A 72089-nucleotide genomic window follows, 5' to 3' on the forward strand; every position below is an offset into this window, starting at 1 on the left:
CAGGTTATTTTCATCCATTTGCTCAAGCGTTCTTCTACTCACTGCAGTTGATTACAGAAATTATACATTTCTCAAATGTCTACAATTACGGGTCTGCACATTTTTCATATAAATAGTTAAATGCAAGGTTCCTTGGCAACACACACATCCCGTAGTGCAATGTAGCTAACCAACTGTTATGCCTGATTATCCTAAATGATTATATGGTATGAACGCTGAAATTAGAAATCCCTAATGTAAAATGTGATAATTATTTTCTACATTTGAATAAATTGAATTAGGGGAAAAATCTGTATTGATCTGGAGCTAATCTCAATTCAGTTATGGTCTGAGTTGTCCTGGTCTTCTTTCCAAGTAGCTTTAAAAACTAACTGTGTTGAAAACAACAGACAATAAACCACTCTCCTAGAAGAAGCAGATGTGTTGGCTTTCTAATGCCAAGACAGACCTTACACAAAGCAGCAGCAGATGCCCGCACAACTGAGAACTGAATTATGTAACAGCTATTTTAATGTTCCTAAATCTTAATATTGAGACTTGATGACAACGTATAATCCAATCATCCTTCAAAACATGGCAATGGAGCAATGTGTTTTAAGGCACTGGTGCGTGGAAGTGCATAATTAAGTGGAAGATAACATTCTTAGTTTTTTAAATAGCATTGTGGTTCTGGAGGAAACAACAACAGACAACAACTTTGAAGTTAAAGTGTGGCACTTCTTTAGCAGGAGTGATTGGCACTGAGGCACCAAAGTGTGAATATATGAGCTTTAGTAACAAATGCTTTTTAAAAAAGCTGGGAGCTGATTATATGTAGATCTAGGGGACATCTTCCAATCCCTTTCAATATTAAAATGGAAAAAGAATTTCAGAAAGCTTCCATAACTTCAACCCCACCAGCTCATGTAGCTTGTATATTCAATAACCAATTCATTGTTGGTAACAACAAACTTTTAGACAGCGATGGTACCAGGAAAAAAAGGGGAGAGCATGGCACAGCAGGGGCAAAGTGCATTTATGGGTGGGTGATCTGTGTCCCACATAATAGATTTCTGAAACTGAAATGGAAGGCAGGTGAGAGGCAAATAACTTGAATGAGTGGGTGCTTGCACCCCTTGTGACCCCTGGAGCTACCATTGCTTTTAGATAAATATTATCATTATTTAGGTTTATCTTTACCACTGGTATTAATCAATCAATCAATCAATCAATCAATCAATTAATTAAAAATGTTAATCCATTTACTTGGAATGTTATAATTTATCTGATATCTTTTTAAATGGTCAAAGAATAGAGGAAGCTTTTAACAATGTTAATGAAGCAATCTCGTATTTCTTAAGACGTCTATAGATTTCCCATCTCATAAGTTTTACCATCTGGGCAATATTCTTATCATCTGAAAAGTAATTGTATTAATCAGTTCTCCCAAAGAGGGAAGCTTGGAATTTTTCTAGTTCCTAGCAAGATCTGGTTTCGCATCCCTAAATTAATTTGCAAGATGTCTAGAAAAAAATTGTTGTACTACAATGAATTTGATTGACAACATTTATTCATATCACTGATACATGGTCAGACAGGAAGATTTGCAAACTGATGAACTGACAAGGCTTGGGAGATTTTCATCCAATTGACCAGGTCATGATGCAGTTGTTGCAGAATAAGCCACAGCCCATTCAAGTGAATGAGAAGTGCCATTCCTTTATCCTTTAGTTGACCCCCATACCACTTTTGCTATGATCATGTCAGCTAGACCTGGGTTAGGATAGCTTAGAAGACTTCAAAACTTTCTTGGAACTTGTGCAAAAAGGTAATTATATAGGCACGCTCCATAGTTCTACCCTGCTACAGCAGTGTTAAATCTATTTATAAAAGCTGACTCGCACAATATTTTCTTTTTTCATATTCAGCATAAGGATCTAATGTTTGCAAATTTGGAGTGTGTGTGTGTATATATGTATTTGCAAATCCATCTGGGAAACAGTATTGTCATAGTAGAATTCATTTCCATGAGCTGCAGACCACAACTAATCCATAAGATATTGTCCAAGCTACCTTAAAAGCCTCATAAATACAAACTAGTGCTTTTGCAAAATATTTTATGGTGCTTTTCTTTTGTGGCAAGTATTTTCCTTTCTATATAACACAGGAAAAGGGCAGGGGAGTAAAGCTTTATCTTAAAAAATCCCAGAGGTTTGTGAAGAAAACTCTCCACAACAAAAAGAACATTCAAATCTTATAGAAATTGCATTGTGAATATATAAAGATTTTCCTTGTAGTTTTAAATGTACATACACATTTCAGTGCCCCTGATTTAACTGTCCATTCATGGTAGCAGGCTGCTGTGCATTTGTGGCCCAGGTCAGATTATTGGATGTTCATTTGGGTCAGAGGAACTGAATCCAACCCCTTCTCCTTCTTTCCTCTCAAGTAGATGACGAATGCTGTTATGGGTGATCATGCACACATATAGAAGTTTTCAGAACTATGCACACTGCACCTATTTGCACATGATTCCTTGAGTTGCATACTGGCTGATAATTATGACTGCATGGAGATGAATTATCTATGTGGCCTAGTCATGACAAGATCTACCAGAAAGTTCTGCTCTTCTTGCTGAAGCCTTGCTGAAGGTTCTGCTCTCTTCTGCACATATGCACAGGAGAGAGCTTCCAGATGGTGGAATTCCTTCCCAGATGAGATCCATGTCACTCTGTCTCCCACATTTTCCTGGAGATGGTGAATACAGCCCTGTTTGCCCAGGCGTTTTGACCTTTAAGTTGTGTGTGATCATTAGCTGTCTTGGATTTTGTTGTTGCTGCTGCTACTGTTGCTGTACTTTATTTTTTGATAAACTTATTTAAGTTTTTAAACTGTTGCAGAAAGCCCTGGGGTCCTAGGATGGAAGGTGGTACAGCAATGGGTGGGTGGAAACATACAGTGTGTTCATCATAAAGAACCTCCAATAATCATTAGCCTTTTACAATTTATGAAGGTATTCACAAGCGCAGGCAAAACTGGGCTAAGGAAGCCCAGCCAGGTTTTGCCTACACGTGTGCCCTTCCAGGATCGGGCCCAATCCTGGAGGTGCCTCGGCGGCAAACCTGCCTAGGCAGCCACCCTCCAAAATGAGGTTAGGAGAGCGAACGCTCTTCCAACCCTGTTTCTGTTATCATCTGCCAGCCATGGTTGCTTGCAGCCACAGCTGACAGACTACAGAGATCCCAGGCAGCGTCAGGAGGAGGGGGTCCCCATAATGCACCATGCACTCATGTGGTACATTATTGAAGCTCAGACACTTGATGTCAACCCAGGACTTCTGATAAAACTATGTTCTCCACCATTCCAGGTGCCAAGGAATGGAGGAGGAAGAAGAGGAGGAGGAGGGATGGTAATGAAAGAAGAGAAGGAAAGACCCCTCCACACTGTTGTGGCCATGTTAGCTAATGCAGCAAAGGAGGAAAGAGAGGAATATAGAAACAAGTACACATAGAGGCTATTCTCACAATGGGGGAAAACCTGGCTAAGGAAGCCCAGCCCAGTTTTCCCCCATTGTGAGAACCACCGGGCTCACGGGCGAGCCTGGTGGTTCAACAGTGGCTAGCCTGCCTAAGTAGCACTCCCCTTAAATGAGGTTAGCAGAGTGAGTGCTCTGCTAACCCCACGTGGAAGATCGTGAGATGTCGTGGCATAGACCCCTGACCGGGAGGCTACAACAAGCCTCCCGGTCTCGGGGGCATCCCCAGAATGCTCTGCGTACTTGTGCAGGGCATCCTGGGACTTCCAAGGGCCAGATGGCCCCCAATCCCCCCTGCCCCTACTGGCTCCATGTCAGAGGCTGTAATCATGTGGGTGCCTGCTCTGCCTGCTAGTGTGTGGGGAGAGTGGGCTAAGCCCACTCTCCCTGTGAGTCCAGTTGGGCTCTACACACGGATTGTGTGTAGAGTCTCATAGAGTAGTAGCTACTGCCAGAGCAGCCAGCCAGTATGGTGGCTTATGGCGGTATTGGAAGGATGCTTTGGGAAGGTGCCCTATGATCAAAGATTATCCCCCTGCCAGAACGGTGAAGTGGAGACCACGGAACATCTGATGCTGAAGTGCAGATTTTATACTGAATTAAGGGGTAAGCTTCTCTCCCCACTACTAATTCATTACAGTTCTAATTGCCCTTCTGATGGGGACAAGGTCCTTTTCCTGCTTACTGCTAAGTCAGAGTACGCTTACAGGAGGGTAGCAAAAAAAAATTTCATAGCAAGCAAGATTCGGTTTAGAGTGATTGAGGCACGAGATGCCGGGTTGTGCACTTCAGATTAACCGGTTTTATTTGAATGAAATCAGTCATGTATACAGTATTTGAAGGTATTAATGTTGTATGTATTTTATGTATTTTACTGTTGTTGTTGTTGTTGTATCTTTTTATTGTATTTATGTTGGCCTTTGGCCGAAATAAATAAATACATACAGTATGGTGGTTTGGGGTCTCAGGGGTTGCTGGCAATTATTAGCACATTTAGAATGAATGGGGGAAAACAGACTTCCACTCCAAGTGTTCTTCCATGTAGGAATGTCATGAGAATTCAGTATGCGATGATTGATTATACTAGAACTCCTGTTGGAATTAGCTCAATCAAAGAAGCCATATAGCTCCTCTCCTGCCAAGCAGGCCCACCTTGATTAGACTTGTATCCCACCCTTCACCCATTAATACTGTCTCCCTTCACCAAGGATGACAACAAGGGGGAATTGTGGAAGACAGCAAGCAAAGGAGAGCTCCCAAAGCCTCTGTCTTGATGGGCAAGCATCTCTTTGGCTGCAAATGATGCTGTGCACCTCAGGCAATCATGGGGCTTGCAGCTCAGCACATTAGTCCTTGATGGGGAAAGATGTTCTTCACATCAGAGGTGACATAAAAAAAGGATTAAAAATTATCTTTCCTTCTAACAATGATCGGTTACTAAATTGTAACTGACCTCTAACGTCCTCCAGGCTTCAGGCTTCAAGCTTCAGGAAATGTTCTTATTATTATTACCCTCTCTTCATCAAGGTGATTATTTTTCTCAAGGTAGATGATATAAGGAAGGCTCCCTCCCATGGCCAATTGCCACCTTTCCTTTTGAAAGTATGGGAACATTTTCAGGGGAAGTGAAGGCTCAGGTCAAAACCTATCAGGGTTTTGTAAGCATACCCATCAAGCACCCAGAAAACCTCTAGAGATTTTGTGGGTACTCAAAGAGTGTGTCCTAATGGGTTTCCAGACTGAACATTCCTGCCCCTCTGTTGCTCATAACTGCCAGTCCCAAGTGACACCGAGCCTCTCTCACCATTGGCATGCAGAGCAGAGCCCCCTCTGATGATCTTGTCAAACCCTTGGGATCAGGTGGTCCTTCACATATCCAGAGCTCAAACCATTAAAGGCTTTAAAGGTCAAAACCAGCACCTTGAATTGGACCCTGAAACAAATTGGTAGCCAGTGCAGTTCTTTCAGAATGGGTGTAATATGATCCCAGCAGGCAGCTCAGAATAAAATCCTAGCTGCTGCATTTTGTACTAGTTGCAGTTTCTCAATATTCTTCAAGAGCAGCATATTACAATCATCCAGCTGTAACTTGACTAAAGTGTGGGTAACTGTGTCCACATCTGCCTTCTCAAGAGAGGGACGCAGCTGGTGCACTAGCCGGATCTGAGCAAAGGCACCTCTAACCACTACCTCCACCTTCCAAAAGCAGAGCTGGGTCCAGTAGTACTCCCAAGCTACACTCTTGCTCTTTCAAGTGGAGTGCAACCCCATCCAGAACCAGTTGAATCCCTTCATTCCGACTGGCTCTCCTATTGACTAACAGCACCTCTATCTTGTCTGGTTCAGTCTCAGTTTAATAGCCCACATCCAGCACATCACAGCCTCAAGCCCCTGATTTAGGTAATCCATTCCCTCCCTAGGATCAGATGATAAGGAGAGATAGAGCTGAGTGTCATCTGCATATTGCTGACAACTCAGTCCAAGTCCCCAGATGACCTCTCCCAGTGGTTTCGTGTAAATGTTGAACAACAGGGGGACAAAACCAAACCCTAAAAGGACCCCACAAGCCATTAGCCAAGGAGCCAAGTAGAAATCCCCCAGGTCCACCTTCTGGACCCTTCCCCCAAGAAAGGACCAAAGCCAATCCCAAGCAGTGCCTCCAGTCCTCATACTTGAGAGGCAGTCCAGAAGGATACCATGGTTGATGGTATCGAACACCAATGAGAGTCCAGCAGAACCAACAGGGATGCACTCCGCATGTCAAATTCCTGGCACAGATCACCCACTAGGGTGACAAAGGCAGTTTCAATCTCATATCAAGGACACAAGCCGGATGGAAAGGGATCTAGATAATCCCAAGACCCTCTGCAGCTGAGATACCACCAGATGCTCACTTTGCCCAAAATGGGAAGGTTAGAAACAGGTCTAACAGGTATTGTTCCAGTTTGAGGGGTCAAGGGGGGGGCCTTTTTAAATAGTGGTCTCACCACTGCCTCCTTGAGGCACAATGGCATCCTGCCCTCCCTTAGTGAAAAAATGATTACAGCTTCCAACCACCTGCCTGTATGCTGCTTGGCAGATTTTATTACCCATGAAGGACAAGGGTCAAGAGCTCATGATGTTGCCCACACACTGACCAGGATCTTGTCCGCATCCTCAGGCTACACCAATTGAAAAGAATCCAACACAATTGGACCAGATGGTATCCAAGGCACATCTGCTGGAACTGCCAAAGGAGCCCAAATCGGCATGGATGTGAATGACTTTAACTGCAAAGTGGCATGCAAACTGGTCACAGTGGGCTGTAGATGGTTCCTCCCCCATTACACAGGGAGTTGTGTGAAGCAATAACTTTGCTACACTAAAAACTCCACTGGCCTCCACTGAGCAGATGCAATGGAGAAAAATGTTTCTTCACCACCCCCACCACAACAGAGTAGTCCCCAAATTGGGATCTAGCCCATATTTGGTTGTTTTCATTGTTATTCCTCCTCCAGCATCGTTCCAGCCATCATCCAAGTTGTTTCATTACCCTAAGTTCCTCAGAAAACCAAGGAGCAGAACAGGCTCCACCAAGCTAGAGAGGGCACTTCGGAGCAATCGTGTCAATAGCCCAGGCTGTCTCCATATTCCAGAGATTCACCAGGGCCACAACAGATTCACCAGCTCTGGACACTGGAAACTCCCTGAGGGCAGTCTGGAAACTGAACAGATCAATAAGCCTCTGGAGGCAGACCATTCTATTTGATCCACCACCCCTGCAGAGGTTAGATGGAGTAGTCAAATTAAACCCCACCAAATGATCAGTCCATAACAAGGGAATTAACTCAAACTCCCCCACCTCCAGATCATTCATTCCCTGGTCTGCAAAAAACCAGATCCAAAGTATGTCATGCCAGGTGAGTAGGGTCTGATACCAATTGAGATAGGCCCATGGTGGCCATGAAGTCCTGAGCTGCCCCTACTAAGGGGCAGGGGTGTAATTACCATTAGGCAAGGGGAGACAGTCATCTCGCCCCCCACCACCTCGAGGGCCCCCTAGAGACATGTCACATGACTACCCATTGCCCACCCACCCAGCCCGGTATTTAAATAATTTTCTTTTACATTTTGTCACCGCGTTGCCAAGGGATGGATGCTGGGGGTGAGCCAGGAGTGGTCCTTCTCCTTCCCACCCCACTCCCAGTGGCGAGCTCACTCCCACCACCACCTCAGCCCTTACAGACCCGGGCGCCATTACCGCTCCGGCGCAAGGCGGCCGCCCTCCCAAGAAAGCGCCAAAGAAGAGCAAACATCTTAATGGAGAGGGCTCAAATCAACCCCTGAAAACTCAGTTGCAAGAAAAGAAAAAGAACAAAACTCCGACGGCACAGCTCAGCGAACAATTGTCACAGTGATGCTCTTTCCCCTGGGCGGGGAGGAGGAAGAAGGACTAGTTCTGGGTTCGTTGAGTGGCAGGGGAAAACTGCACTGCACATATATTGTTAATACTCCCTTAAATGACAGACTTCCTTCAAACAAGCTACTAGCATAGCAGGCAAAGGGCTGGGCTACAAACTCTATTCCCGATTGACTAGATTTCGCTTTGCTGGAGTATCTTAAAAAAAAAAAAAATTCAGGGGAGCATTCAAAAGTCCTATCACCCACACAGAGCCTTAAGTGGTACAGTCCACTTTCTACCGCCTCATTAGTGTGTGTAGGCTTATCTTAGGGAGGTGTTGCTTCTTGCCAGGAGCTGTGAGTTTGCAGCAAGGAGGAGCTCAAGTTAAGCATTTCAGCCTCCCGTTTTCTAACTACCACCTCCCCTCCCCCCCCCTCCAGTTTGGCAGGCATTAATTCAACTAGGGCTCAGGATGGAAGTGCAGTGCAGGAAATCCATCTGTTGCATTTCTGTTTGCTGCAAATGTCAAAAGGTACCAAACTCGATGTGGTTAGGATGGGAGGTGGAAATGGCAGCCCTGCTTGTCTTACACAAAGGACAGAAATGCAGAGTAAGCAAGAAGGACTAAATCTAACTACGGCTTTTGCAGAACTTAATCCTTATCCTCTTCTCCCCATTAAGTTTAACTTTAAAATAGTAACTAAGTTGGGTGGGGGAGAGATGAACAAATGAATCCAATTTGCACTTCTGGTAGAAGAAGGGCCACTGTGGAAGGTGTTTGCATATGTAAACACAGCCCAGGGACCCAAAGAGCACAAGGCAGCCTTTATGTCTTAAGCCTTGGCCCCTCTGGTTATCACACTAAGTCACCCCCTGGAGTGTCTTGGGTATCTCTTTGCAAACTGTTTATATCTTTTGCATGAATGTTTCATCAGATAGCACACAGCAACTCTCTCCTGGGAAACAGAAAGATCTAGAAAGACAGAACTGGACTGGAAGGAAAGAAAAGAAGTGGGGGGCGGCATTTAAAAATCTCGTCTCTGGGCCCACTCCAACCTTGCTACGCCCCTGCTAAGGGGGCCTCAGCATGCATTGAAGTCCCCCAAGATAATAAGTCTGGGGAACCCAATGTCACCTCTGAGACCACCCCAGTCAGCCCAGGCAGGGAGACTGAAGTGCAGTGGGATGTTCAGTACATCAACAGAATCCCCAAGGACAAACACTTTAAATCTGGAAATTGCCTAACTGTGCATCTGGAAGAGGGAAAGGTCTCATGATAGATGACTGCAACACCCCCTCCCCAACCTCAATGTGGGGCTGCTGAATGATGAGGGACAGAGCTGAGAGAGACCAACCCCACCGGGCTCATCCGATCAGGTCTCCATCACACACATGGGCAGATCCAGCAGGAAATTACACGGGGTGCAACAGGAATCCATCCCCATATATAAAATATATTGGGGCTTGCATTTTCTCTCTCTTGCAAATGCACTATGCCAGAGGTGTCAAACTCAAGTCTGGTGGTGGGCTGGATTGGATTCTGATGAACCTCTGGGGAACTACACATAATCTTGTGCTGCCTTCTGTCACTTCACATCCACTTTGCACCACTTTCTGTCTTCCTCCTCCCCCACCCCCCATTTCAGGCCCTTGTATTGGGCCTGTGTGAAGCTTCTGCCATAGCTGAATACTCTGCACAGTCCCCCTGGCACCACGCAGAGGAGACTGTTCACACCATGCAACATTGCGCTTCGCCCAGTGCAGAGCTCCTTTAAGGGCTCCTGCATCATCTTGGAAGGTGTGCATGGGGTATTTTACAAGGGAAGTGTAGCTGCCATGCCCTGGCTTAGCCTTTAGAATGTTGATGTTTGAGTGACAGCAGCGGGGCAGGGTGTGCGAGACTGGCAGCTGGAGTCGGTTGAGAGCGGGGAGAGGGGCAGGAAGCAAGGTGGGCTTGTTTTGTTGCGTGGGAACCAGTTTACAGCTCTGGCAGCTGTTTGTACCCTGCTGAGCCTATTAAGATCTGCTCCCCAGCTGTGACCATTTTTGTGGATTTTTTAATGTTCCCTCTTAGATTATCAGCACCACAAAGTGCCACGGCCACCACAAACCCTCTGGAGAACCCCCAGGTAAATACCAGCTGTCCTGCCTGCTCGGAGTACCTTAAAGAGCCATTGATCATTGACTGTGGCCACACTTTCTGCCAGGCCGCATCACCCACTGGTGGGAGGAGCTGAACTGTGACCTCTTGTGCCCCATCTGCCACAAGACTTTCCACCACGCTGAAGCTCAACTGGCAGCTGGACAACATGGTAGAGATAGCCAAGCAGCTGCAGGTCTCCAACAGGTGCAAGGAGCAGGATGAGAAGTAGTGTGAGAAGCACAATGAGGTGCTTTGCCTTTTCTGCAAGGAGGAGCAGGAGGCACTCTGCTTGGTGTGCAGAATCTCTCACCAGCACCGCTCTCACATGGTGCCTGGATGACATTCCCCTGCAGTATAAGGGGAAAGGGCAGAAGCGCCTGGAGCCACTAGAAGAAAAGCTACAGGGCATGGCCCACCACAAATCCCAGGAAGAGAAAATGCCCAGGGAGGGAGCCCAAGAGAAAAGTCGATAACTGGCATCAGCTCAGCAGCAGCAAGTTTGAGGAGCTGCATCAGTTCTTGGAGGAGGAACAAGAAGTGCTGTTGTAGTGGTTAGAGAACAAGGAGAATGAAGTACTGTCCGGGGAAGCTGGAGAATGTTTCTCAATTCAGACTTGACTCTTTTGCCAGCACCTCTTCATATCTTTCAGACATATTCTTCACATCCTTGAGCACCTCTATGCCTGACAGCAGACACTTCTCCATTTCCACGATGAAGCTCTAGAGGGAGACCCACTGCTCCAACAGCTCAGTCACCTTATCTTTCAGCTCCTACAGAATCTCTTTCTGCACAAAATCATCAAGAGGCTGATGGGAGATTTGACCCTTGACCCCAAAATGGCCCACTCCAACCTAGTGCTCTCCAAGGATTGCAAGAGTGCCAAGTGTGTGGAGCAGCCCCTGCAAGAGTGCCTGAGAGCCCGAGGTTCTTCACTGCCTATCCCTCCGTCTTAGCAGCAAAAGGCTTCACCTTAGGCCGCCGCTACTGGGAGGTGGAAGTGGGTGAAAAGAACCACTGGGTCCTAGGGGCCTGCAATGACTTAGTAAGCTATAAAGTGGAGACAACTTCCTTTATTGAGCCTGGCTGTTGGCAGGTATATAATGGGGACAAATACACAGCCCCCATCACCTCATTCACCCCCATCAATGTCACCATCAAATCCAAGCGAGTGTACATCTTTCTGGACTATGAAGTTGTCCTTCTACAATGTCATAGACCACTCCCATATCTACACTTTTACTGATACCTTCACTGAGAATCTTTGGCCTTCCTCTATCCAGGGATCCAAGCTGGGAGTAAGAATGCTGCCGTCCTCACCCTTCAATCTCCCACAGACTGGAAGTGACAATTGTGAACCATTGTCCCTAGGGGCAGATCCAGCAGAAAATTATAGGGTGTGTGTAGTGAATTAAAGCCTTTGTCTCAGAACAAGCTCCCCTGAGGGGAAGGAAAAATGCTGAATCATCCCTGCTGAGCTTTCTGGCAAAGGCTACTCCTAAAACTTTCCTGTATTTTTGGTAGTAGGGTTGTGCGTTTTGGTTTTTTTCTGTTTTGTTTTTGGCCCGAATCGGAAACACCCCCGTTCTGTTCTTTGTTCGAAATCAGCCAATCCGAAACACCTCAATTTTGTTCTTTGTTCGAAATTGCAAAATCCGAAACATTTTGGATTTTGAAAAATGGCCCCAGGGAAAAACTAGTGGTTGAGGGTGGTAGTGCCCAATGGGTGGAAACTACCACCCAAATTTCAGAGGAACTGGGGAAAGGGCTGATTTTTGGTGAATTTTTGAAGTATAGGATTTTTCCCATAGGGAAGAATGGAGGTTTCAGCAAAAGTATAGCTTCATGTTGGGGGGAAAGGGGTGGCCCAGAGCAGAGTAGGGTGGGTGGTAGTGCCCAGTGGGGGCAAGGAAGCTGCCAGAATTATTTCAAAGAAATTGGGCAGAGGGCTGATTTTTAAAGATGTAATGGAGTTTGCGCATCTGTAAAGTTCTTCCCCATAGGAAATTATGGACCTCTGTAATTCCTGCCCCATAACTGCACTTGGGGGACACCAGGGTGGCCCAGAGTGAGTGGTGGTGTAGAGCACATAGGGTGCCAACCACCCCCATGGGTTGCTAACCCATGGGGTACTGGGTTCTGTTGTTTCTGAGATGTTTGAGTGTAGATTCAGATTCTCTGGTAGCATATGAGAGTGAATTCATGGTTTGTCATTGAAAATCTCATATGGTACCAGAGAATCTATACTCAGAACACCTCAGAAACAACAGAACCCAGCATCCGATGGGTTAGCAACCCATGGGGGTGGTTGGCACCCTGTGTGCACTACACCACCACTCACTCCCCACTACCCCAGTGCCCCCCAGGTGGAGTTATGGGTCTTCTGAAACCTCCATTATTCCGGGGGGGGGGACCTTAAAGAAGCGTAAACTTCAACAATTCCTAAGAAATCAGCCCTTTGCCCTATTCCTTTGGAATAGGGCAAGTGGCAGGCACCCCTTGGGGCACTGCCACTCAACCCACTGTTTTGCCCCTCAGGCCCCCTTTCTGCCCCAAATCTGCCCCAAAGACATGTCAACTTCAGAAATTCTTTAAAAATCAGCCCTTTTCCCAATTCCTTTGGAATCTGGGTGGCAGCAGGCATCCATTGGGGCACTACTACCTGAACCACTCTTCTGCCCTCAAAGCCTCCTTTCTGCTCCAAATCCACCCCAAATAACATCAACATCACACATCAACAACAGCAGAGCTTTGGAAAAAATCAGGCAGATATCCAAAGGTCATGCACATCCCCCCCGCCACCCAAAATGCAATTGATCTACACACAACAGTGTGAAACAACAACAATGAAATGCACACTGCCCCACTGGCCAATGAGGGTAAAATTTACCCTTAGATTTGCTAAAAAGGAATAAGGAGGCAATTGCCAGCAGATCAGCCCATGGTTTCGCTGGCCAGTCAGTGGGCTGGAAATTCAAACAGATGTCAAAACTCAGAATGGAGACTGAAGGAGGAAGACTTTTTGCTATTGCAAAATGGAGTTCCGAAACAACAAAACATTTTGTATCCCAAACAGGGATGTTTTGTTTTGGCTACAAAATTTCTGTTTTGAGCACTGAGTGTTTTGTTTTGGCTACAAAACAGCCGAAATGGCCTGTTTTGTGCACAAAACGTTTTGTATCCGAAACGAAACGCACATCCCTATTTGGTAGGTTCAAAAATGGCTGCCACCCCCCCTCCCTCTCTGTTACAGAGCTTGAACTTCCCTGGGCTTGGGTTGGAACTCCCAGGGAAAACTCTATTTATTTTGCTATTAGAAAAGTACAAAAAACTTCCACATGCAAGTGTACATGAGGTGAGAAAACTGATAGCTGTTGACCACCTAAGGAGACGTGCTTGCACTAGAGAAATCCCCCTTTTAATCCCCTCTTTCTTGAGTTAAAAACTCACTCTGAGAGGCTTGTAAAAGAAAAGAACAAAAAGAAAAACAGCTTTATTCCAGTACCACAGGCTTCTTCCATCTGAGGCATTCTCAGCTTTTAGGTACAGGTAAAAATACTCAGTAGATTACAAGAATACTTTAAAAAGCACCCTGAATAATTTTGGGGTGGCACGCTTTAAAAATCGTGGTTACCCAGTTGCAAGGTTCAGATATGTTGGAAAATACAAACGCACCTTTAAAAGCTTAGAGTCTCATGGCCACATGTCCAGTTCTCATGGCCAGTTCCCATGGCCACATGTCCTCCTCTGCACCCTGAGTCAGCTTTTTCCTTCTTCCTTCCTCCTTCTTCCTCCCAATGGCCCTCTGGGTCCCACCCACTTGGTGTACTGATTGGCTGAGCCCTGGAGTTCACCAGCCTGTCAGTCAGTATGGTGTACACTTCTGGTTAACTCTTCCAGTTAACTCTTTAGGGGAGGGGTTGCTGATCACTACAGGGTGCAACAGAATCCCCCCCCCCATAAATATATTGCTGAGGATCTGCCAATCTCGACCCAAATTCACAGAGCATGCAACTGCAGCCTTGCACACACCCATGGATCCACCCCTGGTCACATATACCAGGTCAGCATGTTCATCCACAATCAAATAATGGATGAGAGATGTTTTGCCATTTACTGACCTGGCATACAGCAGCAGCACCCTAATCCTTGAGAGAGTGTTTCCAGAGCTCCCTGGGGCTACAGGATTGAGAGAAGAACCAGAAAAAGGAACAGGCCTCAACTGCCTGTTTGTGTGGCAATCATATCTTGTGCCAAGGGTTACAACAACAAGCTGTGAAATTGTGTTAATATGTCTGACATTCAAGGTCATCAGCATTTGCCACTTTCATTTATTAAGTGGTGATTTGTGGTCTACTGAAGGATATTCACCTTGATTATCCAGATTCAGCATGATTAAGAGTCTAAGTACAAACTTAGGATGGTGCCTCTTGACTAATCAGTGAGATTATTCAGAAAGTTGCCTTCTATTATAAAAACACCTTTTCCAGTGGCTGAACATTTATGAGACTACTCTTAAATCACAACTGTACTTTGTATTGTCTGAAGCAATTTAAGACTACTATGAAATTGGAAAGGTTGTGCCGTTGAGTCAGTGTTGACTCCTGGCGACCACAGAGCCATGTACCTATAACATAACTCAGTGTTAATACTTCTGTCTTCTGCCATGAAGTATTTCTTACAACACATTATAATGAGTGAGCTCAGGAGAACTATTTAATTTTAATAGGACTATTCAGGAATAATTTAGTCTGAATGCTGCCCATTATTTTTAACAATATGATTCTCAATATCAGACCAATTCAAAAAGCACATTATTTAAATACAATATGCTTATAATATGTGCATTCTTCGTACCAACAAGCATAGAATTCAGGAACTATAAGAACAGCCTTGTGGGATCAGGCCTAAATCCTTTCCAGTCCAGCACCCTATTTCACACAGAGGCCCACCAGATGTGTTGAGAAGCCACACAACCAGGAGATGAAAGCATGCCCCTCTCCTGACGCTGCTGCTCTACAACTAGTATTAGTTGAGTAATCATCTGCCTTTTAACTGGGCATCATCTAAACCAATACTGGCCTATTGTTATAGCATTTCACTCATGCATTGATTTTTTACCAATACCCTCTTTCCTTCTGCTGCCCCAATATAAGCCCCTGAGGCTCTCTCAGCCTTCAGAGTCATATGTTCAGGGGGCAAGTTCTATTACAAGTGCAGAATTAGTATCAGACTTCATTAGTATCAGATCCTTGTGGTAATTTGCTGCACTGCAGCAGCTTTCAAGTCTCCAGGTTCTATACTGGCTATGTCCTATGAAGCAGTGGTGTAGTGAGGATGCTGCCTGCTGCCAGTGCCCCCTGCCATGCCCCCTGTGTCTGATGTCAGACATAAGGGGATGTGGCCTCATTAGCAAACAGGGCTGCACACCCCGTTTGGAAGTAAAATCCAGCCAGCGCTGCTTGCAAAGGCAGGGGGAGGCATTCCCAACCAGGCTGGGAGCTTAGCGCTGGCTCAAAACTCTAAAAGATGGAGCTGTGGTGGGGCTGCCAGGTGTGGCCCCTGGGGCATGGTGGCCCGAGTTCTTTGAACCCCTTTTGCTCAATGACGACTCTGCGCCTGCTATGAAGCCTGTTATTAGCTTTCCTGCATGCTGGAAGCGTATAAGAGGCTTCATGTCTGAAGTAGACCTTGCCTCACTTTCAAGGTCTCCCTGCTTCTGGTTAAAGTTCTTCATTAATCTGTTTGCTTGGCTTGACTTCTGGCATGTTCTCAACTTTCAGCTACCAGTAGGTAGAGAGTAACAGGAATAGAGGGTAGCAAAGGGCCAGGGAGCAGTGACAGCAGCAGGATGGTGGGGCCATGCCCACAGGTGATGGGAGATTGAGTGGGATGACCATGCCTGCCACCCGAGGGCACAGGCACCACCTGAGGCTGTCACCTTACCACATTTCATGTATAAGCCATCCCAGCCACAGCTTTCAGTTCCTTTGATTCATTTGTGTTGTCTTCCTGCAAATATGTTTACATTTGCACAGGTGTGGTTAAAAAGCACTACAATAAAGCAGTCTTGAGTTGTACATATGATTGCATCAAAATTCTTTTTGTGTGGTGTTTTATTGCAGTAGATATGCACTCCTATGCATTGGAAAAGCAGTTCACAATATAACATGAAGGCAATTATATATACAACCACAGAGTAAGTTTGTTTTTCTTAATGTGTGTACATCAACAAAACTACACAAAATAATTTTTAGTTAAACCATGCATGCAATCATCTCTATCTCTATCTCTATCTCTGTCTATCAGTGCTCTCATGCAGTTGATAAAGTATAAGAGATAGGGAGACACAGTTGAGTGGGAAGAACTGAGTGCTACAGTAATCTGCAGATTGATAGCCTGTGCAAAATTTGGAAGGAGGTGGGATGAAATAATGGAGAATTCTTAATACATTGGTTTCTCTTCAGAAAAATGGCTGCTTAACTGAAATTACCAAAATTCAGGGAGAAATCAGATAAGCACGTTTTTGGAAGCATCTGTAAAGGTCATAGCTCATTTATGGTGGTGAAAGTTTTGAAAGGCTGTGTACAGATGTTTTTCCACTTAAGGTTGCAGTGCCTCTGAAAGCCCCAATCTCCTTTGGAGGCTGGATAACCAAAGGAATATAATGGACAGTGGAAACTTTGCCTCATGGTTAGGTTGACCTGGGGAGGTAGAACTGTTTCGCTCTTTTAGGATAGATTTTAAAACTCAGGAGACATTCGCTCTGCCAGTGATGGGAAAGATACTGTGTTTAGTGAAAATGTTTTTAAAAAGAGATTACATCTTGAAAAACTTAAAGGAGTTGACAGAATTCAGCAGACCCTGGATTTATGAACTGACACTTTTGTTGTGGGGCAGCAAGGGTAGGTGGCAATTGTACATTCTTGCAATGTAAACACATTCTAAGAATAACTTGTACAATTGCATAATTTATACAATTAATTGGAATATGTAGAGTTTGTCATAGTCAGTACAGGCTCCAACAGGTGCCACTGGCCATGCCCCCTGGGAGTTATCCAGACATGGCTTCATTCCAGCACCAACACCTGGAATCCTTCAGGAAGAGCAAATCTTCTTCGCAGCAGATTCGGAGCTGTTTAATTCATGGCATTAAATGGACCGCTCGCATTTCCTTGGCATTTCTTCGGCTCCTCTCTGCATTCTCTACGGATCTTTCTCTGTGGGCATTCCCACAGCTTGCTCAGGGTTTTTTCTCTCACCAATTACATCCCAGAGGAGGAGGAGGAGGCGTAAGATGCCTCCTTTCCTTATTACTTTTTGTTGTTGTTTGACAGCCAGCCAGTGTTCCGCAAGACTGACTAGTCAAAGCAAGAGAACGCTTAACCCAAACCTGCCGAATTTGACCCCAATCTTGGCTGATTTTTATCTTGAACTTGCCTGTGTGACTGCCTTCATCACTTCATGTCCCCCATCCACCCACCCCAGACCATTTAAGAGGCCATGGAAGTTAAAAGTAGAAATCATTGCTTTCTCTCTATGATGAAGAAAAATGCAGCCTCATGGAATCAGCTCAGACACAAAGGGCTCAGCTTACAGTGAACCTGTAGTCTCCCTTGTTAAGCTTCCAGGCATCCGCCAACAACATCTGCATATGTAAAGCCTATGATCTTATGGTGACTATGCTTCAATAAGACGAAGCCTTATAGGAAGACCCACATTTTGCACTCCCATTTGTGCTTGTATTTAACTCAGGAATATCTCCCTCCCACTCCTCTTCTGGACTCCCTCCACAGAATTTCACCTATCTGCCACAACTTCTCCACCTACCCCCAGCGCTCACAATTCAAATCACTCAAAGAGCAGACAATTCTGAGCACAGCTGCTCAACTCACCTTCATTTAGCCCTGTGAAAGTGCGAGTTTTGAAAAAAGCTGAATTACTGGCAATGGCCCCTCCACACATCACAGGAGAAGCAGCAGGGCATACCAGAAAGCTCGGGTTTAAAAGCCAAAAAAAGAAAGATGCTGCAAACAGAGGATTTTTTTACCCCGGACATAATTTGGGCTGATATAGAATGTGCAGCAGTAATTCGGGGGGAAACAGAAACGTGTGTGTACTGGTCCCTGATAGCTCACAGGGACTTTGGGGTAAACCCAGCAGGTATGTGGACTCGTACCCTCCAATCCAGAGGAGATGTGAACTAGAAGCCATGTGTGTAAAAGTCCCAGATGCCTACATTTGCGGTGGTGCCAGCCCCATCTCCTTCTCATGGGCATCTCTCAGCTTGGCTTTTAAACCAGAAATCAGCAAGGAGCAAAAGGCAGGTGGCCAGGGAAAGCAGAGCTTCACTAGATGGGTGCTTCTTTTTACTACTACTACTACTACTACAAATATTTATATACTGCTTTTCAAAAAAGGTTCCCAAGCAGTCCACATAGAGAAATAATAAATAAATAAATTAGGTGGCTCCCTGCGTCCAAAGAGCTCACAATATAAAAAAGAAATATAAGATAGACATAAAACATAAGATAGACACTAGCAGTAGCCACTGGAGCAATACTGTGATGTGGCTGGATAGAGCCAGTTCTTCTCCCCCTGCTAAAGAAAGAGAATCACTCCTTTTAAAAGGTGCCCCCTCCCCATGCCTTCCACCTACAGGCATCAATCTAGCAAAGCTAAGAGTTCCATTTGTACCAAGTCATCTCCCTTGTGTGATCTGCAGTCCCGCCTTCCTTGTGCCCATCTCCCTTCAACATCAGCTGCCTAACTTTATTGGCAGCCAGACTGTTAAATGACAGATTGGTGGCTAGACAGGTAATTGATGAGAATGGAGTTTCTAGCTTTGCTAGATCGATGGCTGTAGGTGGAAGGCTATGGGGGGCGGGGCGGGGAGAGATTGAAAGAGAAAGTGTCCATCTAGCCAAAGCTAGAAGCTCCGTTCTTGCCAAGTCACCTTCATTCTGATCTCCAGTTTAAAAGCATGGCTGCCCAGGAGGCTAGGCAGGCAGAGGCATGAGCAAGAGAGGCAAGGCGGGCACCCGTATGAACCTTGCTTCAGCAGGAAGCCATTTTACTTTTCTGCCTCACAGCCTACAGGGGCTTTATGACTCAAGCTCCACTGGATCCCAGCTTCCTGCCTTGCTGGCAACTCCTACAGGATGCACACTAGATCTCATTTAGGTACCAACTGCCAGCCACTTTGCACAAATAATGTTAATTTACATTAAATAACAATGTTTAATCTCACATTTCCCATTTTTATTGCATAATTAGATTCTTAAAATAAAATAAAAACAATATTTAAAATGTCATAGGATGAGATATACGTGATACACTTCATGGAGTAAACATTTATCATACTTGAAAATATTGAACCATTTTCCAGAAGAAATACAGCTTTTATTAAAACTATCCTTGATAATAAGTATACTGGAAATATTGGGTAGTCAGAACATTAAGACATCTTAAGGAGAGATATTAGGGAGATGTCACAGAGAAAACAGCAGAGATAAGCGTTCTGGAGCAATGTGGTAATAAATCACAGAAAATAAGTTAAAAAACAGGTGGGTGGGGGTCAAAGAAACATCCTCACAACATTTATTTTAATGTGGGAGAAGGAGTAAAAGAAAGGGATAAGAACTATTTGTCAGCCAGTGTGGATCTTGTGATGAGGTTACCTCACATTCCCTAACATACAGAAAATCAAATCCTCCTAAGAAGTATGGAATAATCATTGCTTTTAATGATAGTGCTAGATACAGAATGGAAGCAAGCGGCCCAAAGGCTAAGGGTAATTTATGTGCTGAGTTTTTCTGGTGGATGAGGTTTGAAAAAGCAGCCCTCACGGCAGACAGTTGAACCAACCAAACCTGAAACCACTCCCCTCAAGCAGAAAAAAGAGCCCCCCCGAACTGGAACTGAACCCAAATCCAAAACCTCTTGGTTGCCTTGAATCAAAACTGGAACCAAATTCCTATATACAAAAACTGGTAAACAGTTCAAAATACTCCATTCAATAATAAGATATTCATCTTTTGATTGTAGGATAAATGTTTTATTTTTCTGATTTTTATCCTGTTGTGTGTATGTTGATTGTAAAAATAAACAGCTTTTAAAAAGATAAATATATTTCTAAAATTAAATAGTTGAAAAATAAGCATTTTTATAATTTGTCTGGAGTTGTAAACTATTCATGTTATAAAATTACATTGCAAGTGAATGAGTTTGATATTTTTCTGTATGAAATGTTCTAAACCAGTTGAAGAGCCATTCAAAGTGTCTGAAACAGTTGCATCCATGTAACATTTATTTTGTGAATAAGGAGGCACTTTCGCACTCAAAACAATTAAGAAGATTTACATAGAAAATAAAGTCTGGGAACATTTTTGTCTCTAGAATAAACCATTTATCATAATATATACATGAGAGAAGTATTCCCCCAAGGATATACATTATTTAATACTGTATAATGCCCCTGAGTGACATGTTTCTGATCTTACAGCACACTTCTGGAGCATGGGCAGCATTCCAAGCTCTAAAGGCTTTTATGCAACAGCGTACACAACAGGAGATTGGGAGAGTTCTGTGAGGGCTCCCAGTGTGATGCCACAGTCTCTCAAAGCTCGTGTGCTTAGAGAGTCAGGATGTCACCCAGAAATTTATCAAAAATAGGGACTGTCCACGATAAAACAGGGACAGTTGGAGCCGATATAGATGTACAATACCAAAAACACTTTTGCTTTGAGGGGAAAGTTAACAAACACCACACAGTATGTAATATACAAAGTTTACACAGAAAATATAATCTTAAAATGCAAACACTACATGATGTACAAATGAAAAAATTAAAACAGAACAGAAACCAATACCATCTTAACTTTCTCAATTGTCAAAGCCAACCTTTTCTTTCTCTCCCCCCCCCTTTCCTTTAATATGGGAAGCTTAAAGTGCTTGCCATTTCTCCGATTTTAACATTTCCGAGCTTTCTTTCAGCTCCTGCAACTATCCAGACACTGTGTCAACCCACCAAAGCTGTTCAAGGGGCGTTCAAAGGGGCAAGAAAGAAAAGAGAAGAAAACAAGAACATTAACACAGTATCCTACCTTGGCCACTTTTGGTTTCTTGTTAGACTTTAGTTATTAATCATTTCTGATGGGGTATAATGGAGCCTGTGCCTTTTTTGCCTAACACGGACAATAATATGAAATATAATGGGTTTTTATTTCTTTCTACGGAATCAAATGAACTCAGTTGAACTGATCAGGTATCACTGAACAAATTGCCCTTTCCAACCTAACCCAGTCCCAGTAATTTACTAATATTTATTTATTTCTATCTCCTACAGCCCTAGCTCACAGGTCTCTTGTCATAGGTAACAATCTTTAAAAATATAACATCTATAATAAAAACAGAGGATTAATAATTATAATATCAAACCATTAAGAAGAATAAGGGTGTGCAAATCAGTTCAAACTTGAACCAGTTCCGTTTGAAAGCTTGACCTCAGACGGAACCAGGTCTAGCTTGGTCCAAGGTAGAGCTGAACCCCTCAGGCCTGTTGAGGCCCAGTTTGAAGGTGGCAGGGGGCTTCGCTAAGTATACCTGTACTCAATGGAAGTACTCACAGTTGGTGTCAGTGGTGCCAGAGGCAGCTGCAGCAGCCACGGGGGGGGGGGCTGCGGTGGCTCCCCCTACCTCTGACAGCCTATCCCTGCATCATCCAGGCCAGCGTTTGTCTGATTAGGCCCTGATTTGGGCCCATTTTCACCTGTGTTAGGCCTCTGTGCATGCTTGGAGGCCATTTTTTACCTCTGTGCATGTGCACGGGCCACTTGTATGACCATGCAAATTATGTGGTCACGCAAATGGCCCGTGAGCATGCATGGTGGTAAAAAAATGGCCTCCACGCATGGGCAGCCCTGAGATGCAGGGGCATAGAAAGGTTGGAGTGGGCCCAGAGACAAGATTTTTAAAAAGGTTTTGTAAATTGTGGACGATGCAAGTCATTTAATGGTACTAGAGAAAGACATGCTGTTCTGGTAGCTCCAGGTCTTAACACTCACATCAGTTTCAGAGGATGAATACAACTGAAGGAAGCCCGGGCGGGTGCGCGGCTGGGGGAGTCAGTCATGTGACTTGTCTCTAGGGGGCCCCCAAGGCAGTGGGCCCCCAGACAACTGTCTCCCCTTGCCCTATAATAGTTACACCCCTGCTGAGATGGGCCGAAATGGGGTCAGACTGGGCAAATGTGGGCCTGGAAAACTTGGGGGGTAGGCTAGCGGGGATATACTGGTGGGTCTAGGGGGAGCTGTCGCAGCCCTCCAACCTCCACAGCTTCCAGCGCCAACTGTGACTACTTCCACTGAATACAGTTACACTTAAGGATGCCTCCACCACCACCCTTGCACTGGGCCCGAACCATCTCAAATTCGAGCTGAGTCAGGCCATGGTCCAGAGGGGGACAAAACTAAACTGGTCCAATCCAGTTTGAATCCAGTTTGGATTCGAACTGAATCTGGGGGAAACCGTTTTGTGTACATCTCTATGAAGTCCTATAAAGATAAAACCTAGTTTCGGTCACCCTCCAGTGATTCAAATGCATAATAACAACCTTCAAAAGATTAGGAGTGAGCTGGCAAAACCAAGGATTAGGAGTGAGCTGGCCATCCAAGGCTTGTAAAGTGTGGTTGTTTTTAAATGTATTTTAATTAGTTTTAAATCATTTTAATCATTTTTGAATTGTTTTTATATCATTTTTAGCATTGATTTAATTGTGAGTTTTATTTCTTTTAAAAAGTTGTACACTGCCCAGAGCCTCTGGATGGGGTGGTTTATAAATGTAATAAATAAATAATAACAAGCTTATTATTAATAATAATAAGCTCCTCCCTCCCAAAACCCTCTAGAGAAAAGCTGCCATTATGGAAATCTATCTGCCACTCTTTGACCCTTTAACAATGGGTGTAAATACAGGCATTTTCCTAATGAAGTAAAGGCAAAAGGAGGAACATACAGAAGAAGGTGCTGTTTTAGACATCAGATATTCTCAAACCAAGTTCCTGGGTCCTCTAAAGGTCACTATCAGCACTTTGAACTAGGGCAGAAAACCAAATGGTAAACAGCACAGATGTTTAATCTCATGTGATCTCTGGCTGGGATGCAAACAAACTCTCATGTTCACAGCTACAGGCCTGACATCATTGCTAGGAATTGCTGGCTGGATGAACTACATCAAAGTCTGGGGCAGCATGTAACACACTGACCACAGACGACAACAATAGAGATATGCATAAAACTTGGGTTTTCCAGTTCAGCTCGAATCCAAACCAGATTCAAGCAGACCTGGCCCGACGACTTTTGGTCTGGTTGGACTGGACCCAGTTCGAGTTCGAACCAAGCCAGCTCGAACCTCATCAGAGATCTACTGGAAAAGGAGAATCTGGTGAGGAGTCAAAAAGTCTCTTTATCCTTCAGAGCTCTGAGTTTCACCTGATGGGCTAAGCCTTTCTTATAGGTTGGTCAGTTGCCAATAATCACACCTTGTTTCAGCAGGAAAATATGAGTACAGAATGAGCATGTTAGCCTTCCCACAAAAATTATGCCAAAATAGCATCAGTGAGATCAGTTCATCTACCAACTTTAATCTACCAATGTATGAAATTATTTCTACATGGGCAGTCCTTATTACATTGTAAGTAGTCAAATATTTGCTCTACTTTCCTGGTAGTTGTGGGAGAGGTGTACTACCTCATAATGGAGTGCAGGTGAACTACGTGGAAAATACCTTTAAGGGAGTGTGTGTGGAAAACTCATGAGGATGCTTATTTCACCTTTGTATCTTGCAATCTCAAACCAGTAGGAAGACAAAAGGTTTAGGAGGATCCTTTGATTATTAGTGTCTCTCACAAACAAAGAGGACAAGAATTGTGTTTGTGGTCTCTGATGTCTAAATTAGATTTTTTAAAGCACAGAAATGACATTTCTTTAAAAAATGGAATCTGAGTGTCGAGGAAGTGTATCTGTCACTTTGATTAATACTGTTTGTGTTTGCATGGAGCACCAAATCATTTACCGAGGTTAGACTCACCATGAGGATGATAATTGTGCATGCAAACAACATCTGCTGTGTGGAATGCTGATGCCTGGGAAATCTTGGCAAAACCTTGGTCCCTGCCGACCTCTGTAGCCCCATGGGAATATTACAGAAATATCTAGAAGGCCAATCTAGAGAAACCAAAATGAAAGAGAGAGAAAAAAGATCTGCAGTTGATATAACAAATTCTGCATTGCTAGGCTGAGGCAGTCTATGATTGTTTAAACTATTCACACACACACACACACACACACACACACACACACACACACACACACACACCGAACCAAGAAAGGAGAAACATCATAAACACAGAACACTATATTGTTTTTTTGGCAAAAAGGTTCACAAAGTGGTTTACATAGAATAAGAATAGGATGGTTCCCTTGTCCCAGAAGAGCTCACAACCAGGATCCCTGCTTCAAAATGGGTGTTTATTTATTTATTTAAACATTTTTATACCGCCCAAAACTTATGTCTCTGGGCGGTTTACAACAGAATAAAAACAAAGTAAAACATTCGTTAAGACAAAAATGGGGGGAAACACACACACACACACACACACTACAATTTAAAATTTTTAAAATAATATTTTAAAACAATATTAAAACCATTAAAAGAACATTAATTAAAAGCCTAGGTGAACAGATGAGTCTTTAAAGACTTTTTACGAATTGTCAGAGATGGGGAGGCTCTTATTTCACTAGGGATCGCATTCCAAAGCCTCGGGGCAGCAGCAGAGAAGGCCCGTCCCTGAGTGGCCACCAGACGAGTCGGTGGCAGCTGCAGACGGACCTCTCCAGCAGATCTCAGTAGGCGGTGGGGTTCATGATAAAGAAGGCGTTCTCTTAAATACCCAGGGCCCAAACTGTTTAGGGCCTTATAGGTTATAACCAGCACCTTGTATTTTGCTTGGAAACATATCGGCAGCCAGTGTAGCTCCTTCAATACTGTCATGCCTCAGACTTCTGACTCAGAGGAGTCAGGGCAGGAATGGGAAGATTTGCCTGCTGGTGAGGGCTCAGAGGCACAGCAACAGGACTTGGCAAGGAGCCCAGACTCTGGCGCTGAAGATTCGCAACAGCTGCCAGAGATGAATTCTGATGCCGAGGAGCCTGGGATTTCACCTGTCTTGAGAAGACGGCTCAAGAGGGAGGCTCAGTGGAAGTCACACAGGCTCAGGAGATCACTAGAGAGGAAGCCGAAGTGCTGACTCAGGGGAGCCTGATTGGCTGCTGGTTCTCTTGAGCCCTATATATTTGGTACTCCCTCAATGGCTCAGGGCTATTTGCAACATCTCACTGGCTGCAGATAGTGTGCAAATTGTATTCTTAAACTCTGTCCAAGTTCCAGTTTGCCTTGTTTATGTTTTCCTGCTTATGTTTGCCTTGTTTATGTTTTCCTGTTCTGTTAATTCCTTGCTTCTGTCGTCCTTCGCTATTTTCATTCCTTGATCTGTATTTTCTTTTCACTTATTACTCAGTTATTGTTAGAGGGGCATACCTAGTTCAGTTCAGGGGGACTTAATTCATTTATTGTTTTCTTTGTGAGCCTTTTATTTTTCACTCGTGCAGTTCCACTGCCGCTTTCTGTTATTTCACCAGGGAGTGCTAAAGGGGGTTGTAAATCCTGTTGGGTTAGCCAAGCTAACAGATTTACGACAAATACAGGAGTTATATGGTCTCTCCGAGATGACCCAGAGACCAGCCGGGCTGCCGCATTCTGGACCAACTGTTGTTTCCGGATTACGTACAAGGGGAGCCCCACATAGAGTGCATTACAGTAATCCAGTCTGGAGGTTACCAGCAGATGTGCCACTGTTTTGAGGTCATTCACCTCAAGAAATGGACGCAGCTGGCGAATCAGCCGAAGCTGATAGAAGGCACTTCTGGCCACTGCCTCAACCTGGGAGACCAGGGAGAGACTCAGATCCAGAAGCACCCCTAGACTGCGTACCTGTTCCTTCTGGGGAAGTGTGACCCCATCCAGAACAGGCAGATCAAAATCATCTCTCGAGTTCCAACCCCGCACAATGAGTACCTCCATCTTAGCCGGATTCAGTCTCAGTTTGTTATTCCTCATCCAGTCCATCACTGACTCCAGACAGGCATTTGGGGAGGTTATGCCCTCTTCCGATGCTGCTGACATGGAGAAATAGATTTGGGTGTCATCAGCATACTGATAGCACCCTGCACCAAATCTCCTGATGATCTCTCCCAGCAGTTTCATGTAGATGTTAAACAACATTGGAGACAATATGGAGCCCTGGGGCACACCATACAAGACTTCAGATTTTGAAGAACAGCAGTCTGCAAGGGACACCATCTGGAACCTGCCTGAGAGGAAGGAGCGGAACCACTGCAAGCAGTGCCTCCAACTCCCAAACCCCTCAGACGCTCCAGGATACTATGGTCGATAGATAGATAGACTTTAAAACCATGATAGAGGTTGCCGGTTCGAATCCCCACTGATATGTTTCCCAGACTATGGGAAACACCTATATTGGGCAGCAGTGATATAGGAAGATGCTGAAAGGCAACATCTCATACAGCATGGGAGATGGCAATGGTTTGGACCCGGGGTATTTGAGGGACCGCCTGCTCCCAAGGGTTCCTGCCCGCTTGACGAGGACATCTGAGGGGGCCCTGCTCCGGGTGCCAACAATGAGAGAGGCCTGGCTGTCGTGCACTCGGGACAGGGCCTTCTCTGTTGCTGCTCCTAGACTCTGGAATGCTCTCCCAATGGCCATTCGTTCCTCGGACTCCATCACAGCTTTTAAAAAGCTTGTAAAGACTTGGCTTTTTTACCCAGACTTTTACATAATCGTTTTTACTGCTGCTTCGGTGTGTTTTTATCTGCTGTATTGTTTTTATTGTATGTTTTAATTTTTGTAAACTGCCTTGGGGTTGTTTTTAACAAAAGGCGGTATAGAAATGTAAAAATAAAAATAAATAAATAAATAAATAAATAAATAAATAAATAAATAAATAAATAAATGGTAAACCCCTCCTATATTCTACCAAAGACAACCACAGGGCTCTGTGGTTGCCAGGAGTCGACACTGACTCGATGACACACTTTACCTTTTTACCCTGTTACTGTATCGATGCATGATTGCTTCCTAAGCACTGCATTGTTCCTTGATCTGAAATCATCAAATTGTGATCGTTATCCATGGCAGGTTGTATGCTGCTTTATATTGTTGCATCTCATTTAATATAGGAATCTTTATGTAAATTGCAGGAAAAGCAAGAAACAGATAATTTTCAATTCACTGCATAAGTTCAAAGTCAGATATACCTTGTCTGTCAAAAATATGGAAGCTTTATTTTAAATTGAGATATGCATTATATGTTGGTTGCAATTACAAAGCTAACTGGAAGGGAATTAATTTAAGTTTCTAATTTTCCTGACATACATTGCCTAAGAAGACAAATAAGACAAACAGGTGTTGTTCATATCACATCTATTTTGAAGACACTACAGCCCTAAACAAATGTGATTTTTAAAAAGCTGTACTCATGTACAGCTGTTAAAAACAGGTGCAGAAGCCCCACACCCAGCTCCTCAATTACTTCCCCTCACTCCCCCTCCTGGACTGCTCACAGTTACAGCAGTCATCTGGAGAGGTAACCACCATAAACATAATGGCGGTGATTGGCAACCTGGCACGCCCCAGGCTGCTACTCAGTGATGCTTCTTACAGTAGTAGCCCCTTCAGATGACCACTATAACCATGAGCAGCCCAGGAGAGTAGTGAGGGTAAGTGATCTGACACATCCAGGGCAGCATTTCTGCACCAACCTTTGACAGCTGTACGTGAGTACAGGACTAATATTGTCTTCCTGTCCATTTCCATGTACAATTCAAGGTGCTGGTTATTACCTTTAAAGCCCTGAATGACTTGCTCTGCAGGTATCTTAAGACTTCCTGCTCTCAGCTGAATCTCTCCACCTGAGAGGGCACTGCTCTGCTTACCGACACCTGCTGAAGCTTATTTGTTGAGCATGCAGTAAGGGGCCTTTTTGGTGGTTGTTCCCAGGCTGCGGAACTCACTCTCAGATGCAATTGAAATGGATTTCTCGCTCCCAGTCTTTCAGAGGAGACTGGAAACTTCCCTCCACCCCCCCCCCCCCGGCTTTTGGTTAACGAGTAGCTATCCTCAGTTTCACTGAAGGCTGTAGCTGTTTGTTGGTCTTTAAGGACGTTTTATCTTGGTTTTATTTGCTGTTTTTAATTGTTGTTCATTGCCCTGTGGTTTTAAGATGAAGGGTGGTATACAAATATCTGTCTGTCTGTCTGTCTGTCTATCTATCTAATGCACTAAGGTCGTACATGGCAAGCCCCGCCCACACAGTGCTTTACCAATTGTAGATAACAGAACAGAGGCACTTGTGGGGATTCCATATGCAGATAGGGAAGAGGAGCAGGTAGGGGGCGAGTGATTGAGTGGTGGGAAGGGGGCGAGTGAGTGAGTGGGTGGGGAGGGGCGGTGAGTGAGCAGGGAGGGGTAAGCGAGTGAGTGGCAGGGAGGGGGTGAGTGAGCAAGTGGCAGGGAGGGGGGAAGTGGCAGGGAGAGGCAAGTGAGTGAGCGAGTGGCGAGGAGAGGGTGAGTGAGAGTGGGTGGCTGACACTGAGCAATAAAGCAGGGGCTGTGGTGGGGGCAAGGAGATCAACATAGTCCTAATGCACAGATGATCTATGCAGGTTCCGCTAGTAAGTAAGTAAGTAAGTAAGTAAATGGGATTGCATAAACATGTTCATCGTGACATGTTCTTCTCATAGGGATGATAATGCTTTGGGCTGTGGTCTGCCATTTCCCCAACAGTATTCCCTTGGGGTGGATATGTCCTCAAGGGAATCTCTTCCAGTAAGCTTTTGGGAAGGGTGAATAGCTCAGTAGTAGATCACATGCTTCATAAACAGAAGGTCCCAAGTCCAGCCCTAGGCATTTTCCAGTTAAAAGGATCTTAGGGCCAAACTAGATCTGGTTGCCCCATTTGCTTGTGAAGTAGTAGGAATGTATTAACACAGAGGATGGGGGGAGGGATATGAAACTTGACCCCTCTGACCCTGATGCTTTTAAGCTGTTTTAACTCAGTCCACCTCCAATACCAGATGGACAGTGAAACAGCAGCTTAATGCAGCTAAATGTGGCAAATGTTGCTCCTCTCCCATGCACTCTTTTTATAAATTATACTATACTAGTGTTTCAGGCCCGTTGTGATAACGGGCGCTAGTAGGGGAGAGTTCCCCCCCCGCCCCACTTCCTCTGGCCTCCCCCCCCCACGCCCTCCCAGCTGGCCGAGACTTCCTTACCCAAAGCAGCCCGCGACAGTCGGGCGATCAAAAATCCATTTTTTGCGAAGAAGAGAGGAGCTCCGGAACAGAGCTCCTCTCTGTGCTAAGCCAATGCCCAAACTGCTGCTATGGACGCAAAGGACGCAATAGGCGTCCTTTGCGTCCATAGCAGCAGTCTGGGCATTGGCTTAGCACAGAGAGGAGCTCTGTTCCGGAGCTCCTCTCTTCTTCGCAAAAAATGGATTTTTGATCGCCCGACTGTCGCGGGCTGCTCTGGGTAAGGAAGTCTCGGCCAGCTGGGAGGGCGGTTGGCGGCCATGGCGGCGGCCGCGGAGGCATTCTTCTGGGCCGTTTTGGCCCTTAATCATTTGCGGGGGGGGGAGCGGGGAAGGAGTATTTGGGCAGCTGGGAGGGCGGGAGAGTGGGCGGTGGCGGTGGTGGTGGCCGGGCAGACTCTGGGGGCGCCGCTGCCGGTCCGGTCCGCCCCCGCCTCACATTCCCGGCCGGTCTCCCCGGACGGGCAAGGGCCCCAAGGACTCGCAGCCGCCTGGCTGCGGCGGCGGTGCCAGGCCTCGGCGGCGGCTCTGCTGCCACCTCGGCCGGCTTACCCCGTCACCTCCTCCCCCCGCCCGGCTTCGGCGGCGCGGCTCCACCGCCGCCTTGGCCGCGCTGCGTCCTCTGGCCGAGGCGGCGGCTTTGCCGCCACCTCGGCCAGTCTCCTCCTTCCCCGCATTCCCGGCTTCTTCGGGGCGGCCGCTTCTGGCCGCCCAAGATGGCCACCAGGTGCCGGCCCTCATGTCTCCCTTGCCCTGTTCTGCGCCTGCGCTTCGCGCAGGCGCAGAACAGGGCAGGGAGGCACGAACACACGCTTGGTGCCCGTCCACGGACGGACACCAAGCGTTTTATTAGAGAGGATACTTATACAAAGTAGACCCTCCTTACCCCTCACTTTATAGGAAGTGATTTACAACAGAATTGGTTCCTGAAAACTACATCTTAACCAAGAGGAAATAAAGTTATAAATGTAGGTTTTGTTCCTGTACCAAGTCCAGATTCTACCCCCCACCCGCTGCTGTCAAAGCTGATGCATGTCCATCACAGATATGCGGCAGTGAAACTGATGGTGAAGAACCAGAAGTTGCTCAGCCTTGCCATCCACTCTCTTCCCAATCCTTTCCTGGCTTTTGCTCATTTTTTGGTGGAAGGAAGGGAGGCAACTGTAGTTCACCTCCATTTACATTCCTCATGGGGAACAGTTAGACAAAGAAAAAAGAAGGGCCGGATTCTCCCTCTCACCATCCCAGCACAGCAGCGGAGCCTGATACAGGAGGAGTGGAAGCTCTTGGTTTCCTGAAAAGCAATTTGTGCATTTTCACATGTATTTTAGAGGAATTAGGCAAAATTTACCAGAGTTCATCAAAGCCATCTAAAATGTTTGAGAAATGTTTGATTGCCTGCAACACTTTTTAAATGGTAGGCGTTCCTCTCTAATCCAAGGTTTGTTTCTATAGTTCTTAGAATTTAAAAACAAGTATCATGCTGCAGGGCTGTTTTCCTGTCTTCCATGGCTTTCTTTTTTGTGAATTTGAAAATGAGATCTGACTGCACTATCAGCTAAGATGAATCATTACATCAATATTGCACAGCTATTTAAAATGATAATAAAAAAGAGTAAATAAAACAGAAGTTTTCAGTGCTGCCAGCTCAACCTGAAAAATAGGAAGCCTTTTAACTGCATGCATCATATCATCTTCAATATCAAAAGCACTTTTTAACAGCTATATAATATATTAGCTTGAAAGGCTGATGACATAAGTGCTTGCTACATCATTTAGTGTCCCTTTTCTTTCAGAATTGATCTGTGAAGTGTATTACTTATGAAATGTGCTGATTTGACAGGACTGCAGTATAAGCTCCTGTATTTATATTCTATTCAACCATGATCACCAGGATTGTGCATTATCCTTCGTCAACCTTCCGGAATTCTTCATTTCTGACATTATAGAGTCAGATTTATTACTGAAAACATGAGTTTTAACTCAAATGCCAACAAAATGTACATTTGCTTCACTCATGTCAATAGCTCTGTAGCTTGTAAATGCTGCCTGTATGAGTTCATACATGCATTTTTGCTACTTGACTGCAATGTGATGTGTCCATGTGTGAATCAGAAAGCAAAGTTCAACTGCCACGAATACAGCTTTGTGAAAACTCCACTCTCACAAAGTGCCTCCACTACTGAGTGAGCAATTTCCTTCCTTCCCCTGTGCCCTCCTGTGCCCCATCCACTTCCAGAGGGCCCCCCTCCACCTCAGGAAAGGCTTGTGGGGGGACTGCTATGGCGGGGGCTGCAGTGGGGAGCAGTGGCGGGCAAGTTCTCTTCTGCAAATTTCCTTCTGTTTGTGCAACTCTGGATAGAACTCTGGATATAAAAATGTGATAAATAAAATTATCACATATTATACATTTTACAGACGTGGGCAGTGTCTAAGTGGGAAGAAGTGGAATTCATCCCACCAACAATCTATTTCCCTGTTCTCAAAGCCTCTGGCTCACATTTTACAATCCAGCTCCTCCAGTTTTTTCTCTCCATCATGCTCCTATTGCACTTTGCCAATGCCACCATTGCTACTTCATCTTCTCCAAGTTTTCAAAGGAATTGTTTGCTGTGAGTTCTGTTTTATGACATATTCTAATCACTATACATACCCAATGTCCCCCAATTTCACATTATGCTCTGAAATATGTACTTTTAAAAAGAAAAGTCTTCTTTTTAATTTGTGACGTATAGCCCTAAAATTACTGAGGGAAATTACATCGCTGTTCACAAAGCATTTACATTTATTTATTACATATACATTTATTTATTAAATATAACACATACCCAGCTCTACTAACTTGGGAAAGAGGCACCTTTTAATGTGGTGATTCTCTTTATTTAGCAGGGGGAGAGTAACTGGCCCTATCCACCCCCAGCACAGTACCTCCAGTGACCGTTGCTGGTGTCTATCTTATGTTTCTTTTTAAATTGTGAGCCCTTCGGGGACAGGGATCCATCTTATTTATTTATTATTTCTCTGTGTAGACCGTCCTGAGCCATTTTTGGAAGGGCGGTATAAAAATCAAATTATTATTATTAGAAACTATATTATTATTATTATTATTATTATTATTATTATTATTATTATTATTAAATAATTTAGTTTTCATCCCATTTGCAACATGGCAAAGCAGACATCCAACATGGCAACTTGACATTCACTTACTCTACAGTTTGAAGTGCCATTAAATTTCTTAAGTCAAGAAATAATTCTTTCTTTTGCCCTCTGTTTTGCAGCTATGCAGTATAGGAAGTGAAGTCATGTTCTCAAATAAATAAGCTGATGGCATAAAAACTGGTGGTTTAAAAAAAAACAAAAAAAAACACACCAGGTGTTGTATTCCCCTTAATAGTCATACCATTTTCACTCTTGATTCCCACCTCACATTAATTGGACACTGTGAAAATACACAACACATGAATAAGGGCAATACAGTTAAGCCCTTTCTCATTTAATACTGGGCTGTACTATGTATACATAATGTGATTTGCAAAACTGAGCTTTAGGAAAAAATAGAAAAAAATGATTGAGCTCATTACTAATGTATTAAGCTATGACCTAATACTGAGGTATCAAGTCATAAAAAGTCTCTTAGTATAATTTTAAATAGTAGCTAATTCAGTTTACATATTAAGAATATTTTGCATGAAAAACAATTGCAGCTGAAAGGGTAGAGCTCAAAGTGTCACAAAGCGACACACTGAGCATCTTATTTACTGATTTGCCTAAACAGTTCAGCGTGGTTCCAAGAAAGTTCATTTAAAACATCATGTTTTGTGTTTCGTTATCAAGTCACCTTTTGTGGAGATGTTTTTAATTGATTTTTTTAATGTAAACTACTCTGGGAAACTTGTCAGCTGAAAACTGGGATAAAAATACTTTAAATATATAAATATAACTAATCTAGAACAAATGGGACCAGCCAAAAATGAATGAACCAGGCAGATTTTCTTCAGAAATCTGTGGCTCTAAAAAGGTGAATTGATTTAATGGCAGAATTAATTGCATGGGACCTCCCTACCAAATCATTGCCTGGCCTGGATGGTGGCTGTTCTGGGCTTCCAAATGAGTTGATTAATATAAAATATTTTTCAATAAGACATTAAAACTGAGCAGAGCTGAGGTTTTGTAAATGTTTCAGGGGATAATGACACATTGAAGTGATCTTCTGAATCCTCCAACAGATAATCATACTGTAGTGGTGTACTGAACCAAGACATAGAGAATGGAAATCTGGATAAGTGCTGTAATATTTCCAGTATACCAAGATCCTTGGGTTCACACAACCATTTAAAGTGATGTCAGATCAAAGGTGGCTTTGACTGGCTTTGCTTCAAGCAAACGTGTATTGTTAAAGCTTAGAAGCCTCATCTTCTCCAGTGCCTAGATAGAAAGATTCTGGAGCAACAAAGTTGGTGCCCATGCTAGGCTGGGGAGAAGGTCCCTGGCACTGGTGGACTGTGGGTGCTGATGGCCCCTGCAAGAAATCAGGGCCTTGGACTTAGGCCCTGAGGTCCGGGCCAAATGGCACCTCTGTTTATTACTGTAGTCTTTTCCCCATTCCCACACCCTCCCCCAAATAATGCCAAGAGCAATGAATCTTATTAGAAGTAAGGATGAGAGTTCATCTATATATTTAATTTTCTTGGGACATGCGTGCCCAGGATTTGGCGGAGAAACTCTCGCAACATGCTGCAAGAGTTCCGAAGTGAGGACTGAGGGGTTGAGGGGGAAGAAAGTGGTGGCCAGCTGGCTGGTGGAGGAGTGGGGAGAGAAAGGCAGCGGCAGGCAGCGAGAGAAAGGTGGCGGGCAGCGGCAGGGGAAGAGAAAGGCGGCGGCAGGCAATGGGAAGTGAGCGGGGGAAAGAAAGGTGGTGGTGGGTGGTGGGCAGCGGGTGGGGGGAGAGAAAGGTGGTGGCAGGCAGCAGGCGGGGGGAGAGAAAGGCGGCGGTGGGCAGCGGGCGGGGGGAGAGAAAAGCCACGGCAGCAGGCAGACAGGGGCGAGGAAAAACGGCAGCGGTGGGGCACTTCTTGGCCACCTGCCGTGGCTCTGTGTGAGGAACATAGGAACTTAGGAAGCTGCCTTATACTGAGTCAGACCATAGGTCCATCTAGCTCAGTATTGTCTTCACAGAATGGCAGTGGCTTCTCCAAGGTTGCAGGCAGGAATCTCTCTCAGCCCTATCTTGGAGATGCCAGGGAAGGAACTTGGAACCTAGATGCTCTTCCCAGAGCAGCTCCATCCCCTGAGGGGAATATCTTACGGTGCTCACACTTCTAGTCTCCCTTTGTATGCAACCAGGGTGGACCCTGCTTAGCTTAAGGGAACAAGTCATGCTTACTACCACAAGACCAGCTCTCTTCCTAAGAAGAGGAATGGGAGGAAGAGGTGGGGGGGGGGAAGAACGGGAGGAGAGGAGGGCTGGAGTGTGCGGGGCCGGAGGGAAGGAGAAGAGATGGGAGACTGGGGCAGGAGAAAGAGGGGAGGAAACAGCCGGCCCCAAACCACCGCACAGATGCTCTGTGCGGGGTTGGCTAGTTCTACAATATTTATTTAAAAGAAGGAGACTGAGGCAGTTCAACCAAAATCACTGGTGAGCTGCAATGGGAATAAAAAGTGCTTATCGTCATGGAGCCAGGAAAGCTATTCCTGAAAAATTATGAGGACTTCAAAATATAGCCTACATCTTCTCAAGTGTCAGTGGCAATGTAAGCAGAAATCAAGGAGATTAACAGGCTTTCAAAAGAACAAGTGGCACCAGGGGTGTAGCTAGCCCGCCGGTGGCCCGTGTGCAGCCGCGGCGGGCACCCCGATAGCCCCGCCCCCTGCATCTGACGTCAGACGCAGGGGATAGCCATGGCCCCCGCGTCTGACATCAGATGCGGGGGGCGTGGTCTGGCTCCCAAACGGAGCCTTGAGGCTCCATTTGGGAGAAGCAGCTTAACTGCTGAAGGGGTTGCATGGCCCCTTCGGCAGTTAGACAAAGGCCTGCAGGGAAGAGCCACGTCTGGGCTGCGTTGCGAACGCAGCACCAGTCTTAGCTCCTGAAGGGGCCACGTGGCCCCTTCAGGAGCTAGTTAGGCTGGTAGCGCCAGCCAGGAGCAACTCTTCCCTGCCTTTGCAGGGAAGAGCCGCTCCTGGCTGGCACTGCGAATGCAGCGCCAGCCTTTGTTTAGCTCCCGAAGCGGCCGCGCGGCCCCCGCTCAGGAGCTAAACTCCCACCCCCGCATCTGACGTCAGACGCGGGGTGTGTGTCAGGGCCGCGAATGGTGGCTTCTGATTGGGCATGGCTTGGGTTCTTTGAACCCGTTCGCCCAATTATAGCTACACCCCTGAGTGGCACCAAATACTGCTTCCTCAAACTGAAAGAGCAGCACAACTGGAAGCACAGAATGCACTGGCTGATATCCAGACTAAAGTTACTCAAGGAAGTCCCATTGAAATTAAAATAGCAAGTTAGGCATGCCCAACTTCTTGTAATTTCAATGGGACTTCTTCAAGTAAGTTTAGTGAGTATGTCAGCTTCTGAAACCATTTGAATAGTGTTTAACAGAGCAATCTTATGATTTCAGATTCACCTGTGAGTACATATGGTGTAACATAGTGTTACACCATAGTACACTGGTGTAACATTGCTCCAGTGTTTCTGAAGATACACCAGTGCAGGGAACTTATGTTAAATTCAATGCCACTCAAGCCCATTTTTTAAAGTATAGAATTGCACCCTAATAGTGTGGTTCTATGTGTATCATTATACTTTCGACGTAAATTGCTTTGAGAATTTTTCTATTGAAAAGCAAAATAAAATCAATACATTATTTATAATCATTAATTATCAATATAATAATAATAATGGACCAAGGACAATAATAATGGAACAAGGACCGCACCAGGTGCTTTGCTGGACACCTGGTGGCAAGTGGGCAACAGGACTCAGGATCTTCAGTTGTGCAACCAGGGCTGAAGACAGCAAAGTTACTGGAAGAAACGTCGCTTAACCGAAAAAAATATACAAAAAATGCCAACAAGGAAATAATGATCTGCTATTACAGGTCTAGTCCAACTAGAAGAGGTTATTTAAAAAGAATGTACCAAATCTGGAAAGAGAAGCATCCAGATACAGAAATAACAGAACAAAGGCTAGCAGACCAGAGAAGATACATAATAAGAAATAAAGTATTCACAGGAGTTGAGCTGGAAGAACTGCAAAGAGCAACACAGGCTCAAGATATGGAAGAAGAATTACCACCAACTGAAGAAGTTGCTCAGGTGCAGGTGGAGGAGATGTTGGAAATCGAGGATGCCACTGTTACTGAACTGTTTCAAAATCAAAACCAGGCAACCACCCCTTTGACTTCACCTCAAAAACCCAAATGCCGTTTAACAGAAAAGCAACAAGAACTAAAGCAAAAAATAACTGAGCACGTGAACCAAACAACCACCAGGGTTCAACTTCCAGCTCTAAAAACAGTTGCCAAAAAACAACTTGCTCAGGCATTAAAAGATGTCAATGCTGCACTTGCAGAAATAACAACCAAGAATTTGCAAGAAACAAGCCAACTAATGTACAGTGCAGCAACAATAACAACACAAGAGCTCGGATATAAGATCAGTGGACCTGTCAAAAAAGAAAGCAAGTACATCACCTAAATGGAAGATTAGATTAGAAAATAAAATCTCCAGGCTTAGATCAGATGCTAGTAAATTGAAAGATATGAAAGACAAGAAGCTGAAGAATGAAAAAACCAAACAGTATCTGATCCAAAAATATCACCTAGATTCAAGGAAAATTAGAGAAGTCCTGGAAATAATAAAGCAGCAAATAACAGCAGTGTCAAAGAAGATTAGCAGGTATGAAGCCAGAATTACACAACACAGGCAGAATCTCCAATTCCAGTCGAATCAGAGATGTTTCTACCAAAGCATAGAAGGAGAAACTGCAAGAAACCTAGAAACACCAAATAAAGAAGAAACAGTGCAATTCTGGGGAAAATTATGGGACAATCCAAAAGATTATAATAAAAAAGCAGGCTGGATGAAAGAGGTCGAAAAATGTAACCAACAAATACAAGATCTAATAATAACACCAGAATTAATAAGTGAAAGAGCAAAGAAAATTAAAAATTGGACTGGGCCAGGCGACGATGAACTGCATGGCTTTTGGCTTAAACACCTAACAAGCCTTCATAAACAACTATCAAAACAGTTCAATCACATTTTGCAAGGAGGTGATATTGAACAATGGCTAACAACTGGGAAAATTCATCTCATCATGAAAGACCCAGCAAAAGGTTCACTTCCAAGTAATTAGAGACTGATAACGTGCCTGCCAACCATGTTCAAATTATTAACTGGAATAATAGCAGATGAAGTGATGCAACACTTATTAACTAACAAACAGCTTCCAGTTGAACAGAAAGGAAATTGCCCGAACACCAGAGGCACAAAAGACCAGCTGCTGCTGATTGACAAAATGATTTTAGAAAACTGCAAGAGAAGAAAAACAAATCTAAGTGTTGCATGGATTGACTACAAGAAAGCCTTCGATTCATTGCCTCACACATGGATACTAAAATGTTTAGAAACAACTGGAGTTAGCAAAACTATTCAGACATTTATTTAAAAAGCAATGAGCATGTGGAGTACACAGTTAACAATCAGTGGCGAGACACTTGTACAGGTTAGCATTAGAAGAGGCATTTTCCAAGGGGACTCACTATCCCCTAGGTTGTTTGTAATCGCCATGACCCCACTTTCACAAATACTCAACAAAACAGGCCACGGATACCAAACATCTAAAACATCAAGTCAAATCAACCATCTGCTGTACATGGACGATCTGAAGTTGTATGGAAAGTCCCAGTCAGAAATCGAATCACTGCTAAACACTGTCCGTATATTCAGTAGCGATATAGCAATGGAGTTTGGACTAGACAAGTGTGCTGCATTAATAATGAACAGAGGAAAAATAACAAAAACAGAAGGAACAGAACTGCCCAATGAAAGCAGGATCAAGAACCTGGAAGAGAAAGAACATTACAAATACTTGGGCATTCTCCAGGCTGATAACATTGCACACACTGAAGTTAAAAGTAACATTGGAAGTGAATACATCAGGAGAGTTAGAAAAATCCTCAAGTCCAAACTCAATGGCGGGAACATCATACAAGCCATAAACACCTGGGCTATACCTGTGATCAGATACACTGCAGGAAGAATAGACTGGACCCAGGCAGAGCTAGAGACGCTGGATCATAAGACCAGGAAAATCATGACCATCAATCATGCTCTGCACCCCCACAGTGATGTCGATAGGCTATACCTCCCTCGCAGCTCATGTGGAAGAGCAATGCTGCAAGTCCATCAAACAGTAGAGGAGGAGAAAAGAGGCCTTGAAGAATATATCAAGGACAGTGAAGAAGATGCACTTAAAATGGTCAATAACGATAAACTATTCAACACCAATGAAAGAAAGCAGGCCTACAAGAAAGAACAAGTCAAGAACCGAGCAGAAAAATGGAGAAATAAGCCCCTGCATGGTCAATATTTGCACAATATAAGTGGAAAATCAGACATCACCAAGACCTGGCAATGGCTTAAGAATGGTTACTTGAAGAAAGAAACAGAGGGTTTAATACTGGCTGTGCAAGAACAGGCACTAAGAACAAATGCAATAAGAGCAAAAGTCAAAAAATCCACAACAAACAGCAAGTGCCGCCTTTGTAAAGAAGCAGATGAAACAGTGGACAACCTAATCAGCTGTTGTAAAAAGATCACACAGACTGACTACAAACAAAGGCATGACAAGGTAGCAGGGATGATACACTGGAACATCTGCAAAAAATACAAGCTACCTGTAGCCAAACATTGGTGGGACCATAAAATTGAAAAAGTGGTAGAAAATGAAGATGTAAAAATATTATGGGACTTCCGACTGCAAACAGACAAACATCTGCCACACAATACACCAGATATAACTGTAGTCGAGAAGAAAGAAAAACAAGTTAAAATAATCGACATAGCAATACCAGGGGATAGCAGAATAGAAGAAAAAGAAATAGAAAAAATCACCAAATACAAAGATCTACAAATTGAAATTGAAAGGCTGTGGCAGAAAATGTCCAAAATAATCCCAGTGGTAATTGGCGCCCTGGGTGCAGTTCCAAAAGACCTTGAAGAGCACCTCAACACCATAGGGGCCACAGAAATCACCATCAGCCAATTACAAAAAGCAGCTTTACTGGGAACAGCCTATATTCTGCGACGATATCTATAACAATTGACAATAAATTTCTTGCATCCCAGGTCCTTGTGAAGGACTCGATGTCTGGATAAAACAAACCAGTCAATAACACTTGTCTGACTGTGTAAACAAGAAATAATAATAATAATAATAATAATAATAATAATAATAATAATAATAATAATAATAAACAACTCAGAAGAAAACCCTATTGCATTCAGGGGCACCTGACTGAAATGGATGCATAGGAGTACAGCTTAAATGTTGCAATGGTATCTCATTTGTATAAAAAGAGGGGAAATACAGAACCTGTCACCAAGCTATTTAAAGGCTGAAAGAGAGTGAAGAGAAAACATTGAAAGAAGCCAGGAGATGTTGGAAAGCTGCAGTTTTATAATTACATGTTGAGACATCTATGTGGTACAATCAGAAGGTGATGCCTTTGTCACTGCTGTCAGAATCTGACAATGCGGGACTTGCTTCTCTGTGACAGCCACATTATTAGGGATGTTCCGAAAATTCCTCTGCTGCCAAAATTCACATCGGAACACATGTTCCGGACACCTTCAACTCCCCAGTGGGCTGGATTTTATAAGCTACAGATGGGTTCAGATTCTATGCATTCTGTATGATTGCAGAAAAATGTGTATTTTGCAACTTATAGCAGCATCTGTCTGTGGAGAAAATATGTGAAAATACTTGTACAAATCTCAATATGGTCATTTTTTAGTGATGGAAAAAAGTTTCAGGGATTTTTAGTGTAAGAGCGTGCAATAGAAATCAAAGAAACTAAATAGCCTTCAGACAGAATATGAACTGAGATATTCATCAACACCTTTACGACCTTATTCATCCGCCCCCTGAGCCCCTAGAACTTCATCTCTCCAAAATGAAAATCACAACCTATGCATACCTTCCAATTGTGCCTGTTGATATTAAATGTATATATTACATCTGCATAAGTAATCTGGCCAAGAGATACAGTGACTTTCTTATCAGTTTTGTTCAATGGAATGTGGTGGGTACATACCCACATTAGAACTTATCTATACACTAGAGGTGTGCACAAATTGCTTTTTGCTGTTCAGTTTGACCTCGAATCAAATAACATAAATTTGAATTGATTTGTTGAACCGGCCAGCCACTGCTGGCCAGTTCAATGCATGAATCCAAAATTTTGCACAAAAAAAAATTCTCCCATAGGGAACAATGGGGAACCAAAAAAATAAAAAAAAAATCACTCCATTGTTCCCTATGGGTAGGTCCTAGGGACACCAAAGTGGGTTGAGTGATAAGGCATGATGGGTGCTACCTACCTCTCAATCCACAAAAGAAATGGGCAAGTGGATTATTTCAATTTTCTTTAAACCCCCCCCCAAAAGAGCCCATAGGGGATTTAGGTTAAAAAACAAACAAACCTGCTTGCTCATTTCTTTTGTGGGTTGGATGGTAGGTAGCACCCATCACACCATACCACCCATCTCACTATGGGGTGAATGAGCCAACCAAGAAGCAAGGCCAGCCTCAGTTTTCTGCATCAACATTGCCTGCCAGTCTTTGTGTATTTGGGGCAAGATAGGTCTTGCTCACCACCATGCCATGATACAATGCATGCGAGAAATGCAAAGGGACAAGATTGGTATGGCTGTACTTGTACCCTATGGGTTTAATTTAAAACACTAACGTCAGGATTTTCTGACCGAAAATGTGACTGGAATGTAAAAACTGCCCATTATACTTTTGCCATTATGACAAGTAAAGAGGAAATATTTTAATGAGTTATATTGAAAATAAGAATAGATTTCCCGACTCTCCTCATTTTGATTATAAAAATATTATTACAAGAAGATCTTAAGTGTGGTCAGGGAAAGCAGTTCCCAGTGTTTAAACAAAAAAATAGAAACGATCTTCAGTCAATAAATCTCCATAATTGCAGGAGACAAGCAAAGACAGACAAAAAGGTATTTCAGATATGAAAAGGAAGCTTCTGGTAGAAAAAAGAAACTGTCTCTAAAGGTGATCTACGGCCAGCTATCAAGGAAAAAAATTGTATTGCTGTTAATACAGAGTTCTGTCTGTTCTCCGAAGGAGCAGCGAGAAACTTCTGTTCTGTTCTGGAGGATGGTGTTATTGATTCATTGAGGATGCTATTTTTAAATGGTATTTAACGCAGATTAAGTAATAAATTATCTTTAATAAGATACTATTTTTGAATATTAAAAGAGCTGAGATGTGACAGCTTAAATAAGCACCTGCAAAGTTCATCTTCTAATAAGTCTATCATAAGTCTATAAAATGGAATTCTTCTGTTCACCCAATATAACTGTAGGGTAAAATCCCTAGTTCTTACCTAGTCTGATCACACTGCCATTTTCCCAGTTGATTTTTGTAGCCCCCAGGACCCAGCTAACACATATACAGTTTGACAGCACACTCCACAAGAATAAGGAAAGGGATACTTGTGATAAAGATCACAGGTAGATGAAGAAGGGAGCCATATAATCATTTCAGTTCAGTGTCAGTTTGTTTAGCTGTACAAACCAGGGTGTCCTGACCAGGGGAGTGGTAGAGTGTTCAGCATTGCCATGCAGAAATGAGCTCTAATGTTCTAGGAACTAAAGGTACAGTTTTGCACAATGGAGACTTGATTTCATTACTTATAGTTACACACAGAGAACAAAGACTTGGTTATAGCTGCATCTTGATCAGATCATAATCATCCCCTGCTGATAGATTCAGGTGAATATGGATATTACAGAGCAGTTCAAAATATCTTTGGATCTTCCAGCATGGAGAAACATAAGAACAGTCCAGCTGGATTAGGTGCAAGAACTATCTAGTCCAGCACCCTGTTTCACACAGTGCCCCCCCCCGATGCTTCTGGAAAGCCCACAGGCAAGAGGCAAGGGCATGTTACTCCACTGCAATTGGTATTCAAAGGCATCGCGCCTCTGAGGCTGGAGGTGGCCCATAGACACCAGACATGTAGGCACTGATAGACCTTTCCTCCATGGATTTGTCTAAGCCTCTTTTAAAGCCATCAGGCTGGTGACTGTCACCACATCTTGTGGCAGAGAATTCCACAGATTAAACTATGTGCTGTGTGAAAAAGTACTTCCTTTTGTTGGTCCTGTCATTCAGTTTCATGGGAAGACCTCTGGTTCTAGTGTTGTGAGAGAGGAAGAAAATTTCTCCCTGTCCACTCTCTCTACTTTGTGCCTAATTCTATACACCTCTATCATGTCTCCTCGTAGTCACCTCTTTTCCTAACTAAGGAGCCCTAGATGCTGTAGCCTTGCCTCATAAGGAACGTGCTTGATTGTCCTCTTCTGCACCTTTTCCAGTTCTATAATATCCTTTTTAAGATATGGTGACCAGCACTGTATGCAGTACAAATGCGACTGCACCATAGATTTATAATAGTATTCTTATTTTTAATCCCCTTCTTAATTCCCTAGCACGAGAATACCTTTTTCACTGAGTTGACACTTTCAATGAGCTGTCCACCACCCTATGCTTAGGAAGATTTTAATCCACTCTCAACTCTCGAGTTTTGATCATTACTTCCCTGGAACGATCATTCTTAGATATACCAGCTGACATACAGACATCCTATTAAGTTTGTTGGAACTGCTCATGAGCTATTTAGTCTGGATGTCAGCTTCTGAGTAATTAAGTCCAATTTAGGAAGATGAATAATAGCAGCAGACTTTAGGAATCAATTTATGGACTCTGGGGTTCAAAATGGAACCTGGAAGCTTGGGCATTGTGCTTAGTATGCTATAAACTGGCAGGTTCCTCACAAAGGCTAACATCCTTCAGCCTATGGGCTCTATAGTTTGGGACACCATTCTCATGTATAGTTGGGGCCTCACCAGACTATGTCATTGACCACTGTATTAAGATTAGCTCCAAGACTAACTGCTCAGCATAGTGGAGGCAAGGGGCCAGTTTATTTATTTATTTATTTAGTTAGTTAGTTAGTTAGATTTATATGTCACCCTACTCCCATAGGACTCAGGGTGGCTTACAAGCAATAACATACACAGCAACACAATTCCATAAAAATATATCTTACATAACCTCATAACCCACAACCCCATACAATACTTCCACATGACATAATAACCATGGATTACAGGATCACTTTGCAACCAGCTATCTCAGCGATGTGTTTAGACAACACAAGGTGTGTTTAGACAACACATCTTCTGACCCTCTCAAATGAATGACATAAGAGAGTGAGCACACATGTCTTTTCTCATCTAGCACAACTTTCTATCATCACTTAATCACACAAGGAGGTGATTGATCCACCACAACTGATTAGGTGAGATGACATGCTAGCTGGGGAGGGATGTGTACATCCATACTCCTTCCTTCATCCATGTTTGGGAGAGCCAGTGGACATATCATCTGAACCAACCCATGGTCTGGAGGGGGGGAATCCACACCCCACTTTCTGTAAGTGAAGCTAGAATGCTTAAGATGGAATCAGGAAAGAAAAAACAGTGTTTGGGAATCAGTGAAAATGGAATCGTGATAATAATACATTCTGATCTTTGGACCAAAAATTTGAGAGCCCACACAGCCAAAATTATAGATCTAGAAGAAACTCTATAAAACCTTATCAGGGACTCTTGCCTTGAAACCTTAAGAATCAAAAGTCCCACTACAAAGAAAATCATAACAATAGTTGTGATCCATCCACTTGGTGCACTGTCACCGACTCAAAAAAGCTTGCTATAGCTCAGGAAAAATTTAACCTCAACTATTGATCCTGGTTAATGATGAAGAGTTTCAAATGAGTGCATCCTATGCTTTAAAATGTGACAAAGCCAAAGTGGTGAATTATAGTACAGGCAGAGAATCCTTTATCCAGACTGCTTGGGACCAGAAGTGTTCCGAATTTTGGATTTTTCCGTATTTCAGAATATTTTCATAAATGAGATACCTTGGGCATGAAAGGTTACTGGGTTTTTTAAAAAGGTTTTCTAAGGGCCTCAACAGCCCCTGAAGTTCCTTCGCGCCTTCCCACCAAGCTCCTTCCTGCCTTCTCTCCTTCCCCTCTCACACGCTTCTCAATGGGATTGCACTCCTTCCTGCCTTCCCTCCTTCCCCACTCTCAGACTGGCTTGAGAAGCATGTGAGTGGCAGTGCTTGAGAGGCAGTAAACAAAAGGCAGATAGCAAAGCCTGAGGGGAAGAACTAAAAGGGGAGCTAACAAGCTGAGGAAGCAACAACAGCGAGTTTAGGGGCCGTAAGCTATCACTCCTGCAAACTGAACGTCCCACCCAATCCCGGCCCCAATGCTTCCCAGCCCATTACAGAGCCGCCGTAATGTTCTCTCTGTGAGTTGCGGGCTTTCTGCTGCTTTGTTATACAGTACTGTATATACTCTGTTAGCTGCTGAGTTGAGGCCAGGATTGGTTTGGGGGCTGAGGTTTTTGTGTGTGTGTTTGTGTGAGAAAGAGGTTGAAGCTACAAGTATTCTGCCCCCCATCTCGGAGTGGTGTCTGGATTTTGGAGCTTTCTGGATTTCAGGAGTCCAGATAAAGGATTCCCGACCGGTAGCAGAAACAGTGATTTTCTGTTGTTATACTCTGAAAGCTGAATACTCAGAGCTCAAAGGCTAAAATCTAAGTAACAGAAGCAACAGAACCTAAAATAAGAAGGATTTGAAAAGCAAGAACTAAACTTGGAAAGCACATTTGCAAAACCTAACCTTTAAAATGTCCAAGACTATAACAGTTGAAACCTAGAAAAGACAGAAAGTCCGAGTTGATATAGTCTTAGAGATACAGCATCTTCAGTATATATATTTTACATGTCATCCTTTTCTACTTCACATTGCTACTTCGGGCTTCATCTTCAAACAATGTAATGTCTGACAAATGTAAAGTTGTGACAAACAGTTATTTGGAAACGTATGTATCATTCAGGTAAATTTGTCAAAGAGCCGGGACTGGCTGTAGCTACTCATTGAATGTGAATTCAGTGACAAACCTAGGGTTGATCCTGTATAATGCATGAAATGGCACCAAAGAAATGAATAAATTGCATCAGTGATAGATCATCAGTCTTTCTGCAGCAATTATACATACATCTCAGAGTGTGGGTGTGAATGTAAGATCATAGCCTATCCAAGGCATAAACTTTTATTATTGTTGGTATTTATTTTATTTAAGCCAGTGAGAGGATTTACCTAAAAGCTGGGGTTGTTCATATTTTATATACCAACAGAGAAGATAAATGTGATTTACATAGCAACATGTTGTAAAAACCACCCAGAGACTTGCATTTTGGGCAGTATACAAATATGTCTGTGTAAGTATGTAAGTAAGTAAAACATGAGAAGATTGTTCTTGTTCCCCAAACAGCTCACAATCTTAAATCTACTAGTACCAAAAGCCACTAGGAGAGATGCTGTTGTCAGGACCCATCAAAATCAGGACCCTGAAGTTGCCTACACTGATAACAAAAAGAAGCTGACCATGCAGGAACCCAGGCAAGGACCATCTTCAGTGACTTCAGTCCCAGAAGAACAGCTGGAGTCAACCCAGAAGCAGCCTGAGATGTTGAGGATCCAACATCCCCCTCCCCTTCAACTCCAGGCCCTGCTTCACACCAGGGGCATAACGATAGGGGGGCAGGCAGGGCACGTGCCCTGGGCGCCACCCCGGCGGGTCACGTGGGGGGCGCCAAAAAGTGGCATCCCCCGCCCCCCCGGATCGCCCGCCGAGTGTGGCGGCAGGCGTGCAGCGGCGATTCGGTGGTGGTGGGCGGCGGCAGCGGGTTGCCCGCCGAGTGCGGCGGTGACTGGTGGCTGGTGGCAATTGGCTGTAGTGTAGCGGTCCGAGCGGCAGCGGATCGCCTGCCGAGGAGTGCAGGCAGAGCGACACCGGGCCAGGTGGCAGGCCTCGGCGTCGCTCTGCCTGCACTCCTCGGCAGGCGATCCGCTGCCGCTCGGGCTGCTACACTACAGCCAATTGCCACCAGCCACCAGCCACCGCCGCACTCGGCGGGCAACCCGCCGCCGCCCGGCACTGCCAAATCGCCGCCAGCGCTGGCGATCTGCCACCTGGGGTGCCGGCGGCACAGGTATGTGGGTGCCAGGGGGGTGGGGGGGTAGGGGGCGCCATTTCAGGGCCAGAGCTTGCCCTGGGTGCCGTTTCCCCCTAATACACTACTGCTTCACACCCTCCCTAATCATCCCTGGAGCTATGAGAGCACTGGATCTGGAACCAACAAAGGAGTGCCTGAGGCCTTCCAATGGGCCTAATCAAGAGGAAGAGGAGGGAATAGTGTAAGAGCAGACCTCAGCTTGAGGCCAAGTTAACTCCAGGAAGGTGAGCAACTTTCTGATCCCACATCAACCTTTCACTTGTATCAGACCTTCACTGATACAATAACCTGCTCTGGGAAGCTCCCTGGAAAGCCTGTTCCTTGAGTCCAGCCTTCTCCTCCTCTTCCTGACTCAGCATTGTTCCAGTTCCTGAGAGACAGCAGAATGCTTGGCTCCAGGCTTGGGGACTGCCCCTTTAAAGTTTCATACTGCAACAGAGGGGTGGAGTCTGAGAGAAGTAGTCAGAGCCAAAATATATAAAAGGGATGAGTTGGAGCTGGGATGCCATCAGATCAACTTGCTCCAGTGAAGCGCTCTGATGTCCTGCAGACTGGCCTTGCCTCACCAGCAGTCAGGACAGAAGAGAAAGAGATTATTTGGGCTGCTGATCTTGCAGCCACATCTGATAGACTCTATGATGTGTCTTGGAGGGCTTGGTTCTTTTGAAGTCTCCCTCAGATATTGCCTCCCAAAATAGCTGCAGTTACCAGTGTCCAGCATGAGTTGTCCAAGAAAGAGGAACTGTCCAAGAAATGAATGCATAACCTAAACATATACCCCAACATACATTTGCAGTAGCCCTCCTCTGCAAAAAGTCAGATCCTATGAAGAACTTGAGTACTCAGTGTTGGTATTCAGTGTTATACTCCTGTAATTAGCACTCAGGGCACTCTCTTTCAATTATCGGATAGAAAGGAGACATTTGCACTTAGATCACAGCAGGAATATAAGAAAATAAGTCTTGCCTTGCTGGATCAGATCAAGAGCCATCTAGTCAAGCATTCTGTTCCAACTGCAGCCAGCCAGATGTCCCTGTCATCTTATAAGCAGGGCATGAAACTGATGGTCATGCCCTGTGTACACAGCTAAGCATCTGGTGCTCAGAGGTGAGCAGGCTCTGAGCACAAGGCCTATAATGCCCAACAGCTGTTAATAGACGTACTATCCATAAGTTTGTCTGCGTCTGTTTTTTTAAATTCAGGTAATGGCTATCACCACATCTTGTGCAGACAAATGATACAAGTTTCTACAGGAATGCCATCAAAATGACAATATTCACTAACTGTAGTAAAACGGTTTCCTCCTCTCCAAATATGCTTTAAAGACAGAAGAGGAATTAGTGCTCTTGTCACTATTTAGTTGAAATGAGGACTCGAAACTAAATAAACTCCAGAAAGTGGCCTTTGGGGCAATGGAAATTATCTTAAGAACATAAGAACAGCCCTGCTGGATCAGGCACAAGGCCCATCTAGTCCAGTATCCTGTTTCACACAGTGGCCCACCAGATGCCTCTGGGGAGCCCACAGGCGAGAGGGATGTGCATGCCCTCTCTCCTGCTGTTGCTCCCCTGCAACTGGTATTGAGAGACATCGTGCCTCTGAGGCTGGAGATGGCCCACAGCCCTAGACTAGTAGCCATTGATAGACATGTTCACCATGAATCTGTCTAAGCCCCTTTTAAAGCCATCCAAGCTGGTGGCCATCACCACATCCCATGGCAAAGAATTCCATAGATTAATTATGTGCTGTGTAAAAATCTTCATTGGATAACATAGCATACATCATGGAGATGCTTTCCACTGCTCCTGAAGAAGCTCAACCAATTTATAAATCAAAAGAATGACTGAGCCTGGAAGGAGGGCAGATGTTGCCTTTCTCCCATAGATGGTGAAGAGGAGAAGGTCAGCCCTCTCTCAGAGGGGGAAGGTAGCTATTGTCTAATATCTGTTTTGATATATTGTATCCTGCTGAGGTTTGATATAACAGGAAGGTAGAAAACTAGGCCTTGTATCCTTGGAGAAGGGCATAAAATCCATAACATGTTGTACAAACTGAAGCTGCTGGTAGTACAAACTGCTTACCTTTGGTTTTAAAATGGGTAATTCTATTTATTTAAGGTGAAAAGCACATTACTTTTCTATTTTTGTATCGTTCCCTTTGCCCTTTCAATGATATCAAGATACAGCTTTGAGCAGTAACTTATGCCAAAACTCCTTGTCAACATTTCTAGAGTTTTAGCTTTTTCTCCACTATTTTGTACAGTGAATTCCAGGGAACACTTTGGAAAAAACTATCAGTATAATGCTGAACTCATATGCATTTCAGACACTTAGTGATGTCCTAAGCAGTTGGTTGTGGGTTCAAACAACACACACATGCAATTTTACTGGAAACAATGAAAAAGATTGAATTTACACAGATCACAGCAGGAATATAAGAAAATAAGGCTTGCTTTGCTGGGTCAGATCAGGAGCCATCTAGTCAAGCATAATCTATCTCACAGGGTTGTTCTGGTGATAAACATAACCATGGACACCACTCTGGGCTTCTCAGAAAAAGAATGGATTATAAATGTACAAATAAAATAAATAAAATTTCTAAGATTGAAACATACACAGATGTCTGGGTGCTATGGTACCAAGGCATAGTTCTGAGCCAAGACATGCTTGGAGTTGGAATGTACACGAAACAGGTTTTGCATTCCATTTTGAACTTGAAACGGAACACAGATGGCCAGAACGTTTCATCGGAACAGAGGCCGAACTGGCTATTTCAACGAAAGGAAACTCAAAATGTTTCAAGTGTTTTGGCCATAGGGAACCATGGGAAACTAACTGTCTAAAACTAACTAACTAAGGCTAACTGTCTAAAAAGAAACACAAGGCAGACACCAACAATAGCCATGGAAGTGATGCTGTGCTGGAGTTGAATAGGGCCTGTTGCTCTTCCCCTGCGTAATATTGAGAAGCACCACTTTGAAGGAGATCTCTTTGCTGAGTTAACTCCTTGCTGAGTTAATAAGGGTTAGCAGGACTGGCTTCTGAAAGGACCAGGGGTGGAGCTACCATTGGACGAACAGGTTCAAAGTACCCAGGCCATGCCCAATCAGGGGCCACACCTCGCAGCCCCGACACCCCCCCCCGTGTCTGACGTCAGATGGGGTGCTGGTTTAGCTCTCAAGCGGGGGCTGTGCGGCCCCCATTCAGAAGTTAAATGGCCGCTGAATTCGCGACACAGCCAGGAGCAGCTCTTCCCTGCTGTTAAGGCAGGGAAGAGCTGCTCCTGGCTGCACTGTGAATGCAGTGCCAGCCTAAGTAGCTCCTGAAGGGGCCGCGCGGCCCCTTCAGGAGTTAAATGTGCTGCGGCGCAGCCAGGAACAGCTCTTTGCGGCGTGGCCAGGAGCGGCTCTTCCCTGCCTTGTGGCTCCGTTTGGGAGTCAAACCACACCCCCGCGTCTCACATAAGATGTGGGGGTGTGGCTAGCCCCACGTCTGTCATCAGATGCGGGGGGTGGAGCGAGTGGGGCCGCAGCCACTCACAGGCCGCCAGCGGTCAGGCTCCGCGTCTGGAAAGCACAGCTCAATTATTCAAGAGTAATGATGATCTACTTAGTTTTTCTTAACAGGGAATTCCACTCAGAGTTATGATATAACCTTATTCCTCCATTCATGACAGAAGGGTATTCAGAACCTCTAACAAATGCAGCAGATTTTCAAAATCAAATGCCCCACTGGAAAAAAATTGTTATTTTGTTGCTCAGTACTGGTTAGAATCATTTCGTAGCTTGGAACACTCCAGTCACAATGCTCAGATATTGTGAGCATTACAGTATTGTCTTGTTGCATAGTCTGAGAGATCACGAATGCCTTCATAGCAACAGAGGTCCTTAAATGAAGTTCTCTCTGTCAGAGCAGACTGCTGTGTCATAGCACTCTTGGCATCCTTGACTCTGACAGATGGAGAGGCATTGAAGTTGAGATGACAAGAGCCTGTTATGAATTATTATGCAGTGCATTAAAAAAAAGGTTCTGCATGCATATGCATTTTGGGTTTATTCTCTTTCTCTCTCTCTCTCTCTCTCTCTCTCTCTCTCTCTCTCTCTCTCATGCTTCCTACCATTTAGAGAAGTGTTATTCGAGGAGGGTTACCCTTTTTTTTAACGTAATATGTCTTCATTTGCAGCACTAGATAAATGCAGCCATATAACTACTTCCCCCCAAAACTGGGAATCATTCTGTTGGTTTCAGTTTTGCTTAACTGAAAACACTTGCATTTTCATAGCTTTCCCAGTGTTCCTCTAGACAAGCATTGATTTGTGCTCCCACTGGATCGTACAGTTTCATAGATAGATCCCTTTTGGTGGCTTGAGAATCCCTCCAGGAAGCTTCTTCACATGTCCCCCTTCAGGGCCCACTCACGAACGTACACTTTTGAAACCAGACAAAGGAGATCTTGGTCATGACTACAGCCCTGAGCGGTAGCATTGGGCTCTGACCCTGAGGCGTGGGGAGCAGTTCATGCAGAAGAGCCAGGCCCAAACTCAATCACTTACTTGAGTTTGAAAGCTAGGAAACCCCAGAACTAGAGAAACCTAAACCAGCAGGCACTAAGCCCAAGCTCCCCAATGAATTAGTCTTTTGTACCACATGTTCCTCCAAGCATGTATATTAGTGCCAGCAATGGTCCAAGAGGAAGCTGGTAGAGTGGAAGTGCAACTGCCCCTTTAAATCTCTGCTATGCTCTCCAGGCAGGGAGGCAAGAACTGGAGAGGTAGTCTGAGCTAGGAGTTATTTAAGACCTCATTTGACCTCTGGGCCAGGGTTGTTGCTAGGGGAGAAAGGGCTCATGTTCACCCCTCTCCCTGGTGGCCCCTCAGTTAGGGAGATAATGCAGAAAATAGGGAGGGGTGGAGCTGGGGGGGCCCCAGGAGCTGGGGGGGCCCCAGGAGCTGGGGAGCCCAGGTTCTTTGAACCCATCTGCTCAGTTATAGCTACATCCCTGCCTCTGGCCCTTGCTCATTCGGAACTGTCCAGGGCCTTGATTGTGGAGCAGGACAGGTTGCCCTTTAAGGTTTGCTTGGGGGCTATGCAACTTAGAAGCTAAGGAAGGGCCCTGATGAGAAAGAGGCAGAAGAGTTTTTGCTTCCTAATTTAACAAAAGGTGTTTAGAAAAAAGGAATTTATAATAAGTGCTTACAAAACCATTTAAACTAATAAAAATGAACAGAACAAAATTAGAACATTTTGAGAAACGTGGCTGCCAATACGTTTCCGGGCAAAATACAAGGTGGTGGTTGTTACCTATAAAGCCTTAAACAGCTCGGGCCCTGGGTATTTAAGAGAACAACTTCTTCACCATGAGCCCCACTGCCTGTTAAGATCATCTGGAGAGGTTCATCTGTGGCTGCTTCCAGCTTGTTTGGCAGCTACTCAGGAACAGGCCTTCTCTGCTCCTGGACTTTGGAATGTGGTCCCTGTTTGAAATAAGAGCTTCACCATCTCTGGCAACTTTTAAAAAGTGAGATTGAATCCAGACAAGATGGAGGTAATGTTGGTCAGTAGGAGAGCCAATCAGGATGAGGAAATTTTACTGGTTCTGGATGGGGTTGCAATCCCCTTGAAGGAGCAAGTACGGCGCTTGGGGAGTATTACTGGACTCGGCTCTGCTTTTGGAGGCTCAGGTGGAGGCGGTGGCCAGGGGTGCCTTTGCTTCGGTTAGTGTGCCAGCTACGTCCCTTTCTTGAGAAGGCAGATCTGGCCACAGTTGCCCATGCCTTAGTCACATCACGGCTGGATTATTGTAACACACTCTACATGGGGCTGCCCTTGAAAAATATCTGGAAACCACAGCTAGTACAAAATGCGGCAGCCAGGGTTTTGTCTGGAGCTGCCTAGTGGGAGCATATCACTTCCCTTCAGCAAACCAAGAGCTGCACTGGCTACCAGTTTGTTTCTGGGTCCAATTTAAGGTGCTGTTTTTGACCTTTAAAGTCCTTAATGGTTTGGGCCCGGGATACCAGATTTTGATGTAAACCACCCTGAGCTAATTTTGAAAGGGTGGTATATAAATCAAATCAATTAATTAATAAAATAACAGGAAGAGGCTGTAGATCAGTGGTAGAGCACATGTTTTGAAGCAGAAATTAGGGATGTGCACAAACAGAGGTTCGTGTACTTGTTCAGTGCCACAGGGAGGGGAATGGGGAGCTACCACCCTCTCAATTACCTTGCCCTGCCAGCCCTGGAACACTGGCCCAAGGCCGCACACTCGACCAGACCTGCTCCACCACCCCTAACTGGCCAGGCATAGGGTTAGCCACCCCAGTAGGAGACCCTGTCCCCCAAGGTTGGAAACCAGGTGCCCATCCAGGGACAGGACCCCATCCACCCCAAGCAGGGACCGGCCAGGGTAAGGTAGGCCACTGGCCGGTACCGCTGGCAGGTGTAGTCGCAGTGGGTGTAGATGCTGGTGTAGGTGCGGGTGTAGTTGCGATGGGCTCACCCAGTACCACCGGCTCAGCAGGTTCCAAAGGAATCGGATCCGCAGGCACAGGAGCATCAGGTACCACCGGCGAAGGAGAAGGCGACATCGGCACCGGAACCACCGGAACATCAGGACTCGCAGGTAGACCCGGGCCAGGCAGGCCCCCATTCCTCAACGCACCGAGCCTGTCAGAAATAGACCTCAATAACTGTGCACGTGTCACCCCTTGGGTGCGCTTAGGCACCCTCCCTGGCAACCCTGAAGGACCACCCCCTTCATCCGAAGGCACGGCCCTGGCCTTCTCCAAGGCCTCCATCCTGCCTATTAACCCCTGAATCACTACCATCTCCTCATCCTCCCCTTCCGACGAAGAAGGAGACTGCACGGGCTGCTTAGGCTGGCGAATAGGCTTTCCCCCTTTCTTTCCTTTCGCCTTCTTGGGCATATCTGCCACCTCTACGCTTCCCCTATAAATCCACAGTTTAATATTCTATTCCTGTCTTCTTCTTCTTTTAATCAGAGCACTTCTACCCAAACCCCAACAGGATCTTTAAAAATTCCTGCTGGGGTGGCGCTAATCCCAAGAACCTGCGTGCAGCATCGACATGTGGGTTCTTGGGACAAGTGCCGCGACATCAGGAAGCTGCATGTGGTGGTGGAGAGCAGTTAAGGACTTGCTCTCCTTTTTAAAAAAAGATCCTGCTCCCCACTCCCCTCCCCGTGGCACCGAACTGGTCCAGATGTTGTCTGAACCAGTTTGGCACCAAACCAGTGCACATCCCTAGCAGAAATTCCTCAGGTTCAAACTCTAGCATCAACAGATAGTGCACATCCCTATCAACAGATAGGTCTGGGAAAGATCCTTGTCGGAAATCCTGGAGAGTTCCTATGTTAGTATAGTCAGTATAATACAGCTTCATAAATTCACAATATTTTCATTTAACATGAAAAATATTTATTCTTAATGACAGGCTTTGATACAAATTAACTTTTGTTCCTCCTGTTATTAAGTGTGTAAAACGCACAAAGCTCAGAATGGAGTTTTGAAATAAAAATGAACAAGGTAGCAATTTTCATGTATAAGAATCTACCTTTTCAAACATAAAACCCAGGGGAACCATTAGGCATGGACCTGGGGGCCCAGGTCCATGCGTCCACTCTCCTAGAGGGTCTCATGATGTTCCCCAAGGGAAAAGAGAATTTTGCAAATTAATTTTACAAATGCACTCTGGCCCAGTTCTGTGGGTTTGTGGTGAATGATCAAGAAGATGTAAGGATCATTTGGGGGTTGTATGGTCTCCCCACCCCCATGCACTATGGCCCAGACCTGTGGGTTTGTGGTGAAATGTATATATTCATAGATGCTTATTTTATTTTTGTGGGGTGGGAGGCATAAACTCATTAGGTCCAGGGTCCAAAATTACCTAGCTGCACCTCTAATAAAACCTGGCATGTAGACAGCAAGCACATTCTGAGTTATGTTATGTTCACTTTGGAACTCTCTGCTTTCCTTGAATTCTTTCCAGGCAACTGGAATATTGTCATGAAAAAAGGGTTTTGATGTTTTGTTTTGATGTTGAGTTTTCCAAATTAAAAATAGGTAATTTGTCAATCAAAATATTAGTCTTTTTCATGAAAAGCCCAAAGAACAAACTTTTTAATTTGTTATTTCTAAGCTTCTGTTGAAGAATATTATCTACAGGTGGGACTTTCCATTGACATTGATATTGATATTCTAAAGGTAAATGCAACACATGTTCATACTTTCAAGAGAAGCAATTTATTTTGGAACATAGAGATACTGATGTTACAGATAAGAAAAATGGTGATATTCGTGAGTATATAATCAGAAAACAGAATGTTTTCCTAGTGATATCTGGGATGGGGGTTTCATGCATAAATGATAAGGATTTTTTTCCTGCTTCAGTTGCTTTGAACGTGATATGACTTGATTTCTTGTACAAGATAGATCTTGATTGATCTATCTCAGCTTTGTTTGTGGATTTTTAAAAAGAAATATTTTTGAAATGTCTGCTTACACTATTACTTTTATTTGTATAGCTGTGATTTACACCTTTTACTAGTTTAGCTGTGATTCTTCAGCATTCCTTAAGGAGGTCCTAGAAATGACTAGAGACACTAACATATAAATAGTGGGCAGAATCCAGACTAGTTAGTCATGACTAAGCACTATGGAAAACAATGAGACAAGTTAATCATCACTAATTTGGTCTGGATACTGCCCAATGTCAGAAAGAGTTTATAAAATCGATTGGATAAGAGAAAAGGGTGTTTGAGTTCAAATGGGACCCGAACCAGAATGGATCAGTTTGGTTTTGCCCCCCCATTGATCCGCCCCCCCCATTTGATTAGGTTTGGGGGGTTCATCAAACAGGTTCGTCAAGCCTGACCTGACCATGCAGGGTCCCACTGCACATGCACGGCGGCCTCCAAAACGGCCACCATGCCAGGAAGTAGGCCCAGAAAGGGCCAAAGGCAGCCCGAACGAGGTGATTTTTACATAAAGGAAATCTGGTGGATGGAGGAGGAATCTCCGCAGACTCCCCCCCCCCCCGCCACTTCAGAGAAGCCCCCCGGAGGAGGTAAGTTAAAAAAAGAATTTGTTTTAAATGGCTTGATAAACCCCCATACTGGGTGGGGTGCTTGGTCTGGTGTCAAACCAAATCAGGGGTGGTTCAGCTCAACCCTGAACCTGTTTTCACACTCCTACTAGAACTTGCAGATCATCTGCCTTCTCATCATCAGCATAGCTCAGTTTACTGATGTTTTCCCCTCCAACTTTAAAACCGCACTCATCTTCTTCCAATCCAGCTGACCTCAGTATATGTTCAGCATATAAGTTGAATAAATAAGGAGAAAGTATACAGCCTTGTCTTACTCCTTTGCTGATCTGGAACCAGTCTGTTTCACCATGTTCTTTCTAGATGGTGGCTTCCTGTCCTGTGTATAGGTTTCTCATGAGAACAGTGAGATGTTCTGGGACGCCCATTTTCCTAAGGAAATTCCACAACTTGACATGTTCGACACAATCGAAGGCCTTTCTGTAGTCAATGAAGCACATATTGACTTCTTTCTAGTATTCTTTGGCTTTCTCAATTATCCAGTGTGCATCAGCAATGATGTGTCTTTTTCCTCGGCCTTTTCTGAAACCAGATTGAACATCCAGCATTTCCCTTTCCACATAGGGCTCTAATCTGCATCGGATGATCCTGGGCATTATTTTGCTAGCATGTGAAATTAAGGATATTGTGCGATGATTTGTACAATCTGTTAAGTCTCCTTCCTTTGGCATGGGTATGTAGACTGACCTCTTCCAGTCTCTGGGCCAATGTGACCAAATTTGCTGGAATGGTTTGGTTAGAGCCTTGACTGATTCTTCTGTTGCCTGCCATATTTCTATAGCTATTCCATCAATTTCTGTAGCCTTCCTAATGGCTGGAGTGCTGATCTAACTTTATCTTCCTGTATTAGAGGTTCTTGCAAGTAGGGAATATCTTCTAGAGTATCATGGATGTTGATGGTAGGGATGTGCATGAAACTGTTCGGAGGCCCTTTTCCAGGCCTCTGAACAGGTTCGAACACTGGCCGGTTCAAAGGTTTGGCAGGGGTGCCACCGGCACTGGAGTTTTGTAAAATGCCTCAGGGCGGCAGTGTAGCTTCCTGCCACCCTTTCTCCTTTTTAGGCTGGAAGTGGCTAGAAGTACTGGGAGCACGTGCACACACATCAGGATCACATATGTGCCTGGCATGTGCCTGGCGCACTTCCAGCCGAAGAAGGAGAAGGGGCAGCAGGGAGGTATACTACTGCCCCGAGGCAGTTTACAAAACTCCAGTGCCTGTGGGGGGAAAGCAGGAGAGGGGTAAGTGTACCCTCCCCGCCCTTAAAGTCCTACCTTCCACCCCTTTGAGCCACCCCTGACCAATTCCGTGCACATCCCTAGTTGATGACGCTGCTGTATAGATTTTCATTATACTCCTTCCATCTCTGTTTGTCTTCTCTGAATCAGTTATCATCCGTCCTTTGGCATACCAATGGAGGCTGGAACCTCCTTCTGAGTTCAGAGATCCTTTGGAAAACTTTCCTTGTTTTTCTGTGTCTATTTTTGTCCTCAAGGTCTTTACAGATGTCATTGTAGTACTGCTCCTTGTCTCTTCTAACAGCTTTCTGAAATTCCCTATTAAGTTCCTTCATGAGGTCTTTATCTTTCTTGACTTTGGCTTCTCTCTCTTCTTGGCAATTTCTACAGCTACATCAAGCACGAGTAAAGCAATATCTTTTCTATAAACTTGATTTGGTGACAGTTTAATAAACATCAATGTCCTTCATTGTTAAAAATAAATATCCCTAAGCATCTCTCCTATTGGTAACAGCCATCTATATCTATCTATCTATCTATCTATCTATCTATCTATCTATCTATCTATCTATCTATCTATCTATCTATATATGTCGCCCTACTCTTATAGGACTCAGGGCAGACCACCATCTCAATCCCATTTGCAAGGGAAGTAATTTTAAGTTGAAGCTGTATTCATTCCAGTCTTTTTATCAAGCCCTGTTCTTCTCCCTCCATATTATTTATTAGGACTGTGTCATGTTTTGAGGGCCTATTCAGGTTCAGCCCACCTTGACCCCCTTTGTCCCACAGATGAAGCCCCATCTGTGGGTGACAAAGTGGGAGTGAAACAACACAAAGAGAGTCAGATACATCAGCCCCTCAAAGCTCTGCTTCAGTCCCTGAAAACTATTTACCAGGACCAGCAGGGGCCAGAAGAAAGGCCTATACTCTTCCTCTTCAATCCCTGCCACAAAGAAGCAAGAAGCAAGCAGCCACCTTCCCCAGCTCAACTTTTAAAATGATGGGTTCCCCCCACCTTTCTTATGGAGTCTATGAAATGGCACGAGTGCTTCTAGGATTTGTTGCCTTTTCTGAGGCTAATTCCATAGAGAGTGAAGAGGGATGATGAAGAGGGATGGCAGCCTTTTCTCCTGGCCCCCATCAGTCCTGGTAGTTATCTAGCTATCTCACACACCGAGGGGGTATCTGCCCAGGATCTGCAGACTGAGAAAGATAACTGTGTAAGCTGAAGGGGCCGAACTTGCAATCAACACAGCACTGAAAAAATTAGTATGGAAATATTTATTATTTATTTTATTTTATTTATTTAACATATTTTTATACCTCCCAAAGCTTACATCTCTGGGTGGTTTACAACACAGCAAACAACCAACAACAGAAAAAGTTAAAACATTAGTTAAAATAAATAACAGAAGAATTAAAACATTAGTTTAAAATTAGAGAAAAAGTTAAAGCATTACAACAATTTAAAATTTTCGAACAATATTTTAAAACCATGTTAAAACTATTAAAACAATATTTAATTAAAACCCTGGGTGAATAGTTGTGTCTTTAAAGAATTTTTAAAAGTTGTCATAGATGGGAAGGCTCTTATTACAGTAGGGAGCACAATCCAAAGCTTTGGGGCAGCTCCGAAGGCCCGTCCCTGAGTAGCCATCAGATTAGCCGGTGGCAGCTGCAGACAGACCTCTCCTCATGATCTCAATGGGCGGTGAAGTTCATGACGAAGAAGACGTTCTCTTAAATGCCCAGGGCCCAAGCCATTTAGGGTTTTATAGGTTATAACCAGCACCTTGTATTTGGCCCAGAAACTTATCGGCAGCCAGTGTAGTTCTTTCAATATGGGAGTATCATGGTCTTTCCGAGATGACCCAGAGACCAACTTGGTTGCTGCATTTTGAACCAATTGTAGTTTCTGGACAACATACAAGGGCAGCCTCACATAGAACACATTACAGTAATCCAGTCTGGAGGTTACTAGCATATGTAATACTGTTCTGAGGTTGTTTATCTCAAGAAATGGACACAGCTGACGTATCAGCCATGGCTGATAGAAGGCATTTTTGGCCACTGCCTCAACCTGGGACACCAGGAAGAGGCTTGGATCCAGAAGCACCCCCAGATTGCATACCGGTTCCTTCTGGAGAAGTGTGACCCCATCCAGAACAGGCAGATCAAACTCATCTCCCAAGTTTCAACTCCACACAATGAGTACCTCCGTCTTATCTAGATCCAGTCTCAGTTTGTTATCCCTCATCCCGCCTATTACCACTTCCAGGCAGGCATTTAGGGAGGTTATGCCCTCTCCTGATTATGTTAACATGGCGAAGTAGATTTGGATGTCATCAGCATACTGATAGCACCCTGCACCAAATCTGATGATCTCTCCCAGCAGTTTTATGTAGATGTTAAACAACATCGGAGACAATACTGAGCCCTGAGGTACAGCATACAAAAATTCAGATTTTGAAGAATTGTCTCCAAGGGACACCATCTGGAACCTTCCTGAGAGATAGGAGTGGAGCAACCGCAAAGCAGTGCCCCCCACTCCCAACCCCCTCAGACGCTCCAGAAGGATACTATGGTTGATAGTACTGAAAGTCTCCGAGAGGTCCAAAAGGACCAACATAGTCACACTTCCTCTGTCAATTCCCAATTGGAGATTATCCATCCAGCTGACCAAGGCAGTCTCCACCCCATAGCCCACCCAAATGCCAGTTTGAAATGGGTCTAGATAATCAGTTTCATCCAAGACTGCCTGGAGTTGGGAGGCCACCACCCTCTCAATTACCTTGCCCAGCCACAGAAGGCTGGAGACAGGCCTGTAGTTGCTCGACTCTGAGGGATTCAAGGTAGGCTTCTTCAGAAGTGGTCTAATAATTGCTTCCAAAAGAAAGGATAGGAATGAATTCTCTGATCCCTCTCTTCAGTACCATAAATTGCAATCTATTCTTCATTCTACCATATTATGATATGGTAGAAATTATTAGGAGATGTTCAATGATATTATAGAGATCATCTGGATAGGTCTGTATTACATGGTTGTATTTATGATACTACACTATTCAGACACTGTATGTGAGTGCAGCTCTCTGTATACATGTACATCTTTTCAGGCTGGTTCAGATGAATGCCAGACAGCACACATGATTAGGCTGGGGACATGCCTGCCCTGACATCAGCAGAAGACATCTAAAGGCACTCTCAGCAGATCTCTTTATCTCATGGGGAGAGTAATCTGAATCGCCTCTCTACACTCACTCCAAAAGCTTGTTTAAAGAGGAATGACCTCTCACAGAATTCAAGAGTACCCCAACAGTGCATTGGGACATCCTCCAATGACATCAGAGTAGGTATGCACTTGGCACATTCCAGTCTTTTGCATGTGCTGGTTGGCATTCTTCTGAGCCAGTCCTTTGTATGAATGACTGTAACCCCTGCTGTATGGCTGTAATGACTGTAACCCCTGCTAACTTGGCAAAGAGGCACCTTTTAACATGGTGATGCTCTTTATTGAGCAGGGGGAGAGTAACTGGCCCTATCCACCCCCAGCACAGTTCTTCCAGTGACTGTTGCTGGTGTCTATCTTATGTTTCTTTTTAGAATGTGAGCCCTTTGGGGACAGGGTGCCATCTTATTTGTTTGTTATTTCTCTGTGTCCTGAGAAATCACCCTGAGCCATATTTGGAAGGGCGGTATAGAAATCGAATAAACAACAAACAACAACATGTCTTACTTATAGAGTGAACCTGGGTAAAAAAACCCTCAAATGCACGATATGGATGTGGAGTGTAACCGTGTGTGTGTTGAACTTGTCTGAATAACTATATATGCATACAGATCTGTACATGTATAAATTGTGCCCAGATGGTACATAGGTTGAACATAACACATGAACAGGGCTTTGGTGTGCAGCAAGTCCATTTCGCTTCCTTGGTGCCCATTTCAGCTGAAGTTTGTCTTAGGACAGTTTATATCTCTTTTCTGTTTGTATGCCCGCCCCCCGCCCCCGCTTTATTTTGCTGTTAATGGCCCACTAAACATTCCTTTACTAACTTAAAACTACTTCCATTATATTATTTCAGCTCTTAACATTTTTGGCCTGGTCAGATGCATTAAGCATAGGGCATTTTCATAGACCATTCTCACAAAATATAGTAGTTTGGCCTTAAAAAGAACAGAAATATCCTTTAACCTTTTAATAAAGGTTAGATTTTAGGCAGCTTTTAAAGCTTTAAAGTTTTAATTGATTTGAATGTTTTATTTATTTGTATTGTTTTATTATTGTGAACCGCCCCGAGACTTTGGTTTGGGGCAGTATAAAAATCAAATAAATAAATAAATAAATAAATAAATAAAATGATCATGATTTTGTACATTGGCATTCAAGAAAAAAGCAGCTTGTATAATGGATATATTTGTTTACTGACTTGCTTGTTCATCTTACTCTAAAATGGATTTGCCCAAACGTATAAACTCACCATCACATGATAAAGCACTTTATGGGCTACTCTTATCTCTGATATAGCACAACATAGGAAAATTCTTGGTTAAGCATTTATAGCCATGTGGTCCTGGCCTGCCCTCTGTGATCAGCCAAGGGGGCCATTTGACAGGACCCAACACTGAGTTGTGCTTGCTGAAGACCAGGGGTGGCGCTCTAATAGCGCAGACCGGATCAAGGAACCCATTGTGCCCTCAGTTGGGGTGCTGCTGAGCTCCTGCTGCAGCCAGTCACTGCCAGCCACCTCCATCAGTGGCTGGCCAAGCTCTGGCCATCCTCCTTCCATCAGCCAGGGCCCAGCTGATGAAAGGAAGATGGATGGAGCTGTGTGAGTGGGGTGTGCATATGTTCTGCCTCTGGGCTGGGGCTGCAGAGAGAGGGGAGGCTGCCTATGTAGTGAACATGGATCCACTCACCCCTCGCTACGACCCTGCTGGAGACAACAGAAAGGGCCTTATCCATGTAGGCTACCCATCTCTACCCAGCAAAGAATATAGAATTTCCTGCCTCAAGAAGTTCAACTTGCCCCTTCTTTGATGATCTTCAGACCAAACCTTTTTATTTGTATTACTATCTATATTACTATATTCCCTTATTCCTCATTGCCTTGTTTTTTTCCTTAGTATTTAACCTGTCTCTGCTGTTGTCCTCTTTTTATGAGATCACTGTTTCTGTGTGTGTGTGTGTGTGTGTGTGTGTGCGCGTGTGTGTGCATGTCTCCCTCCAATAAATTTTGTGTTTTACAGTTGAATACAAACCAAACTTATAAGACATGGAGAGGGTGTTTAAGGGGCCCTGATTGCAGAAAATTCAGAGTGTTTCCCTTCATTTGTTTGTATTTGTTTCTTTTGGTTCACTCTTTATGAAACACGAGGCTTTTCTCAATAAGCTAGGACTGAGAGGCTAGGATGCCTGGAAGCTGGGTAGGGCCCATACTGGCGCTTCCTCAAACACCTGTTTCTAGATCTCTGAACTGCTGAATCACTCTAACATTTATTTATTTATTATTTAATACATTTCTATACTGCCCTAAACTCAAGTTCTCTGGGCGGTTTACAAAACAATAAAAACAGCTAATAAAAGATTAAACCATTTCAACAATTAAAATTAAAAAGTTAAAACTATCAGAACACAGTTAAAACAATGAGGTGGGTCTCATGATCAGTGAGACCTGCTTTTGCCAGGAGAGCGGGTTGTCTCCCTGCAGACAATCCCGGCAGGACCCCTTGTTAGCCACATGGGCCACCCACACGATTGCCAGCTCTGTGACGGAGCTGGCGGGGGCTGGGGAGCTCGGGGGCCACATGGGCCCCGGAAGCCCCAGTATGCACTGCGCGAGCACACAGGGCATACTGGGAAGACCCCCGGAGCCGGGAGGCAGCTTTTTGCCTCCCCTCCGGGGGTCTCCTTGTGAATAGCCGTGCCGCGGAGCCGCGCCGCAGCTACTCACGATTGGAAAGCCCAGGTTTGTGGAGCGCTCACTCTGCAAACCCGGGCTAAGGGGAGGGCTAAAAAAGCGGGCTAGCCGCTTGTAAGTCACCAGGCTCGCCTGCGAGCCCAGTGGTTTACACGATCAGCCAAAATCGGGCTAGGCTCTCCTAGCCCAATATTGGCTGATCATGAGAATAGCCCCAATGTCTAATTAAAAGCCTGAGTGAACAAATGCATTTTGACTGCCCTTTTAAAAGTTGTAAGAGATGGGGAGGCTCTTATTTCAGCAGGAAGTATGTTCCAAAGCCTCAGAGCAGCAATGGAGAAGGCCCATCTCCGAGTAGCCACCAGACAAGCCGGGGGAAACTGCAGACGAATGATGATCTCAATGGGCGGTGTGGTTCATAGCAAAGAAGACGTTCTCTTACATTTTTAATCCCTTCACTAAGTTTCTCCCAGAATTTTTTTTTTTTTTTGTCCTTAAAGAATAAAACTAGCTCACCTGACCCTCCACAATGCATTATGGCTCACTTGTAAGAGAACATGAATGCAATGTTCATTCCCAAATTACCATGGAACTGGCTACTGTTCCAGCTATTGTGTTCATACTGTTAAAAAGGAAAAGCAGATTTTCAACTACTATACTTTTAAGGTACATTTATTTTTGTCTTGGCTGTTCCCACATCCTATTTCAGCTTTTCTTCCTGCACATTTCTTTTGCTTTCACATCTGCATCCAGTTCTCCTGACAAAAATGAAAAATCTCTCTCCAAAATGTGATATAAACTTCCAGATAAGGCGTTTTGTGGTCATAAAACATATCCAACTCAAGAGCTAGTGTTTTCAAGCTCAACAAAATAAAATCTCTCTTCCAAAGACTCACTGCTTTCCCCCCATCTTTGGACATTTTAGATTTGTTATTGGTAATTTATGAAGCAGCCACTTGAGTTGAGAACATACAGCAGGATTAAGCAACTGAATATTTAAATGTACTCACAAGAATATGAATCAGTCTGAAAGGTGAACATTTCAAGCCAAGGTTTAAAAATAGGACTGTTTCCACACAAATAGAACAGCAGATTGTTCTGTTCTTCAGTGTGCATTTACTGTTAATAGGACAGCACAGCTCTATATACACCTTCATTTTTATTTCAGGCCGAAAATAATTATTCTAGAGTGGTATAGGGGAAGATATTTAGAAATATATGGTCTCCTAAAAAACCTTTTGATTGCAAAAATATTTGCCTTTCTTCAGTCCTTCTTAGTGCCACTGTTTTCTCTCTCTGTTCCTGCTTCAGTTCCATTTTTCCCCTCTTCTTGTTACTAGTTCTTTCTTCTTCCTGTATTAGTCACATGGGTGATAGCCTATTGGAAATCATGTTATGGATAGATGACATCAGAATGCTTTTTACATATCTGATTTGGCTATATGATTAAGTTAATGTGTGTGTGTGTGTGTGTGTGTGTGTGTGTGTGTGTGTAATTATTTAAAAATTATTAACATTATTAAAAAATGATTTTTTTTAGAGGAAGTAATTTTTAGAAGAAGAAGTTTTTGACACTGCTGGAAATATGTCCCCCAAATAGTGAACAGTTTAAATTCAGCCCTAAACCTAGGGCAGTGTTCTTCATTGCAAGGGCTGGGAGCTAGTGATGACTCCTGTCAACCCCGCATGTGGCTCTCTGATAATTTGTTTATTAGACATGCAAGTTTTGGCTGAAACAGAATACTGCATACAACCCTCATGTAACGATGTGGAGGTGACCATTCCCACCATTCAGTGTTGTGCTTTGTCCAGCACTGGGGTCCATAAAGGGAAATTGAGTTCTCTTGAGCCCTAATGCCATTTGGAAGGATTGCACAGAGCACAGGGAAGTGTAGTCCTTTCCAGTCCTTCACCCACAGAGCTTTATGGGGAAAGTGCTGGGAAGAACTACACTTCCCAGATGTTATTGAGTCTCAATAGGCCTACGCTTCCCTTGAAGGGCTCTCCCTGCAATTCTGGGGAAAGCACAGAACTGGGTAAAGGTCAGTGTGGTAGGAAATGGCTCTTGCATTATTTGCAAAACTCCACCCACCCACCCCTCGCCCACACACAGAGTAGAAAACTAGTGGAAATCAATGCCCTAGGTCATTATCAGAAGTCCAGCAGGGCTTAGCTTGGAATGGGGAATAGTTTAAAGTAGCCAATTAATTCAGAGCCAAGTAAAATCAATCCCAAGGCAAGCACATGCCAGATTGATCTCAAATGAATTCATCCATAACTAGCAATAACTTAAGCATTGACTATCATTATGATATAATGCTTTTCAGTTTGGATGTTGTGAACCATTTCCATGAGACCCTGGATTTCTGAATAGCTACAAACCTTATGCAGAAGTTACGAAATCACCCTGTTGTAGCTGTGTACAGTAGGGTGCATGAGGAGGAAGGGGGATCCCAACCTCTGCCGTGTCAATCAGCAGCACACCCCACCACTCACATTTACAATGGGGCTTGTCTGAAGAGGGAAGAGCCATAAGCATGATGGAGAGCACTTCCATGATTGCAAGACTGGATTGATCCAAAGTATTTTTTCTTATATTTTTGAAAAATCAAAAATAGGAATGCTACTATATAAAGCACTAAAGCTACAGTAAGAAACTAACAGCTGTGCCTAATTCCAATTAATTAGATGCTGAAACTCTGCAAATGCATTCAATAATTTCAAATAGATATTTGATTTTGACCATGAACGGATGGATGTTATCTTGGAAGATATGAGAAAAACGTGGGAAGAAAAATCTATTCCATTTAATTGGCTCTCATGGACACAGACGTTATAGCTATATCAGTCAGGAAAATCTCAATTTGCAGTTTAACCCAGGAATATATTATATGTGCCACCCTTATGTTAACCTTATAACATTTGCATCAGAATACTGCAGATACTGCTATTATATGTTATGCAAAATGGCATTATACAGAGGGGCAAAATAAATGGTGAGGTTGTTCTCATGCACAGCCTAACTCAAGCCCAACCTAGGTTAGACTGTGTGTGAGAACTGTGGGGATCGGGCCAAACACCAGCAGGGCAGTGCCCCCTAGCCCAGCTTTTTAGCCCGGCCGTTAGCCAAGGTTAAGAGGGAAAGCACTCCCTTAACCCCGTCTTGCTGCTTGTGTGCGAGCTCAGGCTGCTTCCAGCCTGGCTGCACACAGAGATGGGTGCAAAGTGCGCCTGTCTCCTGGGGGAATCCCCAAGTGCACAGTGCTCAGTGCATTCTGGGATTCCCGGATTGGGATGTGTTGTCCTAGCATCTGGAGCTCTGCACTATGGCACGCAGTGCATCTAGTCTGGGAGTGCATTCCATGTTCCCAGGAACCTGAAAATGCTTGTCTGTGTGTGTATGGGGTGGGGGGAGCCATGATTGTGAGGGGCCCCAAACTGGATTAGAACAATAGTGTTGGGCAAGAGGTTGCAAGGTTATGTAACTCCTTCCCCAACGTTGCTGCTCTAATCCAATTAGGGGGTCCAATATAGATACTTTTCTGCGAAAATAAATATATCAGGAGATATACCTAATATTAGTTTAGACTAAAGCCTTTTCCAGTAAAGAAATGGCTGCTTGGGAAATGTAGGCTGCACAAATTATGACCCATTACTAGTGACAAGGACATATTCTACCAACTAGGCATGTGCTAGCTGGCTCAGTTCGAGCAAGACCTGACATTGAGCCAGCCCGATTTGGGTTGTTTGAGTTCTAATCGGACCAGCCCCCAGTTCTAAGAACCAGTTTGCAGACTGGGCTCAAGTATACTTGTAAAGGGGGCATCCCTAATCAGTAACTTAAAAGTGCTGGGGGGGTAGCGAGAGAAAGTGGCCTCCGTACATTTCGTGTGGAGGCAGTGAGGTGCAATTGGAGACATAGAAAGAGGTGGAAGGCAGCAGCGGTGACACAAATGGCCTCTGTGGATGTGCAAACGGGTGGATTAATCTTTTGGCCGCCTATAGACAGCCCAAACTCTGTTTTTACCCACTGTGTAGCGGTGGAAGCTCTGTCTGCCTCCTACCATCACAAGAGGTGAGGTCGGGCACTGGAGGACAGCAGTGAAAGAGGTCCTCCCTCAAGCCCAGCTTACTTGCAAATTACTCAGAGTGGATGATTTCATGCCTCTGCGCATGCACATGTCTGTGCAGAGGCCCAAAATCACCTGCTCTGTGTCATTTGCGAGTAAGCCAGGCTTGAGGGAGGACCACTTTCACCGCCGTCCTCCAGTGCCCGACCTCACCTCCTGTCCTGTGATGGTTTAGGAGGCAGGCGGAGCCTCCACCACTACACAGCAGCATTTTTAAAGGTTGAGGGAAAAGGGGAAAAAGAATTAAGTTTCCCCTCTAGATGCTGCTCCCCAAGATTTGCCGCCATAGGCAGCTACCTATATTGCCTATGTGGTAATCCGCCATTGTGTGCAAAGGTCATGAAAATATGACCTCGGTGCATATTTGGAAGCCCCAATCGGACTGCAGCTGACTTGAGCTTTCATTTGGGAGGCCAATGTGGGACTTAAAAAGCCCCACTCCCCCCCCCCCCCCCCGCGCCTTTAGGTTACTGATTAGAGATGCCCACTTTAATTGTAAAGAGTTAGGGTTATGATATACTTTACAAATATAATAATATACTTTACAAGTATACCCAAGTGGCCCACGAACCGGTTCGGCCCACTTGATGGCCAGACCGGGCTGGACCCAGTTAGGCTGAACCCAAAGCTGGGCCGAGTCAGCTCCAATCTGGTTTGGATTTGAGCCAAACCTGCCAAACCAGTTCTGTGCACATCCCTACTGCCAACCATGAATGACAGTTGAACATAGGAACAGCCCTGCTGGATCAGGCCCAAGGCCCATCTAGTCCAGCATCCTGTTTCACACAGTGGCCCACCAGATGCCTCTAAGAAGCCCATAGGCAAGAGGTGAGGGCATTCCTATTCTCTTGCTGTTGCTCCCCTGCCATTGGTATTCAGCGGCATCGTGCCTTTGAGGTTGGAGGTGGCCTATAGTCACCAGACTAGTAGCCATTGATAGACCTGTCCTCTGTGAATTTGTGTAATCCCCTTTTAATGCCATCCAAGCTGGTAGCCATCACCACATCCTGTGGCAGAGAATTCTATAGATTAATTACATGTTGTGTGAAAAAGTACTTCCTTTGGTTGGTCCTAAAATTTCCAGTCTTCAGTTTCTGGGAATCTGGTTCCTGTGTTGTGAGAGAAGGAGAAAATTTTCTTTGTAAACTTTCATCACCCCATGCATAATTTTATACACCTCTATAATGTCTCCCCATAGTCACCTCTTTTCCAAACTAAAAGCTCCAGATACTGTAGCCATGCCTCATGAGGAAGCTGCTCCAGGCCCCTGATCATCTTGGTTGCCCTGTTCTGCACCTTTTTGAGTTTTACAGTGTCCTTCTTAAGTTACAGTGACCAAAACTGCACATAGTATTCCAAATGTGGCCGCAACATAGATTTGTATTAGAGCATCATAACATTAGCATTTTTATATTCAATTGCCTTCCTAATGATCCTGAGCATGGAACTTGCCTTTTTTCACAGCTGCTGTACACTGAATAGACACTTTCAACAAGTGTCCATCCACCACAACCTCACCTGTCCACTATGACCTCAAGATCTCTTCTCTTGGTCAGTCACGGACAGCTCAGACCGCATCAGCATATATGTGAAGTTGGGGGGTTTTGTCCCAATGTGCATCACTTTACACTTGCTTCCATTGAACCGCATTTGCCATTTTGTTCCCTACTCATCCATAATGATTCTGTGGAGGACTCCGGTCCTTCTAGGTTTTCTAGCTTGTTGGATTTTATCCCATCTGTAATATACAGTGCTACTCCCTCAATCCTCCCCTCCCTGTCCTTTTTGTAGAGTTTGTACCCAGGAATAATAGTGTCTGTGTTTTCATTAGCAGCCAAACACCCCGACTTACCCATCTTGGTTCACAGGCTTCTGGCATTGGTTTATAAACACCTATACTCTGAGTCTCTTTCCTGGGGTTGGCATGTGCTATCTCCCTTACTGTCACTTAATCTTTGTGACCAGTTGTCATGCATTTCCATCTGCTCTACTACTGGTTCTACTCTGTCCTTTTTTTGCTTCATCTGAAAGCTTTGCACCCTTGCATCTTAGGGGATTTTGCTTGCTCAACCAGATACCACCCAGTTCATGTCAGCAATCCCCCAGACATCATTTTAAAAGCTGCTCTGCGGCCTTTATTATTTTAAGCACCAGCAGTCTGGTTCCATCTTGGTTCAAGTTGGGCCCGTGCCTTTCGTACAGGCGTTGCTTGCCACAAAATGTATCCCAGTGCCTAACAAATCAAAATCCCTCCTCTCTGCACCACCATCTTGTCCATGCATTGAGACCCTTCAGCTCCGCCTGTCTTGCTGACTCTGCACATGGAACAGGTAGCACTTTGGAGAATGCTACCCTAGAGGTCCTGGACTAGTATGCTATCTAGCAGCATAAATTTGGTCACCAGTACCTCCTGAGTGCATTTCCAAACATGGTTGGTGCCGACATGCACCACAACAGCTGGCTCCTCCCCAATACTGCCGACCAGCCTATCTAGACCCTGTGTGACATCCTTAACCTTCGCACCAGGCAGACAAGTCACCATGCGGTCTACACATGGGTCACAGACCCATCTCTCTATACCTCCAATGATCAAATTGCCCATTAAAAATTCTGAGGTGTGAATTCTCATTCTATCATAGCAAATGAGATTTTTTTCAATTAAACAACTCTCATGACCCCACTTTCACTTTTTCACACTTTCCTTTACTATGAATAATATGAGGAAGTAATCAATTTAGCACACTTCACCTTATGAAGACAAACCTCATGCAAATAAATTCACCATAATTCACCCCTCTGCCCAATCACTCTTAAATTGGGGATGGGTGGTAGCCTCCACCCATTAGGCACTATCTACCAGCCCACCCCACTCCTTTGGGGCAGATCCACTTTCTGCCCCCAATCTGCCCCAAAGACCCCAAACTTCAAAAATTCTCAAAAAATCAGCCCTCTGCCCAATCCCCCTGAAATTGGGGTGGTAGCCTCCACCCATTAGGCACTACCACCCCACCCCACTATTTTGGGGCAGATCCACTTTCTGCCCCCAAACTGCCCCAAAGTCACTAAAACTTCAAAAATTCTCAAAAAATCAGCCCTTTGTCCAAACCCCATGAAATTGGGGTGGTAGCCTCCACCCATCAGGCACTACCACCCCACCCCACTATTCTGCCCCAGGTCCCACTTTCTGCCCCAATCTGCCCCAATCTGCCCCAAAGACATGAAATTTTCAGAAATTTACCAAAAATCAGCCCTTTGCCCAATCCCCCTGAAATTGGGGTGGTAGCCTGCACCCATTAGGCACTACCACCCCACCCCACTCCTTTTGCCCAGATCCCATGCTATGCCCCCGAACTGCCCCAAAGTCACTAAAACTTTAAAAATTCACCAAAAATCAGGATTTTGCCCAATCCCCCTGAAGTTGGGGTGGTAGACTCTACCCATTGGGCACTACCACCCCACCCCAAAATTTTGCCCCTGGACCCCTTTTTACCCCCCCGAATCGATTCGGATTCAGATTCGGATTAAATCCAAATCCGAACCGAATCAAGGGTGATTCGGGTGACCCAGATTCGGGCACAAAACAGAACAGGGGTGATTCAGTTCGGGTCCGAGCCGAATCACCCGAAATCCCGAATTGCACACCCCTAGTCCTCCTTCCCCAAGACCTCCATTCTCTATGACAGCAAAGGAGCTGTCAGCTTGGGAGTGGGATGCCTCTAGCACATCCTTGAGGATCTCACACACATACCTCTCTGAGCTTCTTCAGGGAATGAACTCGTTGGCTTCGAGGGAATGAACTTGTTCCCTGAGTTCCAGGAGACCTTTGCCCCAGTCGCACACCCAAGACTCCTAGGGGTGTCCACGGAACCAGCTGACCTGGATAAGTTTGAGTCCAGACCAGACTCGAACCGGACTGGGCCAATTCGGTCCAGCATCATGCGAAAACCACCGCCCGCCCGGTTCAGTTCGATCCAGGGGAGTTCGTGAACATTTTTTTTAAAAAAATAACTTACCCCCTTTGAGGTAGTTGTTGGAGGCAGTGGCAGGGGTCTGCGGAGGTTCCCCCTCCCCCCACCAGCCTCCTTTGCAGCCTAAAACAGCCCATTTGGCCAGCTCTTTGGCCTGTTTGGGCCTTCCCCCTCTGGCTCAGCAGCCATTTTGGAGGCAACCGCACCTGCTCAATTGGCCTCTGCGTGGCCTGGGTCACGCAGAGGCCAATTGCAGGAGCAGAGGCCTCCAAAGTGGCCACCGCGCCGGAGGGGGAAGGCCCAAACGGGCTGAAGTGCTGGCCCAATGGGCCGGTTTGAGCTGCAAGGGAGGGAGGCAGGGGAGGGGAATCTATGCGGACTCCCCCACCCCCTTGCACTGCCTCCAAAAACTACCCGAAGGGGGTAAGTTAAAAATTTTCATTATTTTTTAATAACATTATTTTTATAACGTTTTTTAAGCGTTTGATGTTGAACCTGTTTGCACATTCCTAACAACTCCTTCCCTTCAGATAGATATTCATATGTGCAACACTCCATGCAATACACTGGGAAACACCCCCTCCCCTGCTGGCATTCTACCTTCATAACTGCAGGTTTTATTGCCTCTTTTGAATATATAGAGCTTGTTTATTTGAAAGCTAGGTCTTAACTTCAGTTGTCAGCTAACTAAAGGTTTTAAGTTCTTTCTTTCAAGAAAATTACAAAACTGGGGTAGTACTCACCTTCTCCTCATATTGAGTATTTCCTTTGTGATAAATGGGGACTGCTCCTGTGGCTCTCCAAA

The 72089-nt window shown here is 44.6% G+C and overlaps 1 protein-coding gene and 1 pseudogene across 2 annotated transcripts; one reads left to right on the forward strand and one right to left on the reverse strand.

The window, feature by feature from the left end:
* Positions 1–3385: 3385 nt before the first annotated feature.
* LOC128327392 (E3 ubiquitin-protein ligase TRIM39-like) lies at positions 3386–11384 on the forward strand (annotated as a pseudogene).
* A 9033-nt stretch (positions 11385–20417) lies between these two features.
* LOC128327910 (uncharacterized) lies at positions 20418–54257 on the reverse strand. 2 transcript variants are annotated; one of them, XM_053257242.1, is made up of 3 exons: positions 53403–54257; positions 24126–24262; positions 20418–21070 (listed from the first exon to the last, which is right to left on the reverse strand). In XM_053257242.1, exons 1-3 carry the CDS (start codon positions 53827–53829, stop codon positions 21041–21043), a joined length of 594 nt encoding a protein of 197 aa, XP_053113217.1. In that variant the 5' UTR covers positions 53830–54257; the 3' UTR covers positions 20418–21040. The 2 variants fall into 2 exon arrangements, with proteins under 2 accessions (XP_053113217.1, XP_053113216.1); XM_053257241.1 differs by having other exon boundaries at positions 20418–21222.
* Positions 54258–72089: the final 17832 nt, after the last annotated feature.

This window comes from Hemicordylus capensis, chromosome 5, assembly GCF_027244095.1.
Source record: "Hemicordylus capensis ecotype Gifberg chromosome 5, rHemCap1.1.pri, whole genome shotgun sequence".
Lineage (NCBI taxonomy): Eukaryota > Metazoa > Chordata > Lepidosauria > Squamata > Cordylidae > Hemicordylus > Hemicordylus capensis.

Bases quoted from the DNA above. Each gene is read 5' to 3' on its own strand.
- LOC128327910 (XM_053257241.1), bottom strand. From the start codon at position 53,829: ATGCCCAAGAAGGCGAAAGGAAAGAAAGGGGGAAAGCCTATTCGCCAG. The intron at 24,263-53,402 runs GTGAGCCCATCG...TGGTTTCTCTAG, and splicing joins TGCTGAGCCGGTGGTACTGG to ATTGGCCTTCTAGATATTTC. The intron at 21,223-24,125 runs GTGAGTCTAACC...TGTCCGTGTTAG, and splicing joins GCACAATTATCATCCTCATG to GCAAAAAAGGCACAGGCTCC.